General features: G+C 43.9%; 2 protein-coding genes across 2 annotated transcripts; both read left to right on the forward strand.

The window, feature by feature from the left end:
* The first annotated feature begins 8,674 nt into the window (after window positions 1-8,674).
* Window positions 8,675-11,632, forward strand: LOC105485102 (C-C motif chemokine 4). The gene is made up of 3 exons (XM_011747300.3): window positions 8,675-9,986; window positions 10,537-10,651; window positions 11,244-11,632. The coding sequence occupies exons 1-3, from the start codon at window positions 9,911-9,913 to the stop codon at window positions 11,329-11,331; spliced, it is 279 nt and encodes a 92-aa protein (XP_011745602.2). The 5' UTR covers window positions 8,675-9,910; the 3' UTR covers window positions 11,332-11,632.
* A 31,810-nt stretch (window positions 11,633-43,442) lies between these two features.
* LOC139359364 (protein kish-A) lies at window positions 43,443-43,830 on the forward strand. Its single transcript, XM_071081960.1, has one exon. The coding sequence runs from the start codon at window positions 43,489-43,491 to the stop codon at window positions 43,705-43,707; it is 219 nt and encodes a 72-aa protein (XP_070938061.1). The 5' UTR covers window positions 43,443-43,488; the 3' UTR covers window positions 43,708-43,830.
* The last annotated feature ends 17,118 nt before the right edge of the window (window positions 43,831-60,948 follow it).

Here is a 60,948-nt window from a genome sequence, read left to right on the forward strand (position 1 = left end):
AGTCCCAGGTACTCGGGAGGCTGAGGTAGGAGAATCACCTGAATCCAGGAGGTTGCTGTGAGCCAAGATCGCACCACTGCAACTAGCCTGGGTGATAGAGTGAGACTCCATCTTGAAAAAAAAAAAAAAAAAAAAAAAAAAAGAAGGTGAATGTCCTGATAAAGATGCAATTTGAAAGAGAAATGTAAATTAAACTTATATAAAGAAGTTTTCAGTAACTTGGATCTAAAAGATTATGATTTGCTTTAGAAAGAAAGAAAGAAAGGAAGGAAGGAAAAGAAAGAAAGAGAAGGAGAGAGAAAGAAAGAAGAAAGAGAGAAAGAAAAAGAGAAAGAAAGAGAGAAAGGAAGAAAGAAAACAGAAAGAAAGAAGATGAAAGAAAGAGAAAGAAGAAAGAACGACAGAAAGAAAGAAAAAGAAAGAGAAAGGAAAGAAAGAAAGAAGAAAGAGAGAGAGAAAGAAAGAGAAAGAAAGAAAGAAAGAAAGAAAGGAAGGAAGGAAGGAAGGAAGAAAGGAAGGAAGGAAGGAAGGAAGGAAGGAAGGAAAGAAAGAAAGAAAGAAAGAAGAAAGAAAGAAAGAAAGAAAGAAAGAAAGAAAGAAAGAAAGAAAGAAAGAAAAGAATGGAAGGAAAAGGCCATGGTGTCACGGTCTTGATATTTGGGAAACAGACCACCCAAGATTCCTCAGGTGGTGGTGACAGAAAGTAGCCAGCAGTCCACACTGTGGACCCTTCAGCATGGAGGGATTTGATTTGTGTCCCAGCGTTCTGGCTCATTTCAGCCTCTGTGAGGCCCCACCTTGGTCCAGCAGAGCGTCCCAGTCCTGAGCGTGGGGAATCCTGGCTGAGCAGTTTGTCCTCTGCGGCGTCTTTCCCTTGCACTGTGTGCTGCTGCCTGTGCTCTGGCGCGGGGCATTGCTTTCCTTCCAGATTCAGGCCCTGAGGCTCCACTTCCCCGAGTGTCACCCCCGCCATCTCTTTTGGCAGCAGGTGCCCCAGGGATGGGTTCACTGATGATGACACCCTGTTCGGCCCAGCTTTGGCCTCCTTTTCTCATATGTGGTCTGTGTGGTCAGATTGCAGCAGGTGTGGGCCCCGCCTTTCCTGCAGGCAGAAGCAGCAGCCTGGAGTCCCCTGTCTTGCATCTTAGACAGACAATGTCTCATTGACACAGCCCCCTCTTTCCACAGCCAGCCCCTTGTTTCCTGTCCCGAGTCCTTGTTATTTTCTCTGGCCATTTCTTGCATGTAGGTCAGGGCATATGTCTTGGTACTGGATCTGATCCCTCTCCCGGTCCCTTGCCTCTTCTTCCATATTCTCTACGCAATAAAAAGTGCCTCTTCCTATCAATCTTCCAAGCCAGAAAGCTGAGAGTCACCCTTGTCTCCTCTTTCTCTGTCATCTCCTACACCTCTTCAATCACCAACTCTAGTCTACATTCAATTTTACGTGCATCTGCCTCTCACCATTCCCACTGCCTCTGTCTTAGGTCAGGTTCTTATGGATTCTCACCATGACAACTAGAAGAGGGTCCTAGCAACTCCCTTCTTTTTCCCTTTTCCTTCCTTTCCTTCCTTTAATTCTTTCTTTCTTTCTTTCTTTCTTTCTTTCTTTCTTTCTTTCTTTCTTTCTTTCTTTCTTTCTTTCTTTCTTTCTTTCTTTCTTTCTTTCTTTCTTCCTTTCTTTCTTTCTTTCTTTCTTTTTCTTTCTCTTTCGAGACAAGGTATCATTCCGTAGCCCAGGCTGGAGTGCACTGGCCCAATCTTGGCTCACTGCAACCTTTGGCCTCCCAGGCTCAAGCAATTCTTGTGCCTCAGCCTTCCTATTAGCTGTGATTACAGGCATGTGCCACCATGCCCTACTAATTTTTTGTATTTTTCGTGGAGACGGGGTTTCACCATGTTGGCCAGCCTGGTCTTGAACTCCTGGCCTCAAGTGATCTGTCTGTTTCGGCCTCCCAAAGTGTTGGGATTGATTACAGGCGTGAGCCACCACGCCTGGCCTAGTTTTGTCTCTTTTTAATCTATCCCACCACACAGCATCCAATATAATTTTGCTAAAGCTCAAATCGGTCTCAGTTTCTCTCCTTTTAACATCTTACAAACATTCTACATCACTTCTGGCATGAAATGGAAGTTTCTCTGTAACCTGATCCCTGTCTACCTCTTTGGCCTCGTGCCTTGCCACGCTGAGACTTCCTGATAACCAAGACTCAGCCTATTTGCACTACCTGTGGTTCCTTAAACGTGCGGTTCTCTTCCCTGATTTTAATGAAGGAGGTGTTGACTTGGTAAAGCACAATTTCTCCTTCTTATAAACCACAAGGCAGAGTGTAATACTACAAAAGTGGGCACATCCCATGACAGCTGCAGGGATTAATATTTAGAACCAATAAGGAAAAACACTATGTCATTCCCCAAATTTTCTTTTCTTTTTCTTTTTTTTTAAACGGAGTCTCACTGTGTCGCCCAGGCTGCAGTGCAGTGGCGTGATCTTGGTTCACTGCAACCTCCAATCCCACCTACGCCTCTCCCTGGGTTCGTGATTCTCCCACCTCAGCCTTCTGAGTAGCGGGGGTTACAGGCATGCACCACTATGCCTGGCTAATTTTTGTATTTTTAGTACAGACGGGGTTTCACCATGTTGTCCAGGCTGGTCTTGAACTCCTGGCCTCAAGTGATCCACCCGCCTCGGCCTCTCAAAGTGCTGGGATTATAGGCATGTGCCACCAAGGCTGTCCTGTAATTCCCCAAATTTTCTAAGGAAAACAGGAAATCTATGGATCTTGCTGTTCAAAGGCATGCAAAATGCAAAACAGAAAAGACATTTTACATTAGAATAACAGAGACTTTGGCTGTTATGCTTTTAACATATATTTATAATACAGCACACTTCCCTTTTCTGGTTTATTCATGCCCTAGAGCCAGACTTCTTGGCTTCAGCTTCAAATCTGTTGTGTGTCAGCTGTGTGTTTTTCCATAGGTTACATACCTCTCTGTGCTTCAGTTTCCTCATGTGTGAAAGGGGATAGTTACAGCACGTACCTCAGAGGGCCACTGTGAGGATTAAATGCATTAATATCCATGAGAGGCAGAGAACATTACCGGTTCACAGTAAGTGCTGTGTTAAGTGCTATCTACTATTATTACTATTACCATTTTATTATTATTGAAATATTTCAATATGTCCATTTTACATCAAAAACAAGTGCAGGTCTCTTGTTCTTTGCCTGCATACCCCTGTCCCTGTCTTTGCCTGGCTAATCTCAGTTCAACCTGTAATAAAGAAAAGTTAGAGCAATGTAAATGGACTGATGTGAATAGTAGAGTGATTAAATACTTTTGGTATATCTATACAATAAAATATGCATATATTCATGCCATTTTTGAGTAATATTTAAGTTTGTAATGACACAGAAGAAGATTAAGTAACAATAAGAATACTAGTTCATGAAAGAATATTAAGTACCAGTAATAAAATATGAAACTAAGTACAGAATGATAGGGCAATTTTAATTTTCTTATTTATGTGTCCCTACATTTTCTCAGTTTTGTACAATGACCATGTATATTTTCTATAAAAGAAAACCAAACTAATATACTTTTTTTTTTTTTTTTTTTGAGACAGTGTCTTGCTCTGTCACCCAGGCTGGAGTGCAGTGGCACGATCTCGGCTCCCTGCAATCTCCACCTCCCAGATTCAAGAGATTCTCATGCCTCAGCTTCCTGAGTAGCTGGGACTACAGGTGTACGCCACCACGCCACACCAAGTTTTTGTATTTTCGGTAGAGACGGGGTTTCACTCTGTTGGCCAGGCTGTTCTCAAACTCCTGACCCCATATGATCCACCCACCTCGGCCTCCCAAAGTGCTAGGGTTATAGGCATGAGCCACCATGCCTGGCCTATAAATTTTTTTTCAGAAAAAAAATTCAGGTCTCACATTTTTTGGAAGCCTTCCTTAACACTTCACTACCACCATCTAAAGTGCATACCCTCACCCTCGGACACAATGCCTGTCACACAGTAGCTGCTCAATAAAGCTTTACTGAATTACGTTCATCTCTTGCTGGAGTATTCCCTATGACCTGCATGGAAAGAGGCCAGAAACAATTGGAAGGAAGATGTTTCACAAGGAATACTGGAAGTTTTCTTATCTCATGACTGCTGGTGAGGCTTTACCCCCTCTCAGGAATTTAACATCTCCTGAAGTTGCTGACCTCTACCTTTCACAACTAAGAGCAGGCTGTGGCAGGCGACCAAGGTCCATTTCCACGGTAAGAAGAGCGGGGCCGGCCAGCTCCGTAGTCAGAGTGTGGCAGTCACTGATGAGCTACTCCAACCAGCTCATTGTCCTATGAATTTCATCCTGAAGAATTCCGCACTCTGGATAATTGTGTACTTGTTTCTTCAATTCACAGTTCAGCTTCTGCTCCCATTTCCTCCAAAGTGACTTGGACACCATATTGACAAAACCACAGGATTTGCCTCTTGGTTTATTATCTTGGCAAATGACCCTATGTTCCAGCTCCCCTTGGCTTTCCAGTCTCCACATTTGCCCTCCAGGGCTTCTCTAGTTCTACCCATCCCACCTCTTAGAGGCTACCTCTTGACCCCACAACACCCACTGGTCTCAGCACTCTAGGAGGGGCCAGCATGTCCAGATTGACTGAGTCTGTTGTGATCAGAGGTTGCCTCTACGTGTAATCTCAGAGGGTCATACCTGTAGAGCGACTCTGGTCATCTCTGAACTGGGAGTTGAAGACCCTGGGTCTTGACATGCATCCTGTGTGACCTTGATCAGGTCTTTCCACTTCTCTAGGTTTTGCTTTCCTAATCTATTCAGTGGCAAAACAGATTGGGATCAGGTAAAACTACAGGCCATGGATATGCTGAGGAAAATGAAAAAATACCAGGACATTTTCAAGGTCATCTTACTGCTATGGCTGCTAGGCCTGCCTGCAGACTGGGAAGTTGAGGATAACACGACAAGACAAATGTAAAAATGCCCAGAATGGAGTTATGAATATAGCGGTGGTCGAGCATGTGGAGGTGGAAACCTCTAAATGACCACAAATGAGGAGGAAAGAAGGGCTTCCCTGCTCAGGGGTGAGGGGGTGGACCCCTGAATGGGCTCCCTGGAACCATGGATGACCCTTGCTGTCACTTCTTGCAACCCTGAGCTACAAAGAATTGAGTCCAAGAATAGTATCCGTTATGATAAAACTGCTGGATGTGTGGGTTGAGCGTGGGGGAGAAGGGGAAGTACCACACTATCAGGGCTGAGAAATCACCTTTTGGGTGGAACGTCAGAACACCCAATTCACTCATACTCAGTTTACTCATTTGACTATATAAGGGTTCACATCTTGAGTCCATATTACTCATCGCATCCCCTCCATGGAGATAAGCATAACACAGTTTCTGCATCAAGGAGCTCACTTTCCAGTTGGGGAGGCAACCACACGAATAGATCAATATGTGATAGGTGGTAAGAAGGAAGTAGTTCAGGAGAATGTAGGAGCACAGGGAAGGACACAGGATTTACTTGGGAAAGAGGTCAGGGAAGTTTCTCTAGAGAACATGAGCATCTTTTTTGTCGTGTATTTGAGAGTTATTTGTTATCATCGTTTATTGGCTCCCCTTGGCTTTCCAGTCTCCACATTTGTCCTCCAGGAGTTCCAAATGGCATCAGTGCCTAAATCTTGGGGTGGGGGGAGTTAATCTTGGGGTGGCTAAACAAAATGATACAAGTCCTTTTTACTCTCAGTGTGGACTTCCACTGGGTGCAGACACAGTATTGTTGTTAGGATCTTCACGAAGACCCCTCAAAACCTTTTACCTCCATGAGCCAAAGATCGGATCAAGGCTAGGAAACAAAAGTCAACAGACAAACTCATTGTATGGCTCAATGATGACTAATCACCCATTTTATCAATCATTATTCTCCTGAAACCCAGAACAGGCATTCTCCTAACCCCTCCACCCTGCTCATTCAGACAGCTGCTCTGGTGGGGATTGAGACTTAACTTGGAGCTACTCATCTACAGCTGAGAGGCAGCCTTCTCCATCCTTCAGGCTTCCTGACACTTTGTTTCTTCCTCTGACATGACACTTAGCTTATTCCACCTCGTGGCATAGTTATTTCTGTCACTGTCAATGCCATCTCTAGACATGGAACTCTTTGAAGGCAGGGATGGGGCTTTGTTCAGCTCTGTCTGCCCTGAAAAACAGCAGATGGTTAGTACATTGGGTTGAATAAAAATGTCATAGATAACGAAGTCTGTGTGAATCCAGAGAACATGAGACACATTCTGCTTCTCTTAAAGTAAGGTCCTTGATGCATGAAGATGAAACTGCACCGACTAGGAAAGGCCAGGAGAGGTACCAACACATGTGCTACCAGGGAACACGGAACATTGCAGCTGGGGGCAAGGGTCTTGGAGACGATCAGAACATTTGAAGCAAGAGCTGTTCAAAGAAAAGGGGAAGAGAACAGAGGAGAGAAGTGCAGCTTGTGTGTGCGGGTGGGGGAGTAAGGGAGAATGCTGAGGTAGGATGACCTTGTACTTTATGTAATGACCCTGAAGTACCCCAGGATGCTGCTCAAACCTCTCCTATGGCTCCCAGATGCTGTAGGTCCCTTTTTTTCCTTAATTTGTATTTTAGGTTCAGAGGTGCATGTGCAGGTTTGTTATATAGGTAAATTGTGTATTGTAGGGGTTTGGTGTACAGATTATTTTATCACCCAGGTAATAAGCATAGTACTCAATAGGTAGTTTTTTTTTTTTTTTTTTAATCTTCACCCTCCTCCCACCCTTCACCCTTAAGTAGGCCCTGGTACCTGCTGTTCACTTCTTTGTGTCTGTGTGTACTCAATGTTCAGCATCCACTTATAAGTGAGAACATGCAGTATTTGGTTTTCTGTTCCTGTGTTAGTTCACTTAGAATAATGGCCTCCAGCTCCATCCATGTTGCTGCAAAGGGCATGATCTTGTTCTTTTTTTTTTTTTATGACAGAAGTATTCCATGGCATATATATATACACTACATTTTCTTTATCCAGTCTTCCATCAGTGGGCATTTAGGTTGACTCCATGTCTTTGCTATTGTGAATAGTGTTGCAATTAACATACATGTGCACATGTCTTTATGGTAGAACGATTTATATTCCTTTGGGTATATACCCAGTAATGGGATTGCTGGGTTGAATGGTAGTTCTGTTTTAAGTTCTTTGAGAAATTGCCAAACTGCTTCCCACAATGGCTGAACTAATTTACATTCCCACCAGCAGTGTTCCTTTTCTCCACAACCTCACCAACATCTGTTATTTTTTGACTTTTTAAAATAGCCATCCTGACTGGTTTGAGATGGTATCTTGTTGTGGTTTTGATTTGCATTTCTCTAATGTTTAGTGGTGTTGAGCATTTTTTGTATGTTTCTTGGCCACATATGTATGTCTTCTTTTGAAATATGTCTGTTTATGTCCAATGCCCACTTTTTAATGGAGTTGTTTGTTTTTGCTTGTACATTTGTTTAAATTCCCTATAGATTCTGGATATTATTTGTCAGATGCATAGTTTGTAAATATTTTCTCCCATTCTGTAGGTTATCTCTTTACTCTGCTGATAGTTTCTTTTGCTGTGCAGAAGCTCTTTAGTTTAATTAGATCCCATTTGTTAGTTTTTGGTTTTGTTGGGATTTGTTTTTGGCATCTTCATCATGAAATCTCTGCCAGATCCTATGCCCAGAATGGTATTGTCTAGGTTATCTTACAGGTTGTCATATTTTTATAGTTTTATAGTTTTAGGTTTTACATTTAAGTCTTTAATCCATTGTGAGTTGATTTTTATACATGGGGTAAGGAAGGGGTCCAGTTTCAATCTTTTTGTACAGCTAGCAAGTTATCCCAGTACCATTTATTGAATGGGAAGCCCTCTCCCTATTGCTTGTTTTTGTTAACTTTGTCAAAGATTGGATGGTTGCAGGTGTGCAGCATTATTTCTGAGCTCTCTATTTTGTTCTATTGGTCTATGTGTCTGTTTTTGTACCGATGCCATGCTGTTTTGGTTACTGTAGCACTGTAGTATAGTTTGAAATCATGGCTCCCTCTTTTTATTCTTCTTTTTTCTTTCTCAGAGAAGAGCACGTAACAATGTGGGGTTAGGGGTGAGCCGGCAGGTTAGAGTAGTAGAGCTAAAGGCAGATAGAGATCTTGATCCAATTATCTTCATTTCCTTCATTTGTCCAACTTTGCACACTCCTGTATGCAGGGCCTTTGTAAGCTTCACCTTCTGTACAGGTGCCCAGCAACTGTCAAACTAGCCAGGGCTTAACATGAGCACAGGCATTCCCTATGGACTGACTGGGACACACCCACATCCTCAGATTACACATTTTGTCTGTAACATGGATAAACTCATTACTAGGTATACAATTCTGTTTTGTTTTGTTTTGCTTTGCTTTGTTTTGAGTCAGGGTCTCATTCTGTCATCCAAGCTGGAGTGCAGTGGGACAATCACCACTTACTGCAGCCTGGACTTTCCTGGGCTCAGTGATCCTCCCACCTCAGCCTCCTGAGCAGCTGGGGCTACAGGTGTGCATCACCACTCCCAGCCAATTTTTTTTTTTTTTTTTTTTTTTTTGTAATTTTTTGTAGAGACAGGGTTTCACCATGTTGCCCAGGCTGGTCTCGATCTTCTCGGCTGAAGTGATCTGCCTGCCTTGACCTCCCAAAGTGCTGGGATTACAGGTGTGAGGCCCTGCACCCAGCTCAATCCTGTTTTTATACTAGAAGAACATTTTCTATCTGGATCTTCCAAACTTGATTCTTACTGGTTTATTTGTCCTGTTCTTTTATTGGTCCAGGAAAATATCCTGAACTCTTTATTTCTCCTCCATTCCCTCCTTGTTCTAGGACAGACTAGCTCTATCTCTTTCCTGAATTAAGTCCGAATACAATCGGTCTTTGAGTGTGGAATAGCTCCTAGCTGTCTATCAGTCAATGGTTTCTCTTTGTGGTCACACTCTATGTTTATTCTGGAGACTATAGCATGTAAAGAAAATGGACTTGGGAGTCAGATGAATCTTGATTCAAATCTTGGTAGTGCCATTCATCAGCTGTGTGGCACTGAGCGCATCAGTGGACCACTCTCTAATCCTCAGTTGTCTTATCTGTAAAACGAGATGACACACCCCTGCCCAGGGTTATGGTAGGATTAGAAATAATATGTGTAAGACAGCTTTCCCGGTGCCTGATACAAGGTAATTGTCCAATAAGAAGTTACAAATGTTCCTGAGTCACCCTTCTGGGTTCCTCTGCACATCCAGTGCTGGACTCTTCATGCCCAAGGAAACATATGGGGCACAAAAGTCAGTGGCACTCAGCTCAGCAGAAGAGGCACAGGAAGGGGATGGGGGGGTCCTGGCTCCCCCTTTGTCCTGGGGGCCAGGCTTGTGGCCAGCCTGGAAAGACTGACATGAACCCTCCAGCATCTGGGGGTGCCAACCACCAAGAGCAGCACAGTTCTTGTCTACAAGCCACTTGTAGCAGGTGTGAACATTTCATCTTTCCTCTGGGGGTTGCAACTCTCTCCCCAGTCTCGGTCATTGCCTTTGGTTGTACCACTTCCCTTTTCTTCTCACCTGAACCTCCCTCATCTTTGCTCTATGGTGACATCGCCCTGGGGAAGAGAAGCTGAGAGGAACTCCTCACTCAGCTAGCTTCAGGAGCCATGACATCATCTGTACCATGGAAATTCCGCTCACTCTCCTGAGCCCCCACATTTGTCCCAGGCCTCAGAGTCTCTATAAAGAGAGATTCCCAATTCAGTATCAGCACAGGACACAGCTGGGTTCTGAAGCTTCTGCGTTCTGTAGCCTCACCTCTGAGAAAACCTGTCTTCCACCAACACCATGAAGCTGCGCATGACGGTCCTGTCTCTCCTCGCGCTAGCAGCTGCCTTCTGCTCTCCAGCACTCTCAGCACCAAGTAAGTCCACTTTCGCAGCTGCTGTTTCCAGAGCCGAGGTGTAGGCAGAGTCTTTTATTCTAGCTGTGGCTGCTCAAACAGCGGGATCTGGGGATGGGACAAAAGGCAGCTAGGAAGATTGCCACGAAGTCTGTAGAGTCTAGTAGATATTCAATAACATTCAAGTTCCTATTTTCTGAAGAATTTGCAACCAGCAGAGGAAAAGGATGGGCTGGAAGTCAGACTGTTGAACTGGCTCTGCCTCTAATTACTTGTTCAAGCAAGCCCTGTCCCTCTCTGTGCCTTGGTTTCCCCATCTGTCACATGAAGGGGGTCCGATGTGTTCTGAGACTGAATCCAGTTCCACCCTTCTAGATTTCTTTCTTGTTCTTCTCTGAAGATCCACTATTCAGAATAAGACTCCTGCTCAAGTTAGGTGGGAATGGATACAAGGGACCTTCTTTGGGGTTCTGGTAGCTCCACAAGGATGCTCAATGAAGATGCAGAATTAGAAGCCAACATAAACAGCTCCCATGTGCAGGGTTGATCTCACCCTGGCCTTTCCTTTCAGTGGGCTCAGACCCTCCCACCTCCTGCTGCTTTTCTTACACCGCGAGGAAGCTTCCTCGCAACTTTGTGGTAGATTACTACGAGACCAGCAGCCTCTGCTCCCAGCCAGCTGTGGTGTGAGTATCAACCCCTGGGCTGCTCTGGGAGGCAAGGGTGAGGGCTGGATTTTAAAAGGGGGCCTGTTTTGGAGAGGGGGTGATTGAGCAGTGGGGAGGCAGTTCTCAGGGCTGAAGACTTCCGTGAAAGCAGTGAGGACACAGGTCATGAACTCACTTTTCAAGTGTTGAAGGCGGCTGAGCAGGAGCCGAGAGAGAAGGGGGTTCCTGGGGAGGAAGTTATCCAGAGGACAGGAAAGCAGGGGAAGTCGGACAGGTCACATGAGATAGGGACCAATTTCTTAAACCGTGCTAGAAAGACATGTGGAAGAGTCACTGCCAGGCTGGCAGGGGATGGGGAGATCTGTTCATATTGATTGCAATGCCCATTGGTTCCTAATCTGGGCAACCCCTGGGGCCCACAGCTAAATGCAGTGAGTGGAAGTTATAGGGAGTCTGGTTCCAGCACAGCCCCAGGAAGGATCCCATGCACCAGAGCTGCCCACATGGACCATGGTCAGGCAGAGGAAGATGCTGACCACAGGCAAGGGATAAAGCCAGATGACCTCACAGGTCTCATGGGATTCTCATCTGTCCGTTCCTTGTTCTACAGATTCCAGACCAAAAGAGGCAAGGAAGTCTGCGCTGACCCCAGTGAGACCTGGGTCCAGGAGTATGTTAATGACCTGGAACTGAACTGAGCTGCTCAGAGACAGGAAGTCTTCAGGGAAGGTCACCTGAGCCTGGACGCTTCTCCATGAGACGCATCTTCTCCACACTCAGGACTCCTCTCCGCAGTTCCTGTCCCTTCTCTTAATTTAATCTTTTTATGTGCTGTGTTATTGTATTAGGTGTTATTTCCATTATTTATATTTGTTTAGCCAAAGGATACGTGTCCCCTGTGGGGATGGTCCACCGTCACTGTTTCTCTGCTGCTGCAAATACATGGATAACACCGTTAATTCCATGTGTTTTCATAATAAAACTTCAAAATAAAACACAGACAGTTACTTTGTGATTTTAATTTGATTTGGGGGTAAAAGGAATTGCCTGGTACCATTGGGAGGGACAAACTACAGTTTCCCAAAACAGTAAGATTGAGAAATTGCTGAGTCCTTAATATGAGCTCTGGGCTGAGCACTCTTCATACATGATCTCACTGCGTACTTTCAATGAGGCTTTTCACACCATTATGAAGTAGGGACTGTTGTCCCCAGTTTCACAGTTAAGGAAACAGAGGCACAGAGAGGTGAAGTGACTTGTTGAGGCTCGTAGGTCTGCTTGGGGAGTGTCATGAAAGAATGCCCCAAAAAAGGAGCTTATCATTTCAACATCTTGAGGGAAAGTTGTAAACAGGGGAAGCAGCACAGCAAAGGGGGAAGAAGAGTGAGAAAATTGACTTCATCCTCTTATTATCAGCATAACATTGGGAAAGTCATCTTGCCTTATTAGATCTCAGTGTTCACACCTGTGAAATGGGGATAATATTAAACACTTCGAAGGGCTGTTATAAGGTGATGTGTAAAGCACCCATCATAGGACCAGGCACCTGGAAGTTTCTCTCCTTCCCTCTCTGAGCTTCAGCCTTTTCACTTAAAATGGACCCAGAAATTATCAGGATCATCATGAGGATTAGATTAGTTAGTTGAAAGATCAGCACTCAAAGCCCAAGCTACTGTGAAGTGTTGTCATGAGGACAGTAGGATGGAGGTCTGGTTTTGTTTGGAAGTGTTGCAGGAGTAACCTAAAGCCACTTCTACTTAATTATCCTTCAATCAGAACTGCCTATTCCATGGATCAGAGACAACACGGCTCCGAAACAGAATTACATGCACAATAAAGCCTGATCCTCAGGACATAGACTCGTAGTCTACTAAAGCTAAAAGGAAACTTTAGACCATCTGGTCTAAGCCTCTCATTTTATGGAAACTGAGGGCCAAGGCTTGGGAAGTAACATGCCACATGCCTCTCAGCAAGTACATAGCAGAGCAGGGCCTTGGCCAGTGCCAGCTCCCAGGCTCGGGCCCTTTCCTGTACACCTTCCCTAGTGACACCCTCTGTGGTCCTCAAAAGGGAGACCGGTTGAGTAAGGACAAAGCAGAGACTACCTTGAAAATCATTTGAGTGTTCTTAGTCCTATGCAAAAGCAGAACTGGGGCCCTGTACTTCTCTGGGGAAAACAGACACAATTCCCTTTCTGTCCTGCCCTTAGTCACCCCTGTCATTCCAGAGCCCCAGTGGAAGCCTCCTTCACATTCTGCTGGGACTGAGAGAAGGAGGTTAGGGGGCAGAGCTTATCCAAAACAGGTGTGAGGAGAGGCTAACAGCAAAGAATGTGCCTGGCCTTAGTTTCTGCTTTCATTTGCCTAGATCTGAGCTGTCTAATATGTTAGCCACTGGCAAAGTGGCTACTTACATTTGCATTACATTTAATTAAAATGAAATAAAATTTAAAATTCAGTTTCTGAGTCGCACTAGTCACATTTCAAGTGGTCAGTAGCCCCACGTGGCTAGTTCCCATGTTGGACAGCATGGATTATGGAGTTTCTATCCATCATCACAGAAAGTTCTGCTGGAGAGCACTCTCCTAGAATGTTCTCAGAGCCTATAGAAAGTGAAGGGAGGAGCAGTTGGGATGACCTGTAAGATTAGGGTGTGGATTTGGAGAAAAATACACAATTCTATTACAAGGGGACGGGATGGGAGAGACAATGGATGACCCAGGCCAGAGACAAGGTATAGATCACTGTGGTAGCTGAATAATGGTCCCCAAGACATCCACATCCTATTCCCCAGAACCTGTCAATGTCCCTTTTATAGCAAAATGGACTTTGGAGATATGATCAAGTTAAGAATCTTGAGATGAGTGGTTGCCGTGAATTACCTGATCAGGCCCTAAATGTAGTTGTAAGTGTCCTTATAAGAGGGAGGAAGAGAAAAATTTGGCAATAGTGGAGAAGGTAGCAATGTGACAACAAAAGCAAGATGCTATGCTGCTGGCTTGGAAGATGGAGGAAGAGGCCAGGAGCCAAGAGGTGTTAGGATGCAGCTCTAGAAGCTGGAAAAGGCAAGGAAGTGGTTCCCCCACTAGAGCCTCCAGAGGGAGGGAGTGCGGCCCAGGGAAACTAGTTTCAGACTTCTCACCTCCAGAACTTTAAGAGAATAAATATGTGGTTATAAGATGCTAACTGTGTGGTAATTTTTTTTTTGCAGCAGTAGGAAACAAATACAACCACCAACTGACGCATCACCGAGGTGACCCCCAATAGCTCAGTGTGGCAGGAAAGGGAACATTCTAGAGGGTGAGCCAAACCTCCCTGCAGGAGGGACCCAGGGTGAAAGGGACACACCTCAAGATGAACTATAATGAGGAGAGGCGTCCCAAGGGGAGATCTGCTTCAGCAACTGAATTCTGGGGCTGAGGCGTGACCCAGGGTCCAGGACCCTTAGGAAGCATGCCTCTTCTTGAGACACCTAGGGCACTCTGAGGGGTCCTGGATTCCTATCTGGGAGAGTCCATCCTGTCATCTGTCAGATGCAGCCCAGAGCAGAGCCATGACCTGTCTCTGGTTCATCATTAGTGAGCAGGCAGGGCTAGGGCCAGAATCCAGGTCTCCTCCCTCACAATGGAGTCCCTTTCCCACTAGTGCCTGCTTTTCAGCAAATGGGAAGGAAGGAGCTCAGCTCCACAGAGGCAGGACCACCATGGAAGACTGTAGGAGGCCTGGGCAGCCTCATGAAGAAATGCTTCACCAGGAGTTACAAACGGCAGCATGGAATCCTCGAAGTGGGGCAATGTGGGACTTCACCTGTTGCACAATATGAGACTGTTTTTCCCTGTCTCCTCTTTTCATACAACTTCCTTTTCTCACCCTGGGCCCAGAGATCTGGAATCTGCTCATTTGACGTTCCAGTTGAGGTTTCTCCTGCTTTCTGGGTGGGGGCGAAAGCCAGAACAGACAAACAGGACACTCGAAAGGAACTATGGATTATGGAGCAATCTCTAGACATCTGGCCTGTCTTCCTGCTCCTTGCAGTGCCCGCCTGCCCCAGCTCACTCTCCAGATGGGAGTCCATTTCCTTATGTACATGTTCCTTTAGGACACGTTCATGCAAACATGTCCTTATCCCCCATCCCACCTCAACCTGGAACCCTCCATCATGCTCCCATTGACACAGGCATTTTCCTCCAAGGAGGCCAGGAGCCGAGCAAGCCGAGGCAAGGACCAGTTCGAGACCAGTCTGGGCAAACATAACAAACCCTGACCCTACGAAAAATGTCAACATAAGCTGGGTGAGGTGGCACATGCCTGTAGTCCCAGCTATTGGGGGGTTGAGGCTGGAGGATCGCTTGAGCTCCGGAGGCAGAAGTTACAGACAGCTGAGATGATGTGACTGCACTCCAGCCTGGGCGCTAGAGCAAAATCCTGTCTCAAAAACTAAAAAATAATAATTAAAAAAATACAAATAAAAAACAATGCAGTATAACAACGATCTACATTTACATTTATTAATAGCATTTACATTGTTTATGTATTCTAAGTAATCTGGAGATTAAAGTATATGGGAGGATGTGCATAGGTTATGGGCAAATAATATGTTATTTTATATCAGAGCCTTGAGCATCTGTAGATTTTGGAAGCCATGAGAATTCCTAGAACCAATTCCCTGTGGGTATCAAGGGATGGCTCTATATGATAAGTGTGTAAAATATATATGTTCAGAAGGAATCAGAAAATCAAAATTAATGTTTTTCAGGGAAGATGGGCTTGATGGGGCTTGATGGAGGATGGTCTGGGAGACTCTCCCCTTCTATGGAAACATTCCCAACTGGGAGACCAGCACAGCTGCAGGGAAATCATTTCTTCATGCTGTGTTAGCTGCTTCTAAATCTCAGGACCCTACGTCCCTGGGCTCCTCAAGCAGATGTTTGTTATTTCCAGTGACTCCTGATTCATTTCCTTAGGGGGTCCTCTCTTCCTTCTGTTAGGGACTTGAAAGGGAAAAGAGCCAGCATTTGCCAAGCTCCGTAAAGTGCCAGGGGCTATACTGCTTTGAGTTTCATATATAGCCTTTTTTAATCCTTGCAAAATCTCAGGTACAGTGGCATGTGCCTGTAGTCCCAGTTACATGGGAGGCTGAGGCGGGAAGATTGCTTGAGCAGGTCAAAACTCCCATGCTGATTAGTAGTGGGATCGTGCCTGTGAATAGCCACTGCATTCCCACCTGGGAAACATAGTGAGACCCTGTCTCTGGAAACAAAAACAAAAACAAAAACAAAAATCTAAGGTAGATATTATTATTCCCATTTTAAAGATGAGAAAACCAAGGCTCTGAGAGGTCAAGAGGTAGATCCACAGTGTGAGGACACTGGTTTTGTTTTATCCTAATTCATAATCCCTGCAGACATGTTTGATTTATATTAGCTCTTCTTTTCTATAACCTGCCTAAACAGGTCTACCTTGGAATAGCAAGCCTCTTTCGCTTCCATCCTGCCTTTCTAGATCTCCTTGATTTGGGAGGTTGGTGGAGCTTGTCTTGTTCTCCCCCTTCATTTCCTGAAAAGAGTGAATCCCTGAATCTTTCAAGTTGGCTGTAGGGGAAGTTATTACATCTATGACTCCAGATGAAGTCTGCAGATTCAAGGCCGTAACCACCCATTAGAACTTCTGACAGATGAGCATCCACCAAGGAGTTTGATATCATGCACTTAATGGTTTTAAAATTAATAATTTTTGAATAGATAACAGTAGACATTATATACAATTCAAATGGCATAAAAAGACAGCCAACCAGAAAGTAAATCTCCCTCCTAGCTCTGTCACCCAAATATCTGTTACCCAGGGTAATGTCTGTGTGACCTAGGTAAATTTCCACACCACTTTAACTCTGCTTATCTTCAGAAAACAGGATGCCTGAGGTCAAAAGTTCCCCCTCGGGACCAACAGACTAAGACTGCTGGGGTCTAAGATGGCAGCTCCCTTGACCTCTGATGAGCCTGTAACTTCATTATAATCTAATTTCCGTGCTAAATGACACTCCCACCACCACCATGACAATTGACAATCTCCACACAACAACTGGAAGAAACCATAAAAGGACCTAAAGAAAGGCAGGAACTCCAATTCCAAGAAGCTCTTCACCCATTCTCAGAAAATACATGAATATTCCTCCCCTGCTTTTAATGCCCAACCCCTTCATTAAATATGTTCTATTATCTGTGATTTCCCGGCTCTCTGAGCTAAGAAGTTGATTTGTGAGCCATGCTCCTGCTTCTCAGTTCCGTGGCTGTGATGTTAATCAATGTCAACTAGACTGGATTGAGGGATATAAAGTATTAATCCTGGGTGTGTCTGTGGGTGTTGCCAAAGGAGATTAACATTTGAGTCAGTGGGCTGGGGAAGGCAGATCCACACTTAATCTGGTGGACATAATCTAATCAGCTTCCAGCGAATATAAAGCAGCCAGAAAAACATGAAAAGGAGAGGTGGGCCTAGCCTCCCAGCCTACATCTTTCTCCAGTGCTGGATGCTTCCTTGTGATCATGTAAGTTAACATTTAATAAATATCTCCTATGAGTTCTGTCCCTCTAAGAGAACCCTGATTAATACAGATTTTGTTACCAGGAGTGGTTCTAGAGAAACAGAATATTAAGGATGGAGTTCTTTCGTTGGTTTTGTGGTTTCTGGAATTGGCTGCTTAATATGGTTAGACCCCAAAATGCTAAGGACTTTACTTCTAATAGTATGGAGAACACTGATAGTCCTTGGTGTGGACTGTTTAGAGAGTTAAGCAAAATAAATAAATGCATTTGACACTCCTGATTCACTGCTTGTGAGAGGCAAGGAGTTTAGTGACTCTATACATAATACTTTTGACCCTATGTGGAGAATGAAGGAACATAATGAAGCTAGTTGGTTGCTCCTAAGTTCAGTAGACAAAGTGGTGAAAGAAAATGAACTCAGAGATTCTGTCTCCCAGCTTCAGAAGCAGATACTAAGCCTCAAATCTGCTAAGATTGCCATGAGTGAGAGCCTTATCTCCTGTACAGAAAGAGCTGAAATTGTAGAAAAACAGAAGCTTTTATCACGCAAGTGGCTGAGCTGCAACAAAAGGTGCATGCACAGCCTCACCAGGTGTCTACGGTTAAAGTGAGGGCATTGATTGGAAAAGACTGGGGCCCTGCAACTTGGAATGGGGACATGTGGGAGGACTCTGATGAAGCTGGGGACACTGAGTTTGTAAACTCTGATGAACCTCTTTTGCCAGAAGGAACAGCTTCCCCATCCCCAGTAGTGGCAACATCCCCTCCTCGACCCATGCTGCCATCAGCCTTTTCACCTTTGTCTGAGGAGATAAACCCTGTGCTTCCTGAGGCAACAGGGATGGCCTCCCCTGACACAGTTGCCAGGCAAAATAAGGTTGATTCCCATCAGGAGCCACACCTAACACACCTGTTTGCTGGTCCACTACATTGATGACAGTCTAGACCTGTAACTAGACTAAAGTCTGGTCCATTACACTGATGACAGTCTAGACCTGTAACTAAAGTCCCAGTGGGCCCCTGGAGGTGAGGTTGACAGTGTGACCCATGAGGAGGTGCATGTCACTTCAAAAGAACTGTTTCAGTTCTCTAACTTATAAAAACAGTAATCTGCAGAACAGGCATGGGAATGGATATTAAGGGTATGGGATAATGGTGGAAGGAACATAGAGTTGGATCAGGCTGAATTTATTGATTTGGGCCCACTAAGTAGGGACTCTGCATTTAATGTTGCAGCTTGGGGAGTTAAAAAAAGATTCTAATAGTTTATTTGCTTGGTTAGCTGAAATACGGATTAAAAGATGGTCCACCGGGAGTGAGCTGGAAATTCCTGATCTCTCTTGGTTTAATGTAGAGGAAGGGATCCAAAGGCTTAGGGAGATGGGAATGGTGGAGTGGATTAGTCACTTTAGACCTACTCATCCCACTGGGAAGGGTCCAGAAGATACACCTTTGACCTTGAGAAATAGATTTGTGAGCGCAGCACCAGTATCTTTGAAGGGCCCTGTGATTGCTCTTGTCTGTATGTCAGAGATAACAGTGGGAACTGCAGTCACTCAACTACAAAATTTAAATACAATGGCAATAATTGGATCCCAAGGTGGCAGGGGCCAGTGACAGCACTTGACTGTCAAAGACAAGGTGAGTGTAGATACTGTAATGGATAGCAGAGGCAAAGTGGCAATCAGAATAGTCTGACTCGTGTAGAGCTCTGGCGTTGGCTAATTAATTATGGTGTTCCTAAAAAGTGAAATTGACAGGAAGCCTACTGTATTCCTACTTAAATTATACAAACAAAGAACTTCCAGGTAGAATGGACAAAAGACTAATTTGAATAATAAAAACAGAGAATCACGGCCCCTTAATCAATTTCCAGAATTGAGCCAGTTTAGAGGTTGAAGCAGAGGCCGAGTCCCCTTGAGGAAGGACCCCACTACATTACTGACAATTTATGCAGTGAATCTTTCTCCCACCCTTCCCCAAGGAGACCTCTGGCCTTTCACCAGGGTAACTGTGCTTTGGGGAAGGAGAAATGATCATACATTTTGGGGACTTCTGGATACTGGCTCTGATTTGGCATTGATTCCAGGGGACCCAAAATGTGACTGTGGTCCTCCAGTTAAAGTAGGGGCTTATGGAGGTCAGGTAATTAATGGAGTTTTAGCTCAGGTTCAACTTACAGTGGGTCCAGTCGGTCTCTGGACTCATCCTGTTTTCCCTGTGCCAGAATGCATAATTTGCATAAACATACTTAGCAGCTGGCAGAACCCCTACACTGGCTCCCTAACTGGTAGGGTGAGGGCTATAATGGTGAGAAAGGCCAAATGGAAGTCATTAGAGCTGCCTCTACCTAGAAAAATAGTAAATCAACAACAATACCACATCCCTGGAGGAACTGCAATTAGTGCCACCATCAAGGACTAGAAGGATGCAGGGGTGGTGATTCCCCCAACATCTCCATTTAAGCCTCCCATTTGGCCTGTGTGGAAGACAGATGTGGTTTCATTGCTTGAGCAAATTAACATGCCTCCTGGTGCCTGGTATGCACCAACTGATTGGCAAATGCCTTTTTCTCCCTTCCTGTCCATAAGGCCCACCAGAAGCAATTTGTCTTCAGCTGGCAAGGCCAAAAATATACCTTTACTGTCCTACCTCAGGGGTATATCAACTCTCTGGCTTTGTGTCATAAACTTATTCAGAGAGACCTTGATCACTTTTTGCTTCCAAAAGATATCATGCTGGTTCATTACAATGATGACGTTATGATGATTGGATCCAGTGAGCAAGAAGTAACAAACACACTGGACTCATTGGTAAGACATTTGCATACCAGAAGATGGGAAATAAATCGGACTAAAATTCAGGGAACTTCTGTCTCAGTAAAATTTCTGGGGGTTCAGTGGTGTGGGGTCTGTTGAGATATTCCTTCTAAGGTCAAGGATAAGTTGCTGCATTTGGCCCCTCCTACAACCAAGAAAAAGGCACAATGCCTAGTGGGCCTACTTGGATTTTGGAGGCAACACATTCCTCATTTGGGTGTGTTACTCTGGCCCATTTATTGAGTGACTCAAAAGGCTGCCAGTTGTGAGTGGGGTCCAGAACAGGAGAAGGCTCTGCAATAGGTCCAGGCTGCTGTGCAAGCTGCTCTGCCACTTGGGCCATATGACACAGCAGATCCAATGGTGCTTGAGGTGTCAGTGGCAGATAAAGATGCTGTTTGGAGCCTTTGGCAGGCTCCCATAGGTGAATCACCACAGAGGCCTCTAGGATTTTGGAGCAAGGCCCTGCCAGCTTCCTCAGATAACTACTCTCCTTTTGAGAGGCAGCTCTTGGCCTGTTACTGGGCCTTGATGGAAACTGAATGTTTGACTGTGGGTCATCAAGTCACCATGTGACCTGAACTGTCTGTCATGAACTGGGTGTTTTCTGACCTATCTAAACATAAAGTGGGCCATGCACAGCAGCATTCCATCATCAAATGGAAGTAGTATATATGTGATCAGGCTCGAGCAGGTCTTGAAGGCCAAGTAAGTTACATGAGGACATGGCTCAAATGCCCAGGGTCTCCACTTGTGCCACCTGCCTTCTCTCCCCAGCCTGCACTGATGGGCCTATGATCAGTTGACAGAGGAAGAGAAGACTAGGGCCAGGTTCACAGATGGTTCTGCACGATATGTAGGCACCACCAGAAAGTAGACAGCTGCAGCACTACAGCCCCTTTCTAGGACATCCCTGAAGGACAGCGGTGAAGGGAAATGTTCCCAGTAGGCAGAACTTCTAACAGTGCACTTTGCATGAAAGGAGAGATGGACAGGTGTGCGATTATATACTGATTCATGGGCTGTAACCAGTGGCTTGGCTGGATGGTCAGGGACTTGGAAGAAGCATGATTGGAAAATTGGTGACAAATAAATTTGGGGAAGAAGTATGTAGATAGACCTCTCTGAGTGGTCAAAAACTGTGAAGATATTTGTATCCCATGTGAGTGCTCACCAACGGGTGACCTCAGCGGAAGAGGGAGTTTAATAATCAAGTGGATAGGATAAGCTGTAATGTGGACACCCCCAGCCTCTTTCCCCAGCCACCCTGTCACCACCCAATGGGCCCATGAACAAAGTGGCCATGGTGGCAGGGATGGAAGTTATGCATAGGCTCAGCAAGATGGACTTCCACTCACCAAGACTGACCTGGCTATGGCCACTGCTGAGTGCCCAATTTGCCAGCAACAGAGACCAACACTGAGCCCTCAATATGGCACCATTCCTCGGGGTGATCAGCCAGCCACCTGGTGGCAGGTTGATTATATTGGACCTCTTCCATCATGGAAAGGGCAGAGGTTTGTCCTCACTGGAATAGGCACTTCCTCCTGATATGGGTTTGCCTATCCTGTATGCAATGCTTCTGCCAAGACTACCATCGATGGACTCACAAAATGCCTTATCCACCGTCATAGCATTCCACACAGCATTGCCTCTGACCAGGGCACTCACTTTGCAGTTAACGAAGTGTGGCAGTGGGCTCATGCTCATGGAATTCACTGGTCTTACCATGTTCCCCATCATCCTGAAGCAGCTGGACTGATGGAATGGTGGAATGGCCTTTTGGAGTCACAATGCCAATGCCAACTAGTTCACAATACTTTGCAGGGTTGGGGCAAAGTTCTCCAGAAGGCTGTGTATGCTCTGAATCAGCCTCCAATATATAGTACTGTTTCTCGTATAGCCAGGATTCACGGATCCAGGAATCAAGGGGTGGAAGTGGAAGTGGCAACACTCACCATCACCCTTACTGATCCACTAGCAAAATTTTTGCTTCCTGTTCCCACAACATTGTGTTCTGCTGGCCTAGAGGTCTTAGTTCCAGAGGGAGGAACACTGCCGCCATGAGACACAATGACAATTCCATTAAACTGGAAGTTAAGATTGCCACAGGGACACTTTGGGCTCCTCCTACCTTTCAGTCAACAGGCTAAGAAGGGAGTTACAGTGTTGGCTGGGATGATTGACCCAAACTATCATAATGAAATCAGACTACTACTCCACAACAGAGGTAAGAAGGAGTATTCATGGAATACAGGAGATCCATTGGGTGTCTCTTAGTATTACCATGTCCTGTGATTAACGTCAATGGGGAACTACAACAGCCCAATCCAGGCAGGACAACAAATGACTCAGACCCTTCAGGAATGAAGGTTTGGGTCACTCCACTGGAAAAACAAAAACAAAAACAAGACCTACTGAAGTGCTTGCTGAAAGCAAAGGGAATACAGAATGGGGAGTAGAAGAAGGTAGTCATCAATACCAGCTACGACCACATGACCAGCTGCAGAAATGAGGACTGTAAGTGTCATGAGCATTTCCTCCTCCTTTTGTTAAAAACATGTTTGTGCATGTCTAGACTCGTACTAAGAAAATATCTTCATTTTATTTCCTTTATTATGTGATGTAAGATTTGTTGGCTTCATATCAGCATTTAAGTATTGTTCACTTTATGTAATAGTATTTGGGTTGGAGATTGGTGCCTTTCCAGTTGTACGAAGGATAGTTGTATTATGTTACATGTAATTATGACCTCATTACTGTCTTTATTTGAAGATTATATATGATCTCAGGAGATGTGTATGGATTCAAGTTGACAAGGGGTGGACTTGTGATGGTTAATACTGTCAAATTGATTGGATTGAGGGACACAAAGTATTGATCCCGGGTGTGTCTGTGGGTGTTGCCAAAATAAACTAATATTTGAGTCAGTGGGCTGGGGAAGGCAGATCCACCCTTAATCTGGTGGGTACAATCTAATCAGCTTCCAGTGAATATAAAGTAGGCAGAAAAATGTGAAAACGAGAGATGGACCTAGCCTCCCAGACTACATCTTTCTCCCATGCTGGATGTTTCCGGCCTTCAAACATCAGACTCCAAGTTCTTCAGTTTGGGGACTCGGACTGGCCCTCCTTGCTCCTCAGCTTGCAGACAGCCAATTGTGGGACCTTGTGATCGTGTAAGTTAATACTTAATAAATTCCCTTTATATCTATCTATCTGTCTATCTATCTATCTATCTATCTATCTATCTATCTATCTACCTACCTACCTATCTATCTCTTTATCTATCTGTCAATCATCCATCTATCCTATTGGTTCTGTCCCTCTAAGAGAACCCTGATTAATACAGTGGCCATGGAATAAAGCCTGCACTACTTGACACTCGCTTTTGGTTTTGTATATTGGCTTCACAGCACTAAACAGGGAAAGACTCCATTTGTATGGGGACTAACTTTATTGTATCATATCCAGTTCCCTTTCCTAGAAGCAATGAATAATTGCTACTACTCTTTTATGAATGCATCTGGAGATTCCCCAGCCTTTTAGAAGTGTCAGAGAAGGGAACAGCAAATGCGATAATAGGGACTGCCCAAATGATCAGGGCCTTAGGTTTCTAGCCTTTATCCTGAAAGTACTTTAGTCCTCTCCTCCTACAGGCCTAGATTTGTAAAGCTCTTGACAGTTGTGCTCTGGGACAAATTGAATTCTGACATAAAACACTTTATTGAGATTTGAAAATACTACCTTCTCTCCCCTTTACTCTGTTCCCTAAACAAGAGGTTGCTGGAAATATCCTTGGTAAGTTTCATAAGACTGTCTGTTTCATGTGATGCTTATAAAATTCATAGTCAATGACTTTGTTGCGCAAAAAAAGTAACTTTATTTTCTTCATAATTAAACTTAGCTTTTCAATCTCAATTTCTTTTGGTGGCAGAAATTTAATCTGACCAACAAGGTAAACAAAGTTTCTTGCTGTTTTTTGTTTTTTTTTTTTCCAATTGAGAATCTTCCATCTCCCATTCTTCTTCCTCTTCTCTCCTCCAGTCCTTCCCAGGACCCCTCTGCATTCTGGAAGGCTGGAGTGTGATTGAGCTATCAGAGGATGCAGGATTCTCACTTGTGATGGACCTTGACCCCTGATAGCCACTGATGAGGTGCATTTCAACCTTGCTGGTCCCTGCCGGGTCACTTGTCCTGCCATGTCCTCCTGGGTCATGGCTGTGACTCTGTCCCGTGTCCCACCCTAAGCTACTCTGAGCCTACCAGGCCAGGGGCTTCTAGGAAAAATTGGTGGTGTTCCTGGGCACACCTCCCTCCTGCCCCCTTGTACCTGCAGTCCTGCTTCTTCCCAGGCAAGATGGACGCCTTATGGGGGTCATTTTCATATGTCCATCTTTCTGGCTCACATCTTTCACTTTATTCTCCCATGAATGCCTATCTGATTTTCTCTCAGTATGTGGGAAGCTGGCTCTTACAAATTATCATTAATTTTAAAAAATGCATATATTACTAACGGTATTATCCCTATCTCCAGTTTCTTTGGGGGTTTAACCTTAGGAGCACCTTCTCCCTCCCACACTCAGATCCTTTTCTCCCAAAAAGTCCATATCCTGGAATGCACTTTTGAACGATTGTGTCTGTTATGAGTAAAAAAAAGAAAAAAAAAAAAGGTACTGAAGAACTCAACTGGGTTGTTTATTTAAACTCTACCCACCCTCCCCTGCTGGCAGTGAGCATGGATGAGGATGATTGCCAGCACAACAGGGGAGTGGGAGTGAAGGTTAGAAAGCCAGGGACAGGGGACCCTTGTGCTGCCAGGGTGTTCTCTGAGCAATGATGTTGCTTGTGTTAAATTCACATTCACCTCCAGAATGGGTTTCTGGCTTTGCTGGAGAAAGGCTTTTATTGGGTGTCATTAGTAATAACGTCAAAGGTGGCGGGGAGGTGGGGGAACCTTCCCTTGTTAGGAATCAAATCAAGAAACCCTCTCTGGAGAATAATAAGAGCTATGTTCTTTCTAATGTGATATGAAAGTCCTGAATATTTGCTATTGCTTTTACAGAAATGACTAATTCTCAATCTATGTCAGGGAGATTCTCAGTCCTGATTTTGAGATGATGGCATTGGGAAATAGGCATCACTGCATGAAGTTGTTATCGCTTGTGCAGGCCTCCCTGGTGGCCTGTGTCATTGTCGTGGGCTTCAACTACTAGATTGCGAACCCCACCCCACCCCCAGGTGTGTATCAGGAGCGGGAAGGCAGGGTCCACAGGGTGGCCGTGGAGAAGGGCTCTGTGCAGCTGAAAAAGAATGAGCTCCAGGGAGGGCTGGAAAAGCAATGAGATCAGTTCAGCAAAATCCAGTCCAGCCACAGGTTTTAGCTGGAGAGCATTGACAAGCTGTCCTACGATGAAAAGGGGGTTTTAGTGAAGAACATCACTTGGGTGAGAGGCTCATAGGAATCTTGCAAGACCAGCTAATGGCCACGTAGGAATCATAGCAAGCCGCAGCAGGATGGCCTCCAGTTTCAGAAGGGCCGGACCAACTTAGAGAGTGATGGGTCTGACCCAGTGCGTTGATCGAATGAAGGAGGCGAAGGAGCCATGTGAGGAGCCCACAGAAGAGGTCACCAAAAAGGGAAATGAAGCTGTAGCTTCCAGACACCTGAGTGGAAAAAAAGACCAGAGTCAGCAGCTCCAAGCCCTCAGAGAGCCTCAGCCTGGATGGCAGGATGCCACCTGAGGTGCCACTGGGGAAGGGAAACAGGCCCAGCAATAGTGAGTCCCAGACACCAGCCCCCATTTCTGAGGTGGCTTTAGATTTGAAGGGACAAAGTGAGAAAGAGGACACCAATGAGATTCAAGTGGTCACTGAGGAGGAGCCTTGGAGGGGCAGCCTGGCCAGGAGCAGGTGATGGAAAACACACCGGTGGTGGGAGAGGCTTTGGGGAAGCTGCCGCACTGGGCCACACCCCACAGGTGCCGGCTGCCCTGTTGGTAAGCCAGGAAGCTCAGGAGACTGGAGGCACTGAGCAGGACCAGCCTGTCCTCCCCCAATGGCAGGAGGAGGAAGCTGCTGGGGAAGGGAGAAAGCTGCAACCACTGGGAGGAGATGCTGCCTACAGCATGGATGGAAATGAGGCAGAATTGGAAGCAGAGGATCAGGCAGCCCTTACAGAGGACGATGAACACTTGCAGTTGTTAATGCCAGAGATCAGCAAAGAGACACCGAAAATCATGACCAGCTTTTCATGGTCAGCCTTTCACACGGAATCACACACTCTGAATCTAAATAGAGTCACGTATTTCACATCAGGACTGAACACAGATCACTAGCAAATATTCATGAGGGACTGAATACGCAAAACCAGGGATGGTACTAGGTAACATGTATGTACAGTGGAGTTGTAGTCTGTACTTTATTAGAAAAAATGGAACTGTCTTTAAGACTGTTTGTGGGGGGTGCTTTTGAAATGTCTAATAAGATGTCAAAATTGGTCAAAGTCTTTTGGCCGATAGGTATTTTGTGAGAAGATCAACACCAAAACTAGAACCCAAGCTCTCTTTCAAGTAAGGTGGTGCTTGTTTATCCTGGAGTATAATTTTGTGTGGAAAAAAGCAGCCTGTAGGAAGAGTCCCTCTTCTGCTGTGAAGGAGAGGCCGGTTGCAGGTAGAGAACTCTGGGTTCCCTCTGGAGTTCTCCTCTTCTCCACACATGGGGCAGAGCGCTGTTTCCAGCCTGTTATTCCTGTTTCACTGGTACCCACTGAATGACTGGCATATGCACTGTGCACTCCCGACTCTGACAACCAATGGCCTAGAGCAGCAGTCCCCAGCCCCCGGCCACAGACTGGTACTGGTCCGTGACCGGTTAGGAACAGAGCCACACAGCAGGAGGTGAATGGCGGGCCAGCGAGAAGCTTCATCTGTGTTTACAGCCTCTCCCCATCGCTGACATTACTGCCTGAGCTCCGCCTCCTGTCGGGTCAGCCACAGCATTAGATTCTCATACAAGCGCAAACCCTATTGTGAACTGGGCATGTGAGGGATCTAGGTTGTGTGCTCCTTATGAGAATCTAATGCCTGATGATCTGTGACTGTCTCCCATCACCCACAGATGGGACCACCTAGTAGCAGGAAAACAAGCTCAGGGCTCCCACTGATTCTACATTATGGTGAGTTGTGTAATTATTTCATTATATATTACAATGTAACAATAACAGAAATAAAGTGTACAGTAAATTTAATGCACTTGAATCATCCTGACACAATCCTCCACCCCTTAGTCTGTGGACAAATTGTCTTCCATGAACCCAGTCCCTAGTGCCAAAAAGGTCAGGACCACTGGCCTAGAGCACCGACTATTTTTTTATTTTTATTTCAATAGCTTTTGGGATACCAGTGGTTTTTTGTTACATGGATGAGTTATAGAGTGGCAAAATCTGAGATTTTAGTGCACCTGTCACCTGAGTAGTGTATCTTGTACCTAATATGTAGTTTTTTATCCCTCGTTCCCCCCTCTCACCCTTCCTCTTCTGAGTCTCTAAAGTGCATTATATCACTCTGTTTGCCTTTGCATACTCATAGCTTAGCTCCCACTTGATAAGTGAGAACATACAGCTTTTGGTTTTCTGCTTGTGTGTTACTTCATTTAAAATAATGGCCTTTAGCTACATCCAGGTTGCTGCAAAAAACATTATTTTTTTATGGCTGAGTAATATTCCATGGTGTATATATACCACATTTTCTTTATCCACTCATTAGTCGATGGGCACTTAGGTTGGTTCTGCATGTTAGCAATTGTGAATTACAGAGCACTGTTAACACAGACGTTATTAGCAACAGTTTTAAACAAGTCTAAATACAAAGCTGTTTGTGCAAGATTTTTTAAAAACGCTACTTGTATAATAACCTTTGTCATTTTTAGTGTACTCTTAAGTTATTTAGTATAATAGTGCACTATTAACTTATTTGTAATTCAAACATTTCTGGTCTATACATACTTTGCTTCCTATGTGTGGGCAAAGCAAAATATGCTCTCTTAAGTACATATTGCCAAGAAAAGCCATGAGTATGTTAGGCTTTTGACAAAAATGGGCCAAAAAATGGGCATGCCTGCCACAGAGCACAGTGAGGGAGGCACAGCATTGTGAGATGGATTTGTTGTGGAGAGATCTGTGCCTACTTTTCTAATAGAGTAAAAGAAAGAAAGTTAATTTATGTTGATGGATTTATACAGTGTTACAAATCGGGAATGTTTAGAAAGGCAAAAGGAATATGATGATTGTTTCTGCCATGGTTTACACATTTAGCTTGTGATAAATGACTCACAAAACTGATTTAAAAATCGAAGGTTGATGTCAATTTTGAAAATGACTATTTAAGACATGGGCAAAGACTTCATGACTGAAACACCAAAAGCAATTGCAACAAACACGAAAATTGACAAATGGAATCTAATTAAACTAAAGAGCTTCTGCACAGCAAAATAAACTATCATTAGAGTGAAAAGGCAACCTACAGAATGGGAGAACATTTTTGCAATCTATCTATCTGACAAAGTTCTAATATTCAGAATCTACAAAGAACTTAAACAAATTTACAAGAGAAAAAAAAAACAACAAAGAATCCCATCAAAAAGTGGGTGAAGGATATGAACAGACACTTCTCAAAAGAAGACATTTATGTGACCAACAAACATATGAAAAAAAGCTCATCATCACTCATCATGAGAGAAATGCAAATCAAAACCATGATGAGATACCATTTCACACCGTTAGAATGGCAATCATTAAAAAGTCAAGAAACAATAGATGCTGGCAAGGTTGTGGAGAAATAGGAACGCTTTTATACTGTTGGTGGGATTGTAAATTAGTTCAACCATTGTGGAAGACAGTGTGGTGATTCCTCAAGGATCTAAAACCAGAAATATCATTTGACCCTGCCATCCCATTACTGGGTATATGCCCAAAGGATTATAAATCATTCTACTATAAAGACACATGCACACATATGTTTATTGCAGCACTATTTACAATAGCAAAAACTTGGAACCAACCCAAATGGCCATCAGTGATAGACTGAATAAAGAAAATGTGGCACATAAACACCATGAAATACTATGCAGCCATAAAAAATGAGTTCATGTCCTTTGCAGGGACATGGATGAAGCTGGAAGCCATCATCCTCAGCAAACTACACAGGAACAGAAAATCAAATACCACATGTTCTCATTCATACGTGGGAGTTGAACAATGAGAACACACGGACACACAGAGGGGAACATCACACACCAGGGCCTGTCAGGAGGTGGGGGGCAAGATGAGAGAGAGCATTAAGACAAATACCTAATGCATGCAGGGCTTAAAACCTAGTGGAAGGGTTGATAGATGCAGCAAACCACCAAGGCACATTTATACCTATGTAACAAACCTGGACATTCTGCACATGCATCCCAGAACTTAAAGTAAAATAATAATAATAAAAAAGAAAATGACTATTTAATCATAGTTCCCAATGACAACAATGACATTAGGTTTGACTTGAGTTGGTTCTTAAGATTTACAGTAAATAGGCTCTTACCACTTGTAAATGACTGGCAAGTTTGCAGTAATGACTTTCTTCCAGTGAGGCTCTCTACAGGAAAAGTGGAAGGATCCACACAGTTCAAGATGCAGGGGCCTCTCCAGGCTTCAGAGAGGAAATGGAGCCCAGAGAAGTTATGGAGCATCCAGCTGGTGAGCCGCGGCACCGGGACTCACCGCAGGCTGTGCCACCTCCCTGTGCCCTGAGACCACTGAGGGCAGGCCCTGTTTGCACGCATGTGGCCATCTCCAATTTCAGTGTTCTCCGTGTGTGATGTCTTTTTACCCAGTCACTAAGATATAATGTTTCCACTCAGAAAAGGCAACTAAAGAAGAGTGTATTACTCAGGGTTCTCTAGAGAGACAGAACTAATGGAATAGCTATATATATAAAGGGGAGTTTATTAAATATTAACTCACATGATCACAAGGTCCCACAATAGGCCATCTGCAGATTGAGGAGCAAGAAGAGCCAGTCTGAGTTCTGAAACTGAAGAACTTGGAGTCCGATGTTCGAGGGCAGGAAGCATCCAGCATGGGAGAAAGATGTAGGCTGGGAGGCTAGGCCAGTCTCTTTTTTTACATTTTCTGCCTGCTTATATTCTAGCCATGCTGGCAGTTGATTAGATTGCACCCACCCAGATTAAGGGTGGGTCTGCCTTTCCCAACCTACTGACTCAAATGTTAATCTCCTTTGGCAACATCCTCCCAGACACACCCAGGATCAATACTTTGTATCCTTCAATCCAATCAAGTTGACACTCAGTATTAACCATCACAGAGAGTGTGAATGCAGCTCTATAAAGTTTTCTCTAAATCCTTTTCCAGCCTCCTTTTGTGTCCCAGTCGTGGGGATGATATGAATTCTGTCTTGCTTTCCAATTAATAATGTTTCTATTCATCTCATGTTTAATTAGTGTGCATGGAGTTACTGAGAAGTAAAATACGCTGTTAGTTAAACTATATATATAAAAAAAGAAAGTAGGAGAGAGAGAGAAGGTACCTTGTAGAAGCCTCAAAATATTACCTGGCACATGCTTTAAGTAACACAGAAATGCAAACAGCCCCACCTGTGTTGAGGAGACTTCCTTGGACAGATCTTTGCCATCTGACTTTTTAAATGTCACTGTCTCTGACCTATCTAAGTCTCATGCTGGGTGACACTACATCTTGGTGCTCATCCTCAGTTTCTCATGAAACAAGACAAAGATGTAATCTGATCAAGGTCTGGGGCTGGTGCGCGGTTAGGCATTGGAAGGATTTGACAGGAATAGGAAGTGATTCTCTGCAACATAAAATTCCAGGAAAAATAGAATTCCAGCATATTCAGGAGTCTAAACACAGAAGCCATTTCATGCCTAAGGTCTCACAAGCCAGCCTGAGAAAAAGGAATAAAACTTTGATGGCTCCAGATATGAAGGATGAGGTGTGTGGACTGAGGACAACCAGGGATTCCCAACGTCCGCTCAGTCTTCTGTTAATTTTTATACATGTGTGATGGCTGCTGTGGATACCTAGCCCGTTCAAATGATAATGTTACGAGACCTTGCCAAATGCCCAAATTTGTGACTGTCACCAGAGCTCTAGAAATCTTTTAATAGGAACATTGTTTTGTTTTTCACAAAGAAATAGAGCTTTTATGAAGTCGATAGAGTGTCTGCTCATTCCCATATGTATAAACAGCAACTGGGAGCTTTACCCGAACCCCATCCTTGGAGATTCCACATCAGTGGGTCTGAGGTGGGCTTGAAGCATTTGCAAGCTGTGGACTTCCTTTGACCTTCACTTTCCTCATATGTGACATGGGGATTGCAATGGAAAGGACCCCACAGGCTGGCAGGGCTTCAGGGAGATAATGGGTATAAAGGGCAAGCTGGGGACCTGACCTACAAGCACATGCTTAACAAAGGTCAACTGTTGTCCTTATCATTCCCTCCTCAGCAATCCTGCAGCTGAGGGATTGAAATGCGCGCGTCAGCAAAACTACTACAGGTGGTGAATACCCTGTGCTGTGTACTGGAAACTGCAAATGCTGGAGAAGCAAACACCAGGTGCTTTTGCCTTACACAGTTTCTGCTAGTTAATTTATTTATCGAATTGTTGTGAGAGTTCTTTGCTCGATATTCTCAACTGGGGTAGGTCTCAAGCCTACTCCCTTTTCCAGTGGAACAGGGAAGTAGCTAAAAGAATACACAGCAAGAAATATTCCACTACAAATATAACTTGGGAAAGTGAGGTAACAAATGTATTGGGCTAATGTGTGAGAAACCGGTGTCTCCTTCACTGTGGGTGGAAGTGCAAGTTGATACAGTCTGGAGAGCAACTTGGCAATATCTTCCCACTGTACAGTATGTACATCCTTTGTATTTCCACTTATAGGCATTTTGGGGAAATACTGATGTATATAGGCAAAGAAACATGTACAAAATCATCAGTGTAGTATTGTTTGTGATAGAAAAAGACCGGAAGTCACCTAAATGTTCAAGAATTAGAGCTTGGATAAATAAAATATGAGCCATTCATATGATGGAATTTTAGATAACAGGGTTTTTTTTGAGATGGGATCTTGCTCAGTTGTTACTCAGACTGGAGTGCAGTGGCATGATCATGGCTCACCATAGCCTCGACCTCCCAGGCTCAAATGATCCTCCCACTTCAGCCTTTCAAGTAACTGGGACAGATATGCCACCATGCCCAGCTAATTTTTAAATTGTTTTAGAGACCGGGTCTCACTATGTTGCCCATGGCTGGTCTTGAACTCCAGGGCTCAGGCGGTCCTCCTGCCTCAGCTTCCCAAAATGCTGGGATGATAGGTATGAGTCACCACACCCAGCTGGCACTTCCTTTTTTAAAAAGGAAAAAAAAAGACACTACCTGGAAAGTTCTCCAAGATAAAACATTAAGTAAATAAAGCAAAATAATACATATAACCTCATTTATGCAAAAATAGTAAATATCTGTATATACACACGTGTGTATGTAAATGCATAGGAAAAAGTCTTAGAAAAACACACAGCAAACTACTAATATTGATAATATTGATGATCTCCCAGGAGGTCATTCTGCATGTCTATATTGTTTGAATTGTTCATCACATGAGTTCATTCATGTGTTTCTTGTATAAAAATTAACTTTTAAAGATATGTTACCCAAGTTAACATGGTCATATTTAGGTCACTTTTAGAGAGGGGTGTTGGAGCCCTCCCCTTGCTGACAGTGCTCCAGAGGGTCCTCCTGCAGGCTCTTTGGGGCTGTCCTGCCTGGTCCCACTCCCTCACCAAGACCAGGCTACTCATCAGCCTAGAATCCAGGCAGCCACTTTGCGATTGGATTTAGGCTTGCCCTTTGCTGTCCTCTGTGCTGCCTGGGGACATTGCCCTCTGTCCTGTACTGTGCTGCTGACACAGGATTTTTCTCAGAGCTGCATTGCCAGCTGGAGACCTCCATGGCTAGTGATACCCCTGCCTGGGCCTCACTTGGCCCTGGGCTCGCCACAGGAGCTACCTCACCCACTTGGCCCAGCGGGCTGTGCTTGGCTTGTGCTCCTGCTTGGATCCTGTGCTCACCGCAGGATCCACACTCAGCCTGCAGGTGGATTGGGCATGGCACGACCTGCTTCCACCTTGGGCACCAACGTCTGGCTAAGAGGAATGCAGCAGTGCATGAAGAGGGATGCCAGCAACCACAAAGCCCCTGAGGGGGTGTTATAGCATGCTAACAGCTCTTTTAGTCCCATTGTCCCACTCCAGTCCCTGGCTCCAGGGCTGACCTGGCTCCACCACTGCTTCCTGTCACATGGGGTGGCTGCCCTCCACCAGCAGACAGCAGAGAACCACAGTGTTGTAGCCTTTGTTTTCAGGTCCCAAGTTCTTGTCCCACATCCAAGAAGAATGAGGTTATGCTGACAACCAAAGGATGAGGAGAGTTTTATTGAGTGACAGCTCTCAGCAAAGACAGGACCTAAGAGGGCAGCCCCCACTCCAAAGTTGGATGGTCTCTTCCTGACTGAAGGTGGGCAGTTCCACAGTGTGGCTGAGTCCAAGGCTTTTATGGGCTCAGAATGGGGTAGTGTGTGCTGATTGGTTTGTGAGTATGCAATAAAGGCTGAAACAAAGGCACCACTCAAAGGTGGGCACTGCAGTGTAAAAAATCAATTAGGGAAGTGTAGGTATATGTAAAATAGGTGAAGGGTGGGGATCAATTAGAGAAAAGTGTACCAAACGGGAAGAGAGGTTCCCAGTTTGGTCCATGGATTTATGAAGACTTGTAGCTTGGCTTTCAGGCTTTAAACTGTCTTTGGTTTGAAGATGGGGTTTCACTGGGGACCCAACCCTGTCTGCCTAGGGATTTGTCTGCCTTCTGCAGCTATCACTGCTCCATCTCCTCCAGGTGCCCTGGTCCCTTCTTCAGACTGAGTCATCCTTCCTGGATACTTGCAACTTTAGCACCTCCAAAGATTCTGAGATGCCAATGTGAGCTAACTACCAGGGGTGCTCAGTCTGAGCCCTTCTTTTTGTTTCCCTAGTATTTCTGTGTTGCTAGGGTATCTTGTCTTGTCCAGGTCCCCCATAGGTGGTCATGAGTGCTTGTCCCAGTTCCAACCACCAATGACAAAGCAGGCTCTGTATTCACCTCCTCCTCTTCCTTCTTCTTTTTTTTTTCTGAGACAGAGTTTTGCTCTGTTGCCTAGGCTGGAGTCCAATGGCATGATCTTGGCTCACCACAACCTCTGCCTCTCAGGTTCAAGAGATTCTCCTGCCTCAGCTTCCCAAGTGGCTGGGACTACAGGTGTGTGCCACTACGCCCAGTTAATTTTTGTATTTTTAGTAGAGACAAGGTTTCACTATGTTGGCCAGGTTGGTCTCGAACTCCTGACCTCATGATCCACCTGCCATGGCCTCCCAAAGTGCTGGTATTACAGGCATGAGCCACTGTGTCTGGCCTCACCTCCTTCTTTGACTGTCATTGGGGTTTTACCTCCACATCTCTTTCACTGAGATTCTGTAATTTGGGTAGGAGAGAGAGCAGGCATCCTACTCAGGCTTGTATGGATCATTTAGTGTTCTTCTCTTGTTATTTTGTTCACTCTTTAACTCACCCAAGCAGTGTGTTCTCCAGGAACCTCTGAGTACAGAGCAGAGGTCAGAGACCACCAGGCATCAGAGTGGACCCTGTCTCTCAACCTTCTAGGTCCTCAGCCAGATTGCAACCTTTGAACATCCATCTTCTCAGGGAGTGACTTCACTACCCACCTGTTACTGCCTCTGCAGTTAAGGGGCAGCCCGAATTTCATACCTGCATAGAGATCTCAGCTGAGGCGCTGGTCAGCTGCTCCCAAGTACACATTCACCATCTCTCCCAGAAGCTCTTCAAATCCTCTTGTCACTGAACCTCCAGGCGGCCCCAGATGAGTTCCGGGACACTACACCTGGCTTCATAGCTTACGCGTTCACTCTGAAGTTCTAAATGACACAGAGACAATTCATTTCTTTGGCCACTTTTCCTAAAGGTACCAGGAAAATCCATGTCTTGTTGGGATTAGCAAAGTGCTAAAAGGTGTTCTTAAATGTCTCATGTTTGGCGATTACATCTCCAAGAAACCACTACTGTAATTAGAGAGAAACCAGCTGTGAGATAGAACAGGAATGCTCACCTGGGGGCATTCCCTGGAGACCTTGTATTTGTATATACTTCCTGCCCTACTGTCTCTGCTCCGCCTTCCTTTCTGGTGACATTGAGGGTACAAATTGTCCCATGTGTGTGCAGCACAGCAAAGGCTAACTGGAAGAAGGCACAGTCTTCATTTTGGTGGCTTTTTTCACTGTGAGGATGAGGTGGCCTGTGCTCACAGTCCTCCTTTCAGGATCAAGGGGAGCAAAGAAGTGACTGGGCCCACCTGTAGGCCTGGGAATGGTCTGGCACAGAGGCAGATGGCATGCCCACTGCATTCATCAGACCCACTTCCTTTGACCTACAGGAGTGATCACCCTGCATTTTCTATCCTTCTCATCAGATTGGGTTGGGTCTGATGGAAGTTGGATGTGGAGAAGAGGGTCACTCCTCTAGGTGGGAGATGTGCCCTCCATGTGGGACTCCAAGTGGGAGCAGCTCCGGGATGAACACAAGGTATGTGTGGGTTGGGGAGATGGCTGGCTGTGAACAGAGATTTTATAATATCTTCTTATGAGATGGAAAGATGGGGGTTATGACAACGCAGATTTCATTCCTGCAGATGACTCTCCAGACTTCAGAGCAGAGAGAACATTCTCCCAAGGGCCAGACTGTGAAAATGGGGGACTTAGAGTGAGAGTGGAACTGAAGAAGCTGAGGGAAGAACCCAGAAGCATGAAGGAAGAATGGGGTCCTGCCGACAATGAGGGCTCCTCACTGGCCAGCAGATCCACACGCTGGTATTGCTGGTCTCTCCAGCCCACCGTGATGTTATCACATCATTCCCACCCTGCAGGACAGGCACAGCTGCTGTCCTCCTTACAGCCACAGTCTTCCTGGAACTAAGTGAGGAAAGAACAGAGCACAACCAAAAAGCCTTCCGTCTTATAATGCAGTGGCCTATGTCTTGCTCTATTTGGTTTATTAAATCTGATTCATCCAGACTATTTTGTGAAGTTTATGTCTTTCTTTGACATCAGTTATGATCTTCAGATGTCTTGGAAGCCCCCAGGAGCTCATGCTCCCCTGGAGATAGCAGCTTCTGTGACTACTCAAGTGTAATTTAGGGGAAAGGCAAAAACAAGTGAAATCCTTACTGGTGCCCTTCCTGGCAATTTTGATGGGGGATGGGGCAAACCACAGAACAGCCCAGCCTCTGTCTGTGGTACCCCGAGGCTTTTCTGCTCCAGGCTTTAGTGCCCCTTCCCATGCCAAAGCGAACTTGCCAAGATTTCTCCCCAGGATTGCGCACAAGCTTTATAGCCACTGTTCGGGGCTCCAGGGAATATCCAAAGAAGCTATGAGTGACCTCATGAAGATGGAATTAGACTGGCCTTGCTAACTGCTGACCTCCTTCCCCACGAGGAATGGTAACACCTGCGGTTGACTCTAGGTTCAATGGCTGTGAGAATAAACCCAGACACACCTCATTTTATTGCTACCTCACTTTGTTGCACTTCACAGATACTGCACTTTTTTACAAACTGAAGGTTTGTGGCAACCTTTCATTGAGCAAGTCCATCAGCACCATTTTTTCCCAACAGCATGTGTTTACTCTGTGTCTCTGGTAATTCTCCCAATATTTCAAATGTTTCATTACTATTATGTGTTACGGTGATCTGGGGTTAGTGATCTTTGATGCTATTATTGTAATTGTTTTGGGGTATCACAAGCCATGCGTACTTAACCCATAAATGTGTGTGTGTTCTGACTGCTCCACACACCAGCTGTTTTCCCACCTCTCTCCTTCTCCTCAGACCTCTTTATTCCCTTAAACACAAAAATATTGAAATGATGCCAATGAATAACCCTACAGTGACCTCTAAGTGTTCAATTGGAAGGAAGAGTCTCACATCTCTTACTTTAAATCAAAGTTTGAAATGCATAAGCTTAGTGAGGAAGGCATGCTGAAAGCTGAGACAGGCTGAAAGCTAAGCCTCTTTCACCTGAAAGTCAAGTTGTGAATGCAAAGGAAAAATTCTTGAAGGAAATTAAAAGTGCTACTCCAGTGAACATACGAATGATACAAAAGCAAAGCAGCCTTAACTGCTGATATGGAGAAAGTTCGAGTGTCCTGGATAGAAGATCAAACCAGCCACAACATTCCCTTAAGCCAAAACCTAATCAAAGCCCTAACTGTCTTCAACTCTGTCAAGGCTGACAGAAGTAAGGAGGCTGCAGAAGATAAGTTTGAAGATAGCAGAGATTGACTTATTAGGTTTAAGGAAAGAAGATAGAGATGTACAAGTCATCTCCATAAGATAAAAGTGCAAGGTGAAAGTGCTGATGGAGGAGTTGCAGCAAGTTATTCAGAAGATTTAGCTAAGCTCATTGATGAAGGTGGCTACACTAAAGAACAGATTTTCAATGGAGACAAAACAGCCTTCTACTGGAAGAAGATTCAATCTAGGAATATTTTATTGCTAGAAGGAACTCAATGCCTGGCCTCAAAACTTCAAAGAATAGGCTGACTCTTGCTAAGAGCTAATGCAGCTGGTGACTTTAAGTTAAAGCCAATGCTCATTTACCATTTCACAAATCCTAGGGGCCTTAAGAGTTATCCTAAATCTACTCTGCCCATGCTCTAAAAATGGAAAAATAAAGCCTAAACGACTTCACATCTGTTGACACTATGATTCACTGAATACTTTAAGCCCACTATTGAAACCTACTACTCAGATTCCTTTCAAAACATTACTGTTCACTGACAATGCACCTGGTCACCCAAGAGCTCTGATAGACATGTACAAGGAGATGAATGCTCTTTTCATGCCTGCTAACACAACATCCATTCTGTAGTCCATGGATCAAGGAGTGATTTTGACTTCCTAGATTTATTATTTAAGAAATCCACTTTGTAAGGCTACAGCTGCCATAGATAGTGATTCCTCTGATGGGTCTGGGCAAAGTTAATTGAAAACCTTCTAGAAAGGATTCACCATTCTAGGTGCCATTAAGAACATTTGTGACTCATGGGATGAGGTCAAAATATCAAAATTAAGAGGAGTTTGGAAGTTTATTCCAGTCCTAGTGGATGACTTCAGCGGAGGAAGTCACTGCATATGTGGTAAAAATAGAAAGAGAACTAGAATTAGAAGTGGAGCCTGGAGATGTGACTGAATTGTTGCAGTCTCATAAAACTTGAATGAATGAGAAGTTGCTTCTTACGGATGACGAAAGAAAGTTTTTTTTTTTTTTTTTTTGAGATGGAATCTACTCCTGTTAAAGATGTTAAGACATTATTGGAATGACAAGAAAATATTGAGAATATTACATAAGCTTAGTTGATAAAGCAGCAGCAGAGTCTGTGAGAGGATTGACTGCAGTTTTGAAAGAAGTTCTGCTGTAGGCAAATTGCCATCAAGCAGCAGTGTATGCTACTTGATAAATCTTTCGTTAAAGGAAGGGTCAATCAATGTGGCAAACTTCATTGTTGTCTCACTTTAAGAAATCACCGGCCGAGCCCGGTGCCTCACTCCTGGAATCTCAGCACTTTGGGAGGCCAAAGTGGGCCGATCACTTGAGGTCAGGAGTTCAAGACCAGTCTGGCCAACATGGTGAAACCCTGTCTCTACCAAAAATACAAAAATTAGCCAGGCGTGGTGGCACGTGCCTCTAATCCCAGCTACTCGGGAGGCTGAGGCAGGAGTATTGCTTGAATCTGGGATGGGGAGGTTGCAGTGAACCAAGATCGAACCACTGCCCTGTAGCCTGGGTGACAGAGCGAGACTTCATGTAAAAAAAAAGAAAGAAAGAAAAAGAAAAAAGATATCACCACAGCCACCCCAACCTTTAGCAACCACCACCCTGATCAATCAGCAACCATCAACATGGAGGCAAGACCCTCCACCAGCAAAAAAAAAAAAAAAAGAATTGCTGAAGGCTCGTATAATTGTTAGCAGTTTCAGCACTGAAGTATTTTTTAGATATAATACTATTGCACACTTAATAGACTATAATATAGTGTCAATGTAACTTTTATATGCACTGGGAAACAAACAAACAAAAATCGTGTGACTCATTTTATTGTGATATTTGCTTTGTTGCAGTGGTCTGGAACTGAACCTGCAATGTTTCCAAGGTATGCCTGTAGTTGGATAACTTCCCTCCCTATGTACTCTTCCTATAACTTACATAATTGTAAATTACATAAGCCCCTTTCCTTCCCCTTCCACTTGGCGGTTGGCTGACCACAAGAGCACACATTATTCCCTTCTCTTTCTCAAGGAACAGGCTCTGTTCCTCTCTCTTTCTCAAGGAACAGGATCCCACCTTAGTCTAACTCTGCTGAATGAGATTGTCTATTTAATTCTGAGTCTTAATATTTGTAATATACATTTTCTGAAGGCATTAGCTGTATCCTCCAAGTTAGATTTTTATCAATGATAAAGGTAGTATTTTGTCTCTCCTCTGCTGAGTCCTTTGTCTGGTTTCTCATTTGGTTCAAAACTCAGGCACTGATAAAACGGTGTTATTATTGGACCCTCTCAAAAACTGAAACAGTGATTTTAATTGGTTGGTAATTTTAATGACGGCTGTCCTTTAAGGTGTGTTCTCTTTACTAGAGCCAATAAATGGATCTCCTGGCATCTGGAATGTTGCCAGCTATACATCTGGATATTTGCAATTCTAAGCCTAAACATCAGAAGAAAAAAGTTAAGTTTTCACCTTGCAGGGCTATCAGTATACTTTTGCTATGTGGTTTCATGGTCAGTTACCTCCGTGGCTCAATGACAGAATCCAGATTACAGTGATGTTAACCACTTCCCCGTCCCATTGAATATCCATCTGACCTAGTACATTTATGGCATTGTGCTGACAGGGCCTGGAGACAGATGAGGCAGATACCCTAGATGTTTTAGTAAGACATATTAATTTCTTGGGATGAAACATAAATTTTATAAAAATTCAGGTAATTGCCACCTCATGGAGGTTCTCCATGGGAGATGAAGGATCCCTGTGGTCTAAAACTTAACAAAATAATAGCTTTGAGTTATGTCAAGAAAAATCAATGTCTCTCTGGTTGACTCAGACTGAAATTTGTGTAGCTCTGACTTTTGGCCCTCATAAACCAATACGTCTTTGATACACAAAATGTCTGGAGTTGCTCAGGAACACTGTATAGAGCTGGAAAACCCTGATAGGAGAATCATAGTGAAAGCCCCTAGGGTTTTGGAGCAAATTCCTGTTCTCTGTGGAAATACCTACTCTCTTTCATAGAACTAGCTACTAAACTCTGAAAAGACTGAATACCCAACCATTCCTGTGTGACATTACCACCCTTGTGAGCTGGGTGTTATCTGATTCACTTAGCCATAAAGTAGGGCATGTCCAGAAACACCCTGTCAAATGGAAAAGCTAAAAGTGTGACTGGGCCTGAGCAGACCCCAAGGCAGAAATGATCTGCATGAATAGGTTGCTCACAGTCTCTGTGTATTTACTCCTGTCTCAATGTTATCTCTTCCTCAACCCATACTAAGTCCCATGGTGAGAGGAGAACGCTCTCCAGTTACTCCCAGTATTAGTTGATTCTGGGGCAGGGAGAACTAGCACCCTTTGAGCATCTGGAGGAGTTCACAGCTCTGGGAGCTAACCAGGCTAAAGGTTTTCATGCAAATAACCAAAACTGACCCTACTTATTGGAATATTAAGAGTAGTTTGGAAAATTGATAGGAAGGTTTGATAGGCAGCAAACAAAGGCATCTGGCAGTAGAGAATATAGCTGTGTCCATAGAGCAAGAAGACTCTGACATGTCCCAATGCTATATGAATACCCTGCATACTCGCCGCCACTGCTGGACTCTTGGCTGCATCAGCACGGCTGGGAATATTCCCGAACTCTACCAGCATATTTGTACATTCCCTTGGATTCAAACCCTACCTAATATAATGCAGGTACTGCTGCATATGCCCCTGTACTACTGAAAATCCACTCATCTTGTCCCCAGAGGGAGACAGCCCAACACTTGCTGTTTTCATTCAGCTCCAAGTTCAGGATCTCCTGATAGTGCCCACTTCATCTCTTGTTCTTCTGTGATCCTGTGCTGGTATTGTATACCCCATGAAATACACTAAAAGTCAACCACCGCTAACCCACCTGGTTATAATAGTGAGAAAATGGGAGAAGAAAGAGAAAAGAAGATTAACTACAGAAACATATACCCAAAATAAAAATGAAATGTGGGTAGATTGAGTCTTTATTTCTGAAACCGGTTGTGAGGCTGTAGTTTATTATAACAAATTCCTGCCTCCACTTATCCAATCCATGTTCCCTTTGCCTTTAACTACCCTCTCAGTTGATTGGTGCTATTTTTTTCTGGTGGAGTGACTCAGATTTTTATTCTGGGTGGGATCTGAGCCCTTGATGACCCAACCTGTACAGAGTTATAGATATGTAACTCTGTACTGTGCCAGTTTATACACAGTGACACAGTAAAGCAAGGAGAGACCCCAGGAATAATCTGAGTTCCATTCATACTGTTTTTCCACATTGTCTACATTGTACAGCAGTAGTGCTATTTCCTTTTATAGTCACGAATAGTTGCTAAGTCAACAGAACAACCACTTTTTAGACTGCTGGCAATTTTCCAGGCTTCAGTCATGCTCTGGTGAAATCATAAGCAAGAAGTGCTCTTTTGTCCTGGTCATGGCTACCTTTTGCAAGTCCATCAACTATTTTTCAGTTAACTTCGGTCTTCCTCTTGAGGGAATCAGATCATTAAGATGGCCCTCCCGTGATACTTGGTGCTCATGGAAAATCAGAGAGCTGCCTCTGCCCTGCTCATGTTTAGGCACACTGCACCTCCAGTTTTGATATAGGGATGCCTCCTCACCATGGTTACACTGTGGAACTTTTCTGTAAGACTCTATCATTGAGGGCCCTGCCTAGATAAAAAACCTGGAATCTTCTAGGTTTTTTTTTTTTAAATTCTTGGGAGCTAGACATTTCCCAACCTCATTCTTGGGTCACATCCTAACCACATCCACCTCCACCAGGGAACATATGGTAGCCCCATATCTTATAGCCTGAATGGAGCCCTGTCGCAGGGGAAAAAGAATGTCTGAATTATTATGCCTCCACACCCGGCCCCATAGTATTTGTGTCCCTGCAAAACATGTTATCTCTGTTCTGGGGTTCTAACATCCCCCTTCATGATCAGAGAGAATTACGTATTTGTCTTGAATCTGTGTCTTCAGAAGATCTCTTTCCCAGTACATTGCTGTGTGAGGGTTGTGTCTGCAGCCCCAACTGCCTGCCCGAGGAAAAGGTGAGTACAATTCAGTCCCCATTCACTAGGGGCTCCTATTTAATCTCATAGCCTCTATATCCCAGGAAGCTGAATTAACCTGGAGGGAAGATCCTCCACCCACCTGGAATAGGTTGCAGGTGGATTTTACACAATGGGAATTGGGCCAGGTGGGGTTGGAACATGGCCCAAAGTGTTGTGGGATCATTCTCCTGTGACCTGACACAGGTTCTATGCTCCGTCTCACAGCCTGAGAGAGAGAAAACAAATTTTAGTCCACTTTAGCCCTCCTGCATTGTCATCAAAGGAAACTTCACTCAGCAACTTGATATTGGGAGGTTGGCGTCCTCTTCCTTTCCGCCCTCCCCACCCCCAGCACAGAGCTACAGGCTGCCTGGCTATCCTCTCACAATTCTCAGGGTGATTGGCAAGTTTAGGCAGCAACTGCCAGTTAATAGCAGAAAGACAAGTTAGGAAGAGGGAAGTCAGGGGCCCAGTGTATGTAGGTGTGTGAGTGGGAGAAGGATGCAAAGGTAATAAGAGAAGAAGAAAAGACTGGCATAAGGACTCAGGTCTGGCATCATTAAGACCTAGTGAGAACCTGGTATGCAGAGATGGAGGGCTTCAAGAGGATCTTTCTCTTGGTGGGATGGTTCTCTGATCACCTGTCCACTCCATCAGTGAAGGACGGGTCCCCCACTCTAAATAGTATGAGATGGCTGATCACATGACACCTGACACTGAACAGATGAGATGAATAGCACATAGAATTAGTGTCACCTATACTCACAGCCTGAGGGAGGAGGATACTGAATGCCATGTAGTGACCCACAGGGATTCCACTTCAGAGCAGGGTGAACCAGCAGAGGCTGTGGAAGGCAGGCTTTGTATTAGGATGGTGCAAGAGTAATTGTGGTTTTTGCCATTAAAAGTACTGTCAGTTCCGCCTGGGGCCCGGAAAGGTGATGTGGCTGCGGTATCGCCGGCCTCGCTATGTCTGCCATTTTCAACTTTCAGAGTCTATTGACTGTAATCTTGCTGCTTATATGTACTTGTGCTTATATTCGATCCTTGGCACCCAGCCTCCTGGACAGAAATAAAACGGGATTGTTGGGTATATTTTGGAAATGTGCCAGAATTGGTGAACGGAAGAGTCCTTATGTAGCAGTATGCTGTATAGTAATGGCCTTCAGCATCCTCTTCATACAGTAGCTGGGGAAAATGCCAGAATTTAATTGCCGTCAGATTTCATTGTGAACAAGGACTTACTGCAGAAAATAATGGAAAGGATGGTTAACCCTTTTATCTCTGAACATTGAATGAGATAAATTTCCAGATGCTGTTCTCTATTTTTATGTTATTGGACCAATGTTCTGTATAATAATTAAGATGTAACCATTTAATAGTCTGTAACAATCAACCTCAGTATTGTCACTACAATATTACATTCTGCAAATGTTATTCTGTTGTATCAGATACCAAATTTTAGTGAGGTATCTCCAAGGCACATAGTAGAAAGCAAAATTGGTTAATTACTCAAGTTCCTTTCACTGTGATTTGGGAATGATTTAATCTTTATAGAACGAGACCCTTTTTTGGACTAGCTTTTTTATTAAAATGGCTCAATTTGTGTTGATAAGGATTGCAGTCATGTTTAATAGCGCTTGCTTTTCCTCTGGGCACACCATTTTGATCATTAACCAGAGTACCTCTACTCTTAGCAAACTCTAGTTTATGACAAGTATTTAAAATATTTAAAACAAGCTTATAAGTTCTTAAGGAGCAAAGTAAATGAGAAGTAACTTAAAAATAGTATTGGAAAAATGTTGATATTTAACATTAGTAGATTTAGACTAGACATGGCATAGTAGGCTCTGAAACCTCTTGTCAAGTATACATAAGTGTTTTGTGCATGAATTTTTACCAGAAAGCTGTCTTTCTCTGAAAAACACAACATTCTTAGAATGAAAAGAACAGTTATAAAATAATTATCTTATATGTGCTTTTCATTATTTTTAGTGTCACGGCTTCAAAAATGAAACATTTTAATTGCCCTAAAAAAAAAAAAAAGTACTGTCAAAAATTGCAATTACTTTTGCACCAAGCTAATAGTAACAAGAAGGTGAGATGCCCCCTGACTCCCACAGGAAGGTGAGATTAGCTTTTTTGTGTGGGCTGGCAGGGACTTGAGACTCATAGGTTAAGAACTGGGTGGGTGCAGCTGATCTGATAATAGAGGAACTAGCCAGGTGGGGAGCCTCTCCCACTGGGTGGGGAGCACCTTCGAAAGCAGAACTCAGGGTCAGATCTTTGGACCCTGTGAGCACTTGAAAGCACTTCAAGGCAGCTCTTGAAATTTTAGGCCTTAAATGCAAATGGACCAAATGCCTTTGCCCAGCCTCTGTCTGTGGGAATCATCTTTCCCTCGTTGTAGGGATCCCTTGGTTCATAGAAATCATAGGGCAACCAGCAGATTTTCATGCCTATATCTGCCCATGGTACACATTGAAGGCTGATTTGCTTCTAAACAATACTCCAACCAACGCTCGTGTGGCAGGGCATTCATGAGTGCAGGGAGAGTTCACACGTGAGGACCTGGTAGATGGGTAGTAGTGGATGAGGTCACAATCTGGATGGAACTTGAACAGTATCCAATTTCATTCCTAAAATACCCTTTTGAAATAGGTGCCTTCCTGGACCTGCCAAAAGGAGCCTATGGTATTTGTATTAACATGTGCCCAGGAGAGAAATCCTGTCCAGGGGAAAGAGATGCCAAAGCAATGGCTGTGGCCATGTGTGCAAAGTTGTTCCTGAAACAAGTCAAAGCCAGCCCCTGAGATGCTCCCAGGGGAAAATGACACATTGGTCTTCCTTAGGATAACCACAGAGAAGCAGGAATTGTTTTGACTATTCCAGGATTCCTGCCCACCTTATCTGAGCTCTTCTGTTGTCCTGGCTTCCCTGAACCATGCTTAGAAGCACACTAAGCAGTTAAGAAGAGATAGCTTTATCCTGGACATAGCCCAGTTGTCAATACAGCTGTCCAACTTCCGTGGACTTCTGGGCTTATTTCAGCCTGACAACAGGGTGGGTGGTTGGGCAGGAGAGAAAGAAAAGGGACCAGCATTCATGGGGCAGCTGCTATGTGTTATGTGCCTAAGTAACAAGAATATGAAAAAGTCACCATCCTCAAGTGCTTTCAGTCTAGTTAGGGAGATAGAGCCATAAAACAAATTAAAAAGCATGTAACAAGGGAACAGAGATCTGAGGAAGCAGTGCAGAGCCAGCAACTTTACCAAGAAGAGTCTTCAGAGAGGAAATAATAATCTGAGCTAGATCTTGACAAAGAGCAGGAGTTAACAGAGAGAAGAGGACAAGCCAAGCAGAGGAAGCAGCAGTCACATTGCCCTGGATGAGCCAAAGCCGTAGAGATTTAGAGCAGCGGAGGACGTGGCAAGACACTCCCCACAGGGTAGTGGCAGGGAGAAATCTGGAAGAGGAGGATCAAAACAGAGTCTGAAGCACCTTAAACACCCTACTTAGATTCAAATGGGGCACCATGGTAGGTGTTTAAGCAGGTAATGGCTCATGATAAACTCTGTATTTCATGTCAACAGCAGTGATGACCACGCAGGTGGAGGCACAGACCTTTATAAGAGCTGCCAGGTCACTTCTTCAGAAGATTCTTCACCCATCCCCAAGCCCTGGTAGTTCTTCATCCTCAGAACTACAAACCTGGAAGAAATAGCCTTATTTTAATTATTCAATTTTGGAAATTTCCACAGATAAACTTCTATCCAGAAAATCTTAATCCTAAAAACTCTTATCCAGAATAAACTGTTCTGACATTACCCAATCTGAGTCTTTACACTATGTAAGGTCTCTAAGGGGCCCTTTCTGGACTAGTGACATCATAAGTAGCATAAAAGTCGCATAAAAATAATAAGGCCCATGCATGTAGAAGCAATTCTGAGGATTCTAAGAAGACAAAGTCCCTCAAGTCCCTTCCTACATCCTTAGTGGCCTCTGAATATTACTGCCATCTGTGTAAGGGTGAGTGGGGCTTGCCCTCTGCTTAGCCTCCATGGGAGGAGGAAGATTGTATTAGTGTTTTCATTAATATGCTACTAATAAAGACATACCTGAAACTGGGTAAATTATTTTTAAAAGGATTAATGGACTCAGTTCCACATGGCTGAGGAGGCCTCACAATTATGATGGAAAGTGAAGGAGGAGCAAAGGCACGTCTTACATGGTGGGAGGCAAGAGAGAATGAGAGTCGGGTGAAAGGGGTTTCCCCTTATAAACCCGTCAGATCTCATGAGATGTACTCACTAACAGTATGGGGGAAACCACCTCCATGACTCAATTATCTCCCACTGGGTCCCTCCTACAACTCGTAGGAATTATGGGAGCTACAATTCAAGATGAGATTTGGGTGGGGACACACCCAAACAATATCAAAGATGTAGGGTAGACTGAGGGAGCACCAAAAGGTGGGAGTCAGAGCTGGGTCATAGAGAAGGAAGGAAGAAGTTGGCTACCCGCAGTGGCTCACACCTGTAATCCCAGCACTTTGGGAGGCTGAGGCAAGCAGATCAGGAGTTTGAGACCAGCCTAGCCAACATGGTGAAACCACATCTCTACTAAAAATACAAAAATTAGCTGGGCATGATAACGCGTGCCTGTAGTCCCAGCTACTCAGGAGGTTGAGGCAGGAGAACTGCTTGAACCTGGGAGTAGGCCGCAATGAGCCAAGATCGCACCACTGCACTCCAGCCTGGGTAACAGGCTGCCACCACACGCAGCTGAATACTGATTTTTATTAGTTTTCAGGTAGTCCGGGAATCAGCAAACCACAGCCCACAGGCCAAATCCAAGCCACCTCCTGATTCTGCACATCCCATGAGCTAAACTGATCTCTGCATTTTAAAATGTTTAAAATACAAACAGACACATATACTAATAATATTTGGTGATATGTAAGATAATATGAAATTCAAATTTTAGTGCTCATAAAGTTTCATTTGAACATAACTACACTCATTACTTTCCATATCTTCCATGGCTGCTTTCGAGTCACAATGTCAGACTGAAGGAGTCACAACAAAGACTGAATGGCCTGCGAAGCTGTAACTACTTCCTTCCCTTCACAGAAAAAGTTTGTTGACCCCTAGTCTAGATCCAGCAAATGAAAAAAAAGATATAATTTCAGAAAACTACATTGTATGATATAACACAAATGGATAAATGGGTTTTCTATCTCCCTAGTGACATTTTTTAATCCTTCCCTTCTTCACACAAAAAGGACTTATAATTAAAAAATATAAAAAGTCACTCTGAAAATAAAACAAACAGAAAGTCAGTCACAGATCAGAAAACAGACCAAATATGTATCCTGGTTTTAATTCAAATATGTATCAACCCAAATATACATTCCAAATGATCTTGACCTTAACCCAAGCATTAAATTAAAATATTTTCAGAATATTCTCAGGACAAACAAACCTATACAAAAATGCATATAACTATTGATCAGATGATTGATAGATAGATAGATAGATAGATATACAATATCTCTAGAAGAGAACCCAAAAAATTATAATTGTGGTTCTCAGCTTTGGGGCTACCTGGAGAGACTGTCCTGCTGCACAGGGTGGCATTCCCATGAGGACACTGGCAACGGTGAAGCAGGGGCAGTGATGGGTCTCTGGGCTCAAGTGGCTTTGCAGAGAGGCCATATGAGAAGGACTTGAGTGGGCTTGTTTGTGAGCACATAAATAAAACCTAAATAAATGGAGATTTATACCACAATGACAGACAGAAACATTCAACAGTATTAAATATTCATTTTCCCTAAATTAATCTATAGATTCAACTTATCCCTATCAAAATTACAGTAATCTGCTTTTAAAGACTGAGACTTATTCTAAAAGGTATATGGAAATGAAAATGATCTAGACTAGCTAAAACAGTCTTAAAAAGGAAGAACAAAGTTAGAGGATTCACATTATCTAATTTCAAGATCTACTGTAAAGCTACACTACTCAAGATACTGTGGTATTGTCATAAAGAGTGTAATGTTATTTCCTTTGTCCAGTGCCAAGTCCAAGGACAGGCCTCTAGCATCCTGATAAGGCCAGGCTTTCCACGGTCTTTCCTGCTGTTCTCTGCACCTTGGAACTACAACAACTAGAAAGAAACAACACTAGAAGGGAAAGATCCACAATGGGTCTAGGCTAAAGTCTGATTTCTGAAGATTTCAAGGGGAATGCTAGAGTGGCTGATTTCTAGAATACTTTTCCTGAATGAACTCTTGATGCATCTTTACACAGTCTGGGTCCTTCTTACTATTAAATGTGTGAGCTGCAATTCTTAAACATCAGCATCCTCCCAACCAGCACCCACTCATTGACAATATGGGCACCACAGACACCTGGCTCTGGATTAGTGCAGGTGCTGTAGAAAGAAAATAAGATTCCAAGAAACCACACCTTAAAGATGGAAATCTGGGAGAGGTTGTCTCTGCTGGTTGTGTTTAAAGGCAGTAACAACCACATTGCCAGTGGAAAGTAGGATCCCAGGAGTCCAGAGCATAGGTTGGCAAGATAGGTCCTGAAATTATCACCTATGGTTTATTTGGATGAAATGCCTTTTAAAGGAAAGTCTTTAGGAACCCAAGGAGCTCTTAAAATACAAGATTATGGTAGTTACATGGGATGCCACCTTCTATCTGCACTGGAGAGTTTACAGAAAACAAACAAGCTCAGGGCTTTCAATTCTTAGTTGAAGACAAGGTCAGAGAAACAGCTGACATCTTTTCTGCCCTGAGGAAATTTGTTTCCATTTTAACTGAGATCAGAACCAGATTTGACAGGATGACTATGAATTACAAAGCAAGTTGAATCTCAGCTTTGTCAGGTTTCTCATATTTAAACTAAGACATGAAGAGAGGAAAGTAGGGTCTTATAGATTGCAATGATTCTGACAAATATGAGTGCCTTGACTTCCCAGAGCTCCACTGACTCTCCCTACCAGCAGTCACAGCCCCAGCTCCCCTGAGGAAGTTGCCACCCCCTTGCCTGAAGTTTCTATAATAATTTCTACTGAATGTCTTGGAGAGTTATAGTCCATTGCCTCTCATTGCCTCCAGAATACTGGGAGTCCAAGAGTCATATCCCAGCTGCATTCCAAAGGTCAAGTCCAAAATTTGACCTGGGAGGAGATAAAATACATGTGAAAATACTGAAATATTTTTGCCAATTTATATCAGCACTAATCTAGGGAATATGTGTACGTTTTTGGCAATGGCTAACTAAGCATGGTGTTCTTAGGATGGAAGATATGGGCAACCTACTGAGGCCTTTGTGGATCTAAAGGAGAGAAGGAAAGACAGAGAGGAAGAAGGAGATGAGCGGAGAGAGGGGAGAGAGAGAGAGACAGAAAGAGAGAAAGTGAGAGAGCAAGAGAGTGCACACAACTTCTCGGTCTAGGGAACAGATATATGTTATGAACCACCATACTGGAAAGTAATGACTTCTCATCCCAAAACCAAAACTAGCCAGTTTACAGACCAGAACCCCTTGAGTTAGGAGGAAGTCAGCTGCTACCAAGAGAGGACCATGGGACACTGCCACAAATAAGTGCTGTGAAGTTTCCTTCTGTGCTTATCTAATGGGACTTGCAATCATTCACTAGTGATCTAGCACTGGAGAGAGGGAACTATCCTGGCTCTGAGGCAATGACTTGGACAGTGCTCTGATCTGACACTGATATTTGGGAACTAAAATATCCCTGCAGTGATCAGAGTGCAGGCTTTTCGAAGTCAGGTGTTGAATGGGGTTTTGGCTTCTTCCCAATTCACAGTGAGCCCAGTGGTTCCATAAACTCTTCCTGTGGTCACCTTCTCAGGTCTTGAGTGCTTAGTTGTAATTGTTATCTGAAACACTGGGAAAAATTTCACATTTACTCCCTGATGGATGGGGCTGGGGCTATTATGATAGAATATGTCAAGAGGAACCCCCTGGAACTATCCCACCACTATGACCAAAAGAGTAATTTAAAAGTAATTTAATAGTATTTAATAGCAATTTAAATAGTAATTTAAAAGTAATGCTGCCGTCTTAATCCATTTGGGCTGCTGTAACAAAATACCATAAACCGGGTCATTTATAAACAACAGAAATTTATTTCTCACAGTTCTGGAGGCTGGGAAGTCCAAGATCAAGGTGGCAGCAGATTCAGTATCTGGTGACAGCCTGATTCCTGATTCATAGATGGCACTTTCTTGCTGTGTCTTCATGTGGTGAAAGGAACAAACAAACTCCCTAGGGTTTCTTTTATAAAGGCACAAATCCCGTTCATGAGGTCTTTACCCCTAATTCCTAATCACCTCCCAAAGGGCCCAGTTCCCAACACCAATATCCTGGGGGTTAGGATTTCATCTTATGGATTTGGGAAAGACATAAACATTCAGCTCACAGTAACTTCAGTCCTGGGGAATCACAGAGATTTCTGTTACCATCAAGTTCGTGCTTGCATCTGTTTAGCTGTGCAGAAAAGATAACATAGCTGGCCTGAGATTGCAGTCCTTAGAAAGGCCTGCTTGCAAAATTGGTCCTTGGCTGACATCTGGGAACTGGAATGTTAAACAGCTCACTACACCGATACAAAATTTTCCCTAAATGACAAGAGTGCCTCACTGTGCCTAAACTTTTTGTGCAAATAGTATGCTTTATGCTGAATACATGTTTTACTTCTGGGAGTCTGGAATTTTGGCACATGCTAGGTAGAAGGAGTGCCTATATGACAGGCCTCCGGTAAAAATCTTCAACTCCTAGGCTCAGGCAAACTTTCCTGGTGAACAACATTTCACATGGGCTGTCACAACTCGATGCAGAAGAAATTAAGTTACTCCTGTGCGACTGTACTGGGAGAGGACTTTTGGAAACTTACACCTAGTTTCCTCCAGATTTTGCCCATACACCTTTTTCCTGTGTTGATTTTGTTTTGTATCCTTTCACTGTTATAAATCAGAACCATGAGTATGACTAGAGGCTGAGTCCTGTGAGTCCTCTTAGCAAAACTTTGAACCTAAAAATGTCTTGGCAACCTTTAACATAGTAGGTATTTCATCCTGCTGCCTGTCTGCAGAAATTTGAGAGCCAACAGTTTTCTAATGATTTTGTCTTAGTCCCTTGTTGTCTGAGTGGTAGTGCTTTTAACAGTACGATTATTTTAAAAACCTCAAAGGTTTCCTATGAAACTGGTTCAGATCTCCATGACCCAAAAATCTCTACCACAATTCTTTTGTGAACAGGTCTCTCTCTTCTTTGAGAGTTGCAGGCAACTGTTGGACAAGAACCCTAAATTTTTTTTTTTGAGATGAAGTATCGCTCTGTCGCCCAGACTGGAGTGCAGTGGCACGATCTCGGCTCACTGCAAGCTCCACCTCCCAGGTTCACGCCATTCTCCTGCCTCAGCCTCCTGAGTAGCTGGGACTACAGGTGCCCACCACCACGCCCGGCTAATTTTTTTGTATTTTTGGTAGAGACGGGGTTTCACCGTGTTAGCCAGGATGGTCTCCATCTCCTGACCTCATGATCCACCCGCCTCAGCCTTCCAAAGTGCTGGGATTACAGACTTGAGCCACCGCACCCGGCCTGAACTCTATCTTTTTAGGAGCTATTTTGTCTAGCTCAAAGTATCTACTAAGCACCAACTGAAATCTTACAGAGCTCTTAACAGAGTCCTACAGCCATGCCTTTTATTAGACTTTTACCACTGAGACTATATATTACTTTGAGTTTTCTTTAATGACTTGAGGGACTGCAGGTGAGAAATAATTTTATTTTCCCACTTAGAAATCCCTAGCTTTTCTATAATCTAATTTCTGCTTGAAAATGGAGCCATCTTTCTCCAACTCATCTCTTTCTGTCTTAGTTCACTCCGGCTTTTATAACAAAATACCATAGCTTATAAATAACAGGAATTTATTTCTCACCATTCTGGAGACTGGAAAGTACAAGATCAGGGTGTCAGCATGGCCAGGTTCTGGTGAGGGCCTCCTCTGGGTTGCAGAATGCCGACTTGTTGCTGCGTCCTCACATGGTGGAACGAGTGAACTAGCTCCCTTGGGCCTATTTTATAAGAACATTAATTCCACTCATAAGGGCTGCACTATTGTGATCTATTCACCTTCACAACCCCTCTCCCATCTCCTAATACAATCACATTGGTGATTTGGTTTCAACATATGAATTTGGGGGGAACACAAACATTCAATGGACATAGTATGTGGAATGATAGACAGCAGAGACTTGGAACAGTGATGGAGGGTAGGAGAGGGTAGATGATGAGAAATTACTTAATGGGTACAATGTACGTTATCCAGGTACTCTGACTTCACCACTACACATGTGGTGTCTATGCATGTAACTAAATTCCACTTGTACCCCATACATTCATATGACAAAAGGAGAATAAGGCCAACCCAGCACATTTTCTCCAGCCTAGGTGACAAGGGCAAAACTGTGTCTCAAAAAAAAAAAAAAAAAAAGAGAAATCTTTGCCTATCTCAAGATCATGAAACTATTTCTATAATATCTTCTAAAAACTTTATTGTTTCTTCTTGCACGTTTAGGTCCATGATCCATTTGAAAGAGATTTCTAGGTGTGGTGTGAGGTAGGAGTCAAGGTTCCTTTTTGTTTATATGAATAAGCCAATTAAGTCAGCTACCTTTACTGAAAAAGCATTCTTTCCCTCTTTGAGCTACAGTGTCTCCTTTGTCATAAATTTCGAGATGGTATGTTTTTGTTACACTGGTCTATTTGGTGTCTTGCACTGCTGTTCCATTTACTGCCACATTATAATAAATCCTGATAAGTGGTAGCTTAAGTCCCTCGGCTTTGTTTAAGACTGTCTTGATTATTCTTGCCTTTTGGAATTTTCATATAAGTTTTAGAATCAGTTTATCAATTTTCATGAAAAATCCTTGTAAGAGTTTGACTGAGATTTTAAATTTATTGTTGAATTTGGGGAAAACTGACAGCTTTATAATAATGGATCTTGTAATCCACAAACATGGCACATCCCTCCATTTATTAAGGTACCTACAAAATTTTTTTTGTAATATCATGTAGTTTTCTGCACAAGATTTGTTAGATTTATTTCTAGGTAATTGATGGTTTTGACGATATCTGAAAAGACATTTGAAAATGTTATTTTCTATATGTAAGACTTAAAAGCTGTTAATTGAGTCTCTCCTCTGGTCAGGCATCTGTGTGCACCAATGCAGAAAAGACGAGGACTACAAGGAAGGAAAATGCTGCATCAGGAAGGGCTGCTGCCACATCTATGTCCCCCCTCCCCCAGACCTCGTCCCCAAGTAGGTAAGTCCCGACTTTCCCCACCTGGCCTGTCCAATACTGATGAAAGGTTTGGTGTTATCTGGATTTTCACAGTAGTGTGGTCACCCAGAAATGAGACAGAAATACCCCCAAAGGCCTGAGGGCTCCTTCTGCTCTCACCCTTCCTGAGGGAAGGGCTGATCCTAAGACCCGTTACCCCCACATTTTCAAGTATGAGAACCCTGAAAAGAAAAAATTGTTTCATGTTTCCCAAGGAATAGATACTTATTATAGTGAAGTCAGATATATAAAACAAAGAGATGGTAAAACTTGTTCGTAATCTCATTACCAGCAGATAAACATACTTACATGTTTTGTCATGTCCTTTCCTACTTTGATCCAAGGGGTGTGTGTGCAAAATAATCGAGGCATCACACTCTACATAATTTTGAACCTCTTCTTTTTTTTTTTTTCCGCTCAACCATATACAGTAAACAGCTTTCCCTGTCAGTGGATGTATTTCTACAATTTCATTTTTACCCAAGGCTTCACATCATTCTCACCATGTGGATATACCACATTTTATTTACTAATTCTTGACCAATGGATATTTAGGCTTCAAAAGATTCCCTTAGAATGGAATCTTTCCATTCACAGTTGATTGTTTCCTCAGGAAAAATATTACTTGAAGTGTTTCTGGTTGAAAAAAGCATACATGTTTTACATTTTAATTTTATTTAATTTTTAAGAGATCCCAGCCTAGGCTGGTCTCAAACTCCTGGGCTCAAGCTATCCTCCCACCTCAGCCTCCTAAGTAGCTAGGATTGCAGACATGTGCCACTGTGGCTGGCCAGCATGCATGCTTTTTAAACTCCAAAAATACATTGCCAAATTGCTGTTATGAGGATACATATTTTTATGCCAAAAAGTTTTGATCAACCTCCAAATACTGGCTATCGTTTAATTTTTCCTATTTGACAGTAGGCATAATTTCATGTGAGTTTACAATTTTAAGTCACAAACATTTTTTAAGAAAACAAACCTCAGTTATGTTTGTGAAATATTTACTTGTTTGGAGGAATGTTTCAACAATCTTTTGTAGTAAGTTGGAATCCGCCAGAGTGGGAAAAAGATACATGAAACACGTAGTTGGCACCCTTTTTGTGTCAGGTCTTTTCAAGTACATTATTTTTTTAATCTTGAGAGCTTTTTATGATGTGTGGATTTACAGCACCCACATTTTACAGAAGAGGAAACGAAGGAAGAACAAAATGTCTTTTTCTTTTGCTCACCTTACCTCTCTACTTTCTCCTTTAAGTCACTGGGATTATATTGCAAATGGTGACCCCAGGAGGCCACTATAGCTAATGGTGTCCCCCAGTTTGCCATAAAGATTTGAGTCATCTCCCTCTCCTGCTGGGTTCAGAAACAAAGCCTGGGATGGGGGCAGGCCCCTTGCGCCATCTACTGACAATCACTGTGCAGACCTTCCCATCCTGCAGTGCTGGCTAGAGCAGATGAGGTGGAAATATCTGTAAATTTCACATCTGCATTTACTACTCATAACACCTTTCTGGAGTACATATTATCCTTATTTCTTTTCTGTTTTTTTTTTTTTTTTTTTAGACGGAGTCTCCCTCTGTCGCCCAGGCTGGAGTACAGTGGCCGGATCTCAGCTCACTGCAAGCTCCGCCTCCCGGGTTTACGCCATTCTCCTGCCTCAGCCTCCAGAGTAGCTGGAACGACAGGCGCCCGCCACCTCGCCCGGCTAGTTTTTTGTATTTTTTAGTAGAGACGGGGTTTCACCGGGTTAGCCAGGATGGTCTCGATCTCCTGACCTCGTGATCCGCCCGTCTCGGCCTCCCAAAGTGCTGGGATTACAGGCTTGAGCCACCGCGCCCGGCCTATTATCCTTATTTCAAATGCATGGAAACTGGGTCTCTGAGAGATGAAATGTGTCCCACATCAAGCAGCTGGTAAATGGCAAAGCTGATCTTTGCCGCCAAAGCCAGAACACTTCAGCACAGCGTGCTGCCTCCCGGAATGAAGTCATCATGAGGAGCTGCTGTCCACATCCTTCTGCATTTTCTTCCAAACCACTCAAACTATAAGATAACAGCAAAAGAAACACCCAGCACCTTTGCACAGAGCGGCCACAAATGCTTTCTGCTGTGGCAGCTGCTGACTCATGCACAGGACCGTTTCTTCCAGCTCAGACCCATGCTTTCCTGTTCTCTGCCAAGTCCAAACTGGAGCAAACAAATTCTGTCCCAATGGGGTTTTCCCATCTCTGGCTGGCTGGCTGGCATCCTCCACAACCACTCTCTCGCCTTCGAAGCAGCAGCTGGGTGAGACATGAGATCATGGGGGCTTCCGACTGGGCCAGCCATTCCTGGGGCCGCCATCACAGTCCCAGCCCCACCGAGACGGGCAGCAGCATTGTGAGGGGAGCTGAAGTCACATAGACTCGATTCAAACCCTGCACCCTCCTTTTTCTAGTTCTGTGGCTTTGTGCAAGTGAACCAAAGTCCCAGAGCCTGTTTCATCCTAAAATGGAGATAATATCTTCTACTTGTAGGTTTGTTCTGAGATTTGAATGAGATTGTGCGATCACCCAGCTCTTAGTGTTTATTTAGTGAGTACACAGCAAGCGCTCAATAAATGGTCGTGTGAAGCTGGCACGAGGTATGGACCTTCTCCGAACCTCCCTCGGTCAGTAAGGAACATGAGCATTGTGTGGGGTTAAGATCCTGAGGTCTGGAGTCAGACAGACATCCTTTGGATCTGGACTCTGCCACTTACTAGCCATGGGACCATCTTGTGACCTTATGTCTCCTCTCTGTGGACCTCAAAACAAGTCTTTATTCAAAGCCCAGGGCCCTGCCTAATATTAAGGCTTTAGATACATATTTTCAAATTGCCTTATGAGGGTCCTTTTAAAACATCAGAAACATTAAATTACTTATAGGATAGCTAAATGTGTAGTATTAAAGTATCTGTCTACCTGCCTAATGGATTCAGTAATGTCACTGAATAGAAGTTTGTGTTATTTACAGCAGTCTCTACTTATATTTGAAAAGAGTAACAATCACTTATTAATTTTACAGACTGTGTGTGGGTTACACATGGACTTGTGAATCTCATGCATTACCCCTGTTGTCCCCCAAATACGTATAGTCACTGTGGGAACAAACACCACCCTGAGTACCTGCTGCTTGCTAGGGATTTTCATGGAGATGATGGCATTTAAACCTACAACAGGGCCGGGCGCGGTGGCTCATGCCTGTAATCCCAGCTCCCAAAAGGGAGGCTAAGGTGGGAGGATCACTCGAGGTCAGGAGTTCGAGACCAGCCTGGCCAACATGGTGAAATTCAATCTCTTCCAAAAATACAAAAATTAGCTGGGTGTGGTGGCGTTTGCCTGTAATCCCAGCTACCCCAGAGGCTGAGGAATGATAATCGCTTCAACTCTGGAGGCAGAGGTTGCAGTGAGCTGAGATCGCACCACTGCACTCCAGCCTAGGCAAAAGAGTGAGACTCCATCTCAAAAAAAAAAAAAAAAAGAAAAAAGAAAACCTAAAACAACTCTGCAGAATAATTGATATTGTCACCACTTTATACATGTGGAAACAGGCTCCGAGAGGCTCAGTGATCTTCCCAGAGTTCTACAGATAATAAGGGGCACAGCCAAGATCCTGACCCTGGTCTGTCTGTGTAGCATGAGAGAAATATCCACTGTGGACTGTATTTCAAAATATTCACAGACACTATGTTAATGCAATATAAAGTATATTATACCTAACATTTTATAACATATTTTTTCATTTAACAATAATTGTGAATAGATACTTCTATCATCCTATAAATCTACCTACTTCATGCTTTTAAAGGACTATGTCATACTCCATTAAATGAATTTACTATAATCTATTTAACCAGCATTCCTTTAGTGAACATTTTAATTGTTTGCAATTTTTTACTCTTGCATATAATGCTGAAATGAACAGGATCATACGCAAGTATTTTTGTACACCTCTAGAAGTGATTTTTTAAAATTCCTAAGAGTGAGATGATAAAATTAGTTATAAACATTTACTAACACATGTTACCAAATCGGGCAGCATAATAAAAGATCATCGAATTGTTATTCATTCACTTAGCAAATACTTACATCATGCTTGTGCTGTGCTAGGTACTGTTCCTAAAGCTTGACCCTTCACAACATCCTGAGGTGAGAACTTTAATGACTCTGTTTTATACATGAGAAGACTGTGGCTCAGAGAGACAAGTAACTTGGCAGGAGTTACACAGAAAGTAGCTGGTTTGGAAACCAGGGTCTGCAGCGCCCAGGCACTTGCTGACTATGTTGTCCTTCCTGATTGATTAAGGCTTTATTCCCAGAATTACTCCAATCCTGAAGAACAAATCTTATTGGATGGGAGAATCAAATGAGATTTTAAGTGGGAAAATATCTCATCAATGTTAACATTATATGTTTTAAAATAAGGTTTTATTATTTTTCCAGCAAAAAGCTTATAAACTATATCGTTTGTTTCATTTTTTAAAAAGCAAACTATAAGCCCAATATTTTAAGAAACGATTTTATTCACGTAACACTTTTGAGCTGAGTCTCTCCTCTCATCAGTTCTCTGTGAGCAGAAAAGAGGGAGGTTTAGGGGCTTAGGGGATTAGGGGTCATGGTTGCTGGGAAATGCGACAAAAACCTGTCAGGGCTTCTAGAACCTAGAAGAGTTAGCCATAGGAAATCAGTCGGTGCATATCCTTACAGAACTTTCATTTTGTAAGCGTGTATGCAAACAAGCTACTACATTACATTTTACATACATTTATAATCTCCCTTTTTTTTTTTTTTTTTTTTTACCTAATGTATATTTTCCCATGACCATGAATGTATTTTTATAACCTTTTTTTTTTTAGGTTTCAAGGCATTTCATTGCTAAGTTGCTTCTCCTAGATTTGGGAAAGAATCTAAAAAGCACCTGTTTGGTGCCTTCTGTGTGCTCTGCCCAGCCACACGTATTATTCTGTTTAACCTTCTGATGACGTAGGTATCTTCACCACTCTTTTGGAGACTTGCTCCCAGCAGTCATGTGACTCGTCTAAGGCCATGTTGCTACAGGTGGCTTGCAATCCAGGTTTGCTGAACGTCCAACTACATTCTCTTTGCTGTGCACTGTCCAAAAATAGGGAGAGTTTCCTGCCTCTGGAATTCACTACGTACAGGTGCCACCAGTTGTTTTCTTTGTGCATAGAAGAAAGTAAAACCCAGAGGCCACCATTAGTGATGGAAAAGCATTGTCAGGAGATGACAGAAGATGGGTAGAAGTTGACAGAGCGCTCATTTCTCCCACATGGGCTTGTACCATATGCAAATGGTTTGATAAGCATCTGGTAACAGTGTGTTCAGCCACAAGAGGGAGAACAAATTGGAGCTGGAGATCCTTCTTCTCATGCCTCACTGTACTTTTGACTTCCTGAAAGAGGATTCGAGTGGCTCGTTTTGGCATCTTGCAGTACAGTGTATTTCCACTGGGAAGGGAGTCTCAGTCTCTCTCATGCTCAGGCTGGCCACAGCGGCTTTCCTGGATACAGCTTGGTCCTGGTTCAATCCTGGGGCGGGGGGGAAGGTTGCCCACACCTTCCTAACAGAGCCAGCCTCTGAAGTAGAGCAGCTGAAGAGGGAAAATAGTCACTGGGGGCTGCAAGACTCATTGTCTGGAGCAATATCTGGGGGCTGGGGCAGGTCCTTGGCCTACCGTGGTGACAAAAAGCCCTCAAATCATCAACGAGTACAAATTCTGCACCAAAACCCACACTTTCCACAATAGTCATGTGGGTTTCCCCTCCTAGCCTGGGGGCATTTCTCAGGTGCTCCTTTCTGTATATGATTCTTCGCCTCCAGGCAGCCCAGCTCCAGCACACTCAGCACAGGCGTTGTCTGCTTCTGCCTGACATGCACCAGGCTTAGGAAACTGGCTCCTGTGAGCCTGGGCTGCCACCCCTCTCTCTGGCTCTGGGTTCCAACCCTGGCTTCCCAGGGTGCTTGTGGCACGGGCTGGAGTTAATGGTCAGCCTGGGAGTTGGACCTTCCAAACTGTGTTAACCTTTAACACATCAGTGTCAGTCAGGAACTCAGAAAAGATAAAGACCCCAGATTGCCAAAAGCCCCTTCTCTTAAAGGGATGGGTCAAAGGCTTTCTTCCTTTCCCACATCCCAGGCAGGAGTCATCTCTACCCTATTCCCAGAATAAACAGAGTCCCATTAGGTTCTCACGCCTACAATTGTCCCCAATTTGTCCTAAAGAGTAGTTGGTTCCAGACAGGAAAACCATAGCCTCAGCTCTAGAGAGGGTGGGAAATGTGTGTGTAAACAGCCTGCATTCGAATGCAGAAAGTCATGGCAGGCTGGGTGAAGACCACCACTAGCTTAAATGACGCCTCTGTGAGAATTAGAAAAAGGCCCCCTTCCAGTAGACAGAGTCCCACAGGTAATCAGACAGCGCCTTCATCCTATTCAGGAAAAGTGCCCCTTCCTCTGGGTGCAGGCATCGCCAGCGTGTGGCACTTCAGAAATGACACTGGAGATGGACGAGGGTCCCACTCATCCTGGCCACCAGACATAGTCGTTCAGTGCACAGCATGTAAAACCATCCATGTCAGCCCTGGTTAGAGTGGATGAGGTGAAAGTATGGGGTGATCTTATACTTGTGCTTTCATTTCCTGTTACATCTTAGTTATAATGTTATACTCATTGTGCAGACATGAAAATTAGGGCCCAGAAGGTGAAGTGATCTGTTAAAAAGTAAATGGCAAGGCTGTTCTTTTCAACTGAAAAACCAGACCGCTTCCCACCATGCCATAATGCCTCCTTGCCTGAAGCACTTTTAAAGAGTCACCTTCTGCCAATGTCTGCATCCTTTAGTTTTCTCAAGGCACAAAATCTTTAAGAACCAACCACCCAGCATCTTTGCATATTGTGTGTCCTGGTGTGGCAGCTACTGACCACGCCCTGAGTCATGCTCTCCGCCAGGCTCCCCATTCGGGCCCATTTCTGTCTGTCCAGAATCATCTTTTCCTGTTCCT

This window comes from Macaca nemestrina, chromosome 17, assembly GCF_043159975.1.
Source record: "Macaca nemestrina isolate mMacNem1 chromosome 17, mMacNem.hap1, whole genome shotgun sequence".
NCBI classification, from domain to species: Eukaryota; Metazoa; Chordata; class Mammalia; order Primates; family Cercopithecidae; genus Macaca; species Macaca nemestrina.

What these genes read in the sequence shown, in the direction of transcription:
- LOC105485102 (XM_011747300.3), top strand. Translation starts at nt 9,911, where the DNA reads ATGAAGCTGCGCATGACGGTCCTGTCTCTCCTCGCGCTAGCAGCTGCC. An exon ending in TCCAGCACTCTCAGCACCAA is followed by an intron (nt 9,987 to 10,536) that starts GTAAGTCCACTT and finishes CTTTCCTTTCAG; the next exon opens with TGGGCTCAGACCCTCCCACC. An exon ending in TGCTCCCAGCCAGCTGTGGT is followed by an intron (nt 10,652 to 11,243) that starts GTGAGTATCAAC and finishes CTTGTTCTACAG; the next exon opens with ATTCCAGACCAAAAGAGGCA.
- LOC139359364 (XM_071081960.1), top strand. Translation starts at nt 43,489, where the DNA reads ATGTCTGCCATTTTCAACTTTCAGAGTCTATTGACTGTAATCTTGCTG.